The sequence below is a fragment of the Quercus suber genome, unplaced genomic scaffold (assembly GCF_002906115.3).
Source record: "Quercus suber isolate HL8 unplaced genomic scaffold, Cork oak 2.0 scaffold_102, whole genome shotgun sequence".
NCBI classification, from domain to species: domain Eukaryota; kingdom Viridiplantae; phylum Streptophyta; class Magnoliopsida; order Fagales; family Fagaceae; genus Quercus; species Quercus suber.
The window spans coordinates 1,433,779-1,491,432 of NW_027069567.1; the positions used below are offsets into that span (position 1 = coordinate 1,433,779).

The 57,654-nt window shown below is 34.5% G+C and overlaps 5 protein-coding genes and 1 non-coding gene across 7 annotated transcripts; 2 read left to right on the forward strand and 4 right to left on the reverse strand.

Annotated features, from left to right (window-relative positions):
* Window positions 1-4,012: 4,012 nt before the first annotated feature.
* On the reverse strand, window positions 4,013-4,084 carry TRNAQ-CUG (transfer RNA glutamine (anticodon CUG)). Its single transcript has one exon. It is a non-coding gene; the product is annotated as a tRNA-Gln (tRNA).
* A 3,043-nt stretch (window positions 4,085-7,127) lies between these two features.
* On the forward strand, window positions 7,128-20,195 carry LOC112020902 (uncharacterized). 2 transcript variants are annotated; one of them, XM_065774992.1, is made up of 13 exons: window positions 7,128-10,466; window positions 11,116-11,243; window positions 11,453-11,546; window positions 11,640-11,778; window positions 11,869-11,932; window positions 13,039-13,804; window positions 14,844-15,170; window positions 16,159-17,682; window positions 17,764-17,836; window positions 17,920-18,005; window positions 18,671-18,790; window positions 19,237-19,307; window positions 19,743-20,195. In XM_065774992.1, the coding sequence occupies exons 1-13, from the start codon at window positions 7,647-7,649 to the stop codon at window positions 19,768-19,770; spliced, it is 6,240 nt and encodes a 2,079-aa protein (XP_065631064.1). In that variant the 5' UTR covers window positions 7,128-7,646; the 3' UTR covers window positions 19,771-20,195. The 2 variants fall into 2 exon arrangements, with proteins under 2 accessions (XP_065631064.1, XP_023909239.2); XM_024053471.2 differs by having other exon boundaries at window positions 7,129-10,466; window positions 11,453-11,552.
* Window positions 20,196-23,167: 2,972 nt separating this feature from the next.
* Window positions 23,168-31,640, forward strand: LOC112020904 (CLP protease regulatory subunit CLPX1, mitochondrial). Its single transcript, XM_065774993.1, has 15 exons — window positions 23,168-23,980; window positions 24,432-24,493; window positions 25,576-25,676; window positions 25,857-25,940; window positions 27,578-27,624; window positions 28,507-28,581; window positions 28,687-28,764; window positions 29,161-29,217; window positions 29,347-29,417; window positions 29,539-29,638; window positions 29,929-30,033; window positions 30,427-30,489; window positions 30,696-30,818; window positions 31,134-31,289; window positions 31,382-31,640. Exons 1-15 carry the CDS (start codon window positions 23,408-23,410, stop codon window positions 31,451-31,453), a joined length of 1,767 nt encoding a protein of 588 aa, XP_065631065.1. The 5' UTR covers window positions 23,168-23,407; the 3' UTR covers window positions 31,454-31,640.
* Window positions 31,641-41,594: 9,954 nt separating this feature from the next.
* Window positions 41,595-42,962, reverse strand: LOC136068166 (golgin candidate 6-like). The gene is made up of 3 exons (XM_065774929.1): window positions 42,510-42,962; window positions 41,802-41,929; window positions 41,595-41,716 (listed from the first exon to the last, which is right to left on the reverse strand). The coding sequence occupies exons 1-3, from the start codon at window positions 42,626-42,628 to the stop codon at window positions 41,595-41,597; spliced, it is 369 nt and encodes a 122-aa protein (XP_065631001.1). The 5' UTR covers window positions 42,629-42,962.
* On the reverse strand, window positions 42,869-45,554 carry LOC136068167 (leucine-rich repeat extensin-like protein 3). Its single transcript, XM_065774930.1, has 6 exons — window positions 45,159-45,554; window positions 44,207-45,072; window positions 43,983-44,106; window positions 43,254-43,324; window positions 42,975-43,027; window positions 42,869-42,876 (listed from the first exon to the last, which is right to left on the reverse strand). Exons 2-6 carry the CDS (start codon window positions 44,797-44,799, stop codon window positions 42,869-42,871), a joined length of 849 nt encoding a protein of 282 aa, XP_065631002.1. The 5' UTR covers window positions 44,800-45,072; window positions 45,159-45,554.
* Window positions 44,863-47,016, reverse strand: LOC112013038 (serine/threonine-protein phosphatase 7 long form homolog). The gene is made up of 4 exons (XM_024045432.2): window positions 46,133-47,016; window positions 45,679-45,769; window positions 45,159-45,557; window positions 44,863-45,072 (listed from the first exon to the last, which is right to left on the reverse strand). Exons 1-4 carry the CDS (start codon window positions 46,933-46,935, stop codon window positions 44,863-44,865), a joined length of 1,503 nt encoding a protein of 500 aa, XP_023901200.1. The 5' UTR covers window positions 46,936-47,016.
* Between the last annotated feature and the right edge of the window lie 10,638 nt (window positions 47,017-57,654).

The following is a 57,654-nucleotide window of genomic DNA, read 5'->3' on the forward strand; positions in this document are numbered from 1 at the left end:
CACGAATCCGACACGCGAACATGAATTACCACCCCTAGATACAAACTATTTTTCAAAAATTTTTACAAACTGCTAATATGATAAGTGATTATTGGTAAATGAAAAAAGTGATATTAATGGTGGTCTAAATGAAAACCAATAAGATGTTAGTCACATCAACATATTGTAAAAATATTGTAAAATAGTTTGTGCCTGTAGCCAAGAGCGAAGGCATATAGAACCTTAGGGAAGCCATGGCCCCCACCCCTCCAAAATTTTAAAATCTCTTGTAATATTATATAAAAATAAGTTGAGCTCGTGTACATATAATGATTACACCCCTCCCCCCCCCCCCCCCCCCGACGAAATGGGTAACTAAACATAAAATTCTAACTATATAATTAGTTGTCAACGTTTTCAAATTATATTTTTTACTGCATCTCGAGTTTTAAAGACTCAATTTTGGCACATAAATCGAGTCTCAAAAACTCGATTTTTAGAACCTAATTATATTCGATGTAGCATATTTTTCCACATGGCGATCACATGGAAATCGAGTTTCTAAGACTCGATTTCCAAATAAATATAAGCAAATAAGAGAAGTACCAGAAAGAGAACAACCCTGAAAAAAAAAAAAAAAAAAAAAAAAAAAAAAAAAAAAAAAAAAAAACCAGAAGGAAGATCAGATCGGACCACCGCACGCGCCGACCCAGAGGCGCCAGGCCGGGCGTCGCGAGGCCATGCGCGGCCGCGCCACGAGCCAGCGCGCCAGCCCGAGCCGCGCCTGGCTGGTGAGGCTTTCTCTCCCTTGAGCTCTTTCTCTTTCTCTCCCTCTGATCTGAGTTTGGATTGAGATTAATGTGTTTGGGATTTTGAAAATTTGTTTTTGGGTTTTTCGGTGCATGGACTTAGAATTTTTTTTAAAAAAAATTTGTGTTTGAAATCGAGTATAAAAACTCGATTTTCATGTGGTCGCCACGTGGAAAAATATGTCACATCGGATATAAAAGCCATGAAAATCGAGTCTTTGAGACTGATTTATGTGCCAAAATCGAGTCTTTAAACTCGAGATGCTAATAAAAAATATAGTTTGAAAACGTTGACAACTAATTATATAGTTAGAATTTTATGTTTAGTTACCCATTCCCCCCCCCCCCAAACCCCCAAAAAAAAAAGATTTTACATGCCTAGTTCCTATTAGTTTTTATGCCTTTTCCCTTTGAAATCTCACACTGGCTTTACAATTCCAATATATTAGTTTCTCAAGGGTGCTTCACCAAAAAAAAAAAAAAAAACCAAAAACTTAGTAAAGGCTAATAAATCCAAAACTGTCAAGTTCTCTTCCTTTTTTATTTTTCTTAAGAAAACAAAAGTGCATTGTGTCTATGTGTTAAATTTTGAAAGCCCATTGTATAATTATCCAAAAACTGTTGAGTTCCTTTTTGTATTTTCGCGATCTTAATCTTTAAACTTCCTTTCTTTATTTCCCTCTTCTATTATCATCATTTTTTTTATAACAAAATTGATATTTTTCTCAACATCCCCATTTTCCCCTCAAAGTTATATATTTTTCTAAACTTTATCACTATCAATTTTCTTTTTTGGAAGATAATTTGATTTGTTTCAAGAAAGAGAGACTAGGTTGCAATGGATTTATTGTACATTTTTCTTCAAAGATTTGAAAAAAATGAAATTGCTAAGAAATTCAATGTGGAAATGATAATAGATAAATAATAGATAAATTTTATTATATGAAGAATCACCGTCGAGCATAAGTTTGATAAGAGATGCTAAATTCTTTCTTTTATATTTTGTTACATATTTATAGCAAATTAGACAATTTTATATACTCTTCTAAAAGAAAGACAATTTTATGTACTTATTTGAGTTTATAATGTGTTAAATTTATATATATTACTTATGATGTGTAATTAACCTATAAATATATAATTTGGCCCCCCAAGTTAAAAATCCTAGCTACACCCTTGCCTGTAGCTTTACTCAACATAATATTGTAACAAAATAAAATTAAGATAACAAATAGAGAAGTATTACGTCCATGATATTTTTACAACAAATTAAAGGTGAAACATTTTTATTAGTTTTAATTTAAATTCACAACTTAAATTACTTTTTTATCCTTCCATAATAGCCAACAACAACTTATCACTTAGAATTTATTGTGAAATTGATGTGGACAATGCATTTCTCTAACAGTTATGACTTATGATTGTTTTCCTTTAAAGCATTGGCAAATTGTATTGTGAAAAAAGAAATGGTTAATATCATCTTTGAAAATTGATTTTTCTTCAAATTTTAATTCCAAATGACGATTGAAAAACATTTTCCATAACTGACCGAGAGACCTTAATTAAATAAACTTGAAACTTAGATGACTGAAATGAATGAAATCAAAATTAGAAGACTTGAATGAATTATGGTGAAACTTAGAGGTGGAGTTTTACATATTAGCTTGGCGAAACTACACTGCTAATCCCTAAAGCTTACCTACTAAGTGCTATTGGTCCCTAAAGTTTGAAATGAGCACTATTAGTCCCTAAAGTTTAAAAAATGAGCTTTATTGATCCCTCTATTAACTTCCCCTAGTTTTTTTCCTATGTGTTTAACGGAAAAATAAGGTGGCACTTTTTGAATGATGTGGCTTAATATTTTATATTAAAAAATTACATAGGATAAATTTTGATTAGAATCCATTTTAAGCGATGGGTTAACCCAGTACACCCAGATCAAAAACATACAAAACATCAAACCCGAAGATATTTTGGGTGCTTGAAGGCTTAATTTGGGTGAGTATGGGGACTTTGGCCCCGTGGCTATAGAGATCTCTTCGTTTCGTCTGTGTTTCACGCTCAATTGCTTGTGCAATTGTTTCATGTTTGCAATTCTTTTATAAATTTCAGCGATGCTACCTGGTTTGTGAATTGTGAGTTTCAAATTTTTGAGAAATTGATTGGACATGTAAAATATAAACAAACAAAACAATGGATGATAGATTTGTGAAATAGAGTTGGGAGATTTTATTTTTCCTTTTGATCTATCAAGATTTATGACTTACTATGCTATTGCTAATTGTTAACTATTTCTTAAAAAGCAATTACGTGGTTATGGGAATGGGGATGGAGTAATTAGAAAGGGAAAGAGAAGGGTTTGGAATTTTGGAGCTACTGTGCTATAGAATTTGCTACCATGGATTGACGAGGGAAGAATATTGTTATGATTCTCGTTGTCGGTAATTTATATGCATTTCTCCTTGTGATTTTAGCATTTCTTGACATATGGGGGATTTGTATAGTGTTTTGTCGGAGCTCTCTCTTTCAAATTGAGCTATGTTGTTGTGCTAGATGGAGGTGGAACCTAGAGAAGTGAAGATATGAAGATTAAGGCTCAGATCATGTTCTATCTCTCCAGTACCAGGTTTGGTGTGTTTTGATTTGGATGTGTTGGCTAACTCATCACTTAAAACGGGTTCAGGTAAAAGTTTACTAATGTATAAGTTTTTGATACAAAATAATCTGTCAGTCATTTAAATAATGCCACCTCTTTTTTCTGTTAGATACATGGGCATAGAAATAACGGAAGTTAATGAAGAGGCCAATAGAACTTATTTTTAAAACTTTAGGAACTAATATTGCTCATTTCAAACTTCGAGAATCAATACTGCTCAGTAGATAAACTTTAGAGACTAATAATGTAGTTTTGCCTTTTAGCTTCTAATGGCCTTAATATCCTTGTATCTCTTATCCAAACAAAAAATTCTTTGGATCTACTTCATCTTTCATGATTTATATAGTAACAAAATAAAATGAAGGAAACATTTATTATCTCTAATGGCATTTTATTACCAAAAAAAAAAAAAAAATCCTTGGATGTACATTCAACCTTCATGACTTTCATCCCAAAAAATAAAATAAAAATTCATGACTTATATAGGAATAGAATAAAATGACTTTTACGATTGTTTTCCTTTAAAGGATTGGCAAATTGTACTGTGAAAAAAAAAATGGTTAATATTAGGTTCCACCGAGATTTGAACTCGGGTTACTGGATTCAGAGTCCAATGTCCTGACCACTAGACCATGGAACCCTCTTGATGGTAGTCATTAATTTAAATTCTATATAAGGCATCTCATACGGAGATAAATTTAGAATATTCTCCTCTGACAAATGAAATCATTGTCACGTTCGATTTTTTTTGGTGGGTCACAAAAATCATAGTGACCTCGATTATTGTTATTAAATTTTTACCAAAAAAAAAAAAGCAACAATCATACTTTCCACATTTGAATTTGTGCCCCTTTTGGAGTATTATATTAATAATTACTACGTATAGGTGATGACGTGACAGATGAGACGTTATCATACAATATACTAAAAATAACACCTACAATAAAAATAAAAATAAAAATGTTTTTACTTTATACTTTTATACATTGACGTGATTGAGCACACGTGGAGACAACTCCACGTGTTGTTGTGGCATCAATTTAAGGAAATTCTACAACAATCTTTTTGATTTTGCTTTTGTTTTTTGTTAGAAACAAACTTGGGAAAAGTTCGGATAGGGATGACATTATATAACTCAAAAGTTCCACTAGGTACCTTACTCAAAAGTTATTACGACTTTTAAATGCGCGTGTGACATACTTTCCACATTTGAATTTGTGCCCCTTTTGGAGTATTATATTAATAATTACTACGTATAGGTGATGACGTGACAGATGAGACGTTATCATACAATATACTAAAAATAACACCTACAATAAAAATAAAAATAAAAATGTTTTTACTTTATACTTTTATACATTGACGTGATTGAGCACACGTGGAGACAACTCCACGTGTTGTTGTGGCATCAATTTAAGGAAATTCTACAACAATCTTTTTGATTTTGCTTTTGTTTTTTGTTAGAAACAAACTTGGGAAAAGTTCGGATAGGGATGACATTATATAACTCAAAAGTTCCACTAGGTACCTTACTCAAAAGTTATTACGACTTTTAAATGCGCGTGTGACAAATTATCCTATGTATAATGAGTTGGTATCTTACGTGTTAGGGGCATGAAATTATGCTCTCACTTACAGGTGAGCACCTTGAAAGATTTTTTCATATATATAATATACTCTCTTAAATAATATGATTTGAGAAGTGGTAAAAGGTCATGTTATTGAGCGTGTATTTGGTAATTGCTTATTTGTATATAATATTTATTAAGAGATATAATTTTTGGTAATTTTTATATTAAATGTGTAACAAAAAATTTAAAACTAGTTTATTTAAAAATAAATAAATAAAATGAGATTATTTGTAAAATAGTCCTATTAACAAATGGACATTTATTAATAAATTATTTTAAGAAAATTTTTATACTATTTTTATAAGAAATATAAAAAATTATTTAAAAATTAATTTTTTCTCATAAAAATAATTTATTAATAAATATCCTAAAAATATATCAGTTAACATTTTACTTTATAATAAAGTTAAGGTAAAAAGCAAAAAGTGAAAACCTTTTTGCCTTTTAACCAAAAGCACTTTTGAGCATCAAAAGGCAATCTTTAAGGTGAAATTTTTAATGCATCAAATAATTTTTTCCTAGGTAGTTGAATCATTTTCATTTTTAAAAAAAAAAATCCAATCTTTTACTAACTTTTCATACTGCACTCTTTAACATAAACTTTCTTGCTTGATTTCCTTTAAAAAAGAAATTAAATTTTTTTTTCATAAAAATCAGTTACATTTTTATTTTTCAATAAAAAGTTTTCTAAAATGATTTATTAATTGATGTCTTAAGGGTAGCAAAATCCAAAAAGAAAAAGCTAATTGACTATAATAGAAAGGTTTTTAGTAATAGGTGCATTCGCGTATTTGGAGAAATTTAGTGCAATGCGTTGGAAATTTCCTATGTGTCAATTCATTTTTTCTAGGTAGTCAAATAACTTTTCAAAAAAAAAAAAAAATCCAGTCCGTTACTAACTTTTCTGCTTTTCATGCTTCACCCTTTAATAGAAAACTTGCATGTGTAACCCATGCAAATGCATTAATGCATTTAAAATTAAACAAAATTTTTATTATAAAAATATAAATAATTAGTGAAATTATTATAAAAAAAAAGAAGCAACAAATGCATATATATGGATGCATTTAAAATTAGGCACAATTTTTATCATAAAAGTATAAATAACTAGTCAAATTATTTATAAAAAAAAGTAAATGTAATTAGTCACATATTAAATTTTTTTACCTAAATTCAATACTATTTATGATCATTTTTTTTCCAATTTTTAATAAGATAGAATATGTGGTGGTAATTGTTGTGTGGTAATTTTTATTGAGTATATGTGATTGTTTTTTTTATAAAAAATTTATTTTACAGTTCATTAATATTAGGTTTTTAGTATTTTGTACTTATTAACTTACTTGACACAAAGATTAAAAAACTTAAGTGGACAAATAACACAAACTTAAGTGAATAATTATGATGTGATCTCCACATAAATTTAGATACATGGTGCAAAATTAAATTTTAATTTCTAACTTTAATTGAATTTTCTCTGACTTTTGCCTATTAATTATATAGATTGTTTGCTTGACTTCCTTAAAAAAAAGTTAATTGATTGTAATAAAAATGATTTAGGTAATAGTTATATTTGTAAATCCAAAGAAATTTAATGCACTTTGTTAAAAAGTAACAAAAATAAATAAATAAATAATTTTTATTGGGTGATGTGCAACTCTCCCAAATATATTAATTATATGAATTTTTTTTTTAAATGTATTAAAAATTGAAAAAAATAAATAAATAAATTTAATAATTTTTCATATATTTCGTACAAGTAGCGTCAAAACACTTTAAAAGTAATTTATTACCAAATCTTAAGGGCAGCCGTACTAATCCATTAATCATCGCAATAAAAAATTTAAACTTTTTTTAAATTTTTGGTCAGAAGAATTAAAAAAAGTCTTAATAAAAACTCTCAACATTAAAGTGATGTTATATACATACTCGTGCCATAAATATGATTCCTTTTCTAGTCCAACGTATGTAACGCTTCATACGAGGATTTGGACCACATAAAACGGCAACGGCCCACAGTGTGAACTAGCAATCAGTCCTAAAAATACTAGGTACCGGATTATTGTTGTTATTTGATTGAATTGGCATCTTTCACACCTTTGATCTAAGGCAGGTTCTAGTCATGTAGACTCGGTTCTAACAGGTCTGGACCTGTAAGCCAGTGATGTCTCTTCTTAGTGACTAAGAAGGACTGTGTGTGTGTGTCACAATCACCAGCCCCAACAAAGTGGTCCCTCTCTCTATTATGTTGAAAAAAAAGTGCACGTACAGGGACTTGTCCTGTCCCTTCGCTTTTGAATTAAAACCCCAACAGACTAGACCAGACATACATTTATGTTGCTTGCTTATTATTACCTTTCCAAATTACTGAACTTTGTGTGTTTTGTGTACTGATTTAACATCAAAAATCAAATGAACCATGACAGGGTTTTTTCTTTCTGTCACAGTTAATGTTTGTATTAAGAGTGACTGAGAGGGTGTTTTAGTTGTCAATCAAAGTTGTTGTTGAATTTTGTGTTTTTTTTTTTTTAATTGTTTGTTTTTGGGATATATGAAATGAGATATTGAGAAATGGAGGAGGGCCCATCTGGCGGTGAGGACCATAGGTGTAGGAGAAGAGGGACACCAAATTGGAGGTGTAGTGAGAGAGCCTTGGATGGTAAGGCTTTCTGTGAGAAGCATCATCTCTATGTGGTGCTGAGGAACAAGAAGAAGAAGATGGAGAAGGTTGCTCGTGAAATTGGTGGTGGAGGGGAAATGGGTTCTGAGAGAAAGAAGAGGAAAAGACAAAAACTTGAAGATATTTTGGGGAACCAAGAAGTGGGTCTTGGAGATGATAGTGTGCAAGAGTGGTTTGGTGGTGGTAGTGGTACTGCTGTGAGTGTTGGGGAAGAAATTGCAAGGCTGTTTGGTGAGGTCAGTGATGGAAATGGTGGTCTGGGTGGTCTTGAGGGTGAAAGTTTACAGCTTTGGCCTGGTGGAGATGGTCAAGCATTTGGTCAAGGCGTATGTGGAAATGGCGGTCAAGTTCTTCGTGGCGGTGGTGTTAGTGAAGGAATTCAAGGTGGGTATGGTGGTCTGGGTCTTGATGGTGAAGCAATTCAGTTATGGGGTAATGATGATGCTTGTAAAAATGGTGGTGGGGTCCCTGGTGGGCAGGGAATTCAGGTGGAGGGGTTTGGTGGGACTGCATGTGACATTGGAGGCCTGATTCTTGGTGGTGGTGGAGGAATTCAAGAGAGTTATGGTGGGAATATGAGTGGAATTGGTGGTCTTGAGGATTTTAATGGTAAAAAGGTTCAGCTTTGGAGCAGTGCAAATGTTTGTGAAAATAGTAGTGGGCTTTTTGGTGGTCAGGGAATTCGTGGGGGTGGGTCTATGGAGAATGCTGGTGAAAATGATGGTCTGGGTTTTGGTACTGGAAGATTTCAAGACCTGTTTAGCAAGGTTACTGGTGAAACTCTTGTTGATGGAAGAATTCAAGCCCTTTTTGGTGAAACTAGCTGTGGAAATGATGGTCTGAGTTTTAGCGGTGAAGGCATCCAGTTTTGGTGTGAGGAAGCTGCATGTGCAAATCTTGATGGTAAAGGAGTCCAAGGTCTCTTTGGTGATAATGTATGTGTAAATGGAGTTGAAGTTGGAGTTGGAAATGGTGACAGACAAGAGGTGGTAGAGTCCAAAGGAAAGCGTGGCCGTCCGAAGGGATCAAAGAATAAGAAGAAAAGTTTGGGTACAGGAGAATGTATTGAAGGGTTGAGTGGAGTTACTGGTGAAAATGGAGTTAGAGATGAGGTTAAGTCGGAGGCTAAGCAGGGTAGGCCAAAGGGTCCAAAGAATAAGAGGAAAAGTCTTGAGATGGACAAAAATGAGAGAATGCCTGGTCAAGAAACTGCTTGTATGACAGCTTTGGATAATGAGAGGCTGTTTCAAGAGGTTGAGAAGGATAAAGGATTGGCTGAAGAAGGAGCAATTTCTGTTAATGAAGTTAGGAATGAGATTGTTGAACCAAAGCCAAAGCGCGGCCGACCAAAGGGTTCAACGAACAAGTTAAAGAATCTTTCAGGTCAACAAAATCAGGGAGTGCCTGGTGAAATTATGAATAATAATTTCAGTGATATAGCTGTTTGGCCTACTGGTTTGGACAATGAGATGCTGACTCCTGTAGGTGAAAAAGAGTGGAAATTGCCCATTGAAGCCACTCGTGATGGTGAAGATAGGGATGAGAATACCCAGCCAAAGTATAAGCTTGGTCGACCAAAGGGTTCAAAGAACAAGAAGAAAAAATCAGAAGCTCAAGATAATCAAGGAACCCCCGGCAATATTGTGGTTGTTAATGATGGTGGCGATAAAAGTCTTTGCCCAATTGGTGGGGGGAATGAAGGTGGATCTGAGACTGTTCAGCAAAAGAAGAAGCTTGGTCGTCCAAAGGGTTCAAAGAATAAGAAGAAAAATACAGCAGGTCAAGAAAATGAAGAAATAGCTAGCAAAATGGTGGCTGCTAATAATGGCTTTGATGAAACTGTTTGGCCATTAGAATTGGAGTATGAGAGGCAAACTTTTATAGGTAAGGAAGGTAGGGGATTGCATTTGAAAGCCACAAATGATAATGAAGGAGGAGATGAGATTGTGAGGCCAAATGATAAGCCTGGTCTACCAAAGGGTTTAAAGAATATGCAGAACATTCTTGCTGATAAAGAAAATCAGGGAATGCTCTGCAAAGGCAGTAATGATGGTAGTTGGGTTGAAACTCTTGGGCCAATTACAGTGAGTTATGAGAATGAGAGGCCTATTCTTGTAAGTGAAGAAGATAGGGGGATGCCAGTTGAAGCCACTGGTGGTAATGGAGGTGGAGGGACTGTCCAGCCGAAGAAAAGGCTAGGCCGACCAAAGGGTTCAAAGAATAAGAAGAAAATTGTTGCAGATCAAGAAAATGAGGGAGTGACTGGTGAAACCATGCACAGTAAAGATGGTGGCAGAGCTGAGACTATTTTGTCAATGGATTCTCAGTATGAGAGGCCTACTTTTGTAGGTGAAGAAGATCAAGGGATGCTGTTTGAATCCACTGTTGGTAATGGAACTGCAAATGAGATGATCCAGCCTAACGATAAGCTTAAAGGTTTAGAGAACATGAAGAAGCGAGGCCGACCGAAGGGTTCAAAGAAGAAGAGAACTATTGTCATTGGTGAAGCTTTGAAAATAGCAAAGACGCGTCAAGCATTGAGGGATTCTGGTGACGTAGAGATAAAGTCTAATGAGTTAATATCAGAACCCAGCAGTGTTCTGAAAAGGCCTAGAGGGAGGCCCAGAAAATTCAAGAACAAAAAAAGAAACTCTGATGGCATTAGGGAGGGAAGATCAACTGAGGATGGATTGGAAAATTCAGGATTCTCAGTGAGTTACTCTGCATCCATCTCTTCTCTTTATTCTAAATTAGCGCTGTTACCATAATATTGAACTGTTGTTCTAGAATGTTACTGCCAAACTACTGTGACTTTCATGCTACGTTTTTATGATAAATTGGCATTCATAGATTTTTTTTTTTTTTGGTGATGGTAATGGTTAACATGTGAGCTGTTTTGGTTGCTTTCATGGTCTCCAGTAGCTCTGCAAGCTATAAGCTGATTGGCTCTGGAAGCAACCAATTTATATGGTAGTAGAAGTTCACTGGTGTTCAGCACTGGTAGAAGTGCACTGATGTTACTTATTCAACACTCTAATTATGCTGGTTCCACTATTATAAGCACACGTGAACTGCCAATTGTGAAAAGTATCAATGAGTTTAGAAGGTAGAGATCCAAGAGTTGTACATCATTAAACAGTCTATCCAATGCTCTGGCATATAAGTCTTCCCCCTTCCCCACCCACACTCACTTCTTTGCTTGCGGCACCATATTGTATCTGCAAAATGTTACAAGCCAAATGTATTGTGTACTGTGTACTGTTCTAATTGTTGCATCAATTGATTGTTGTTAAGAAACTAGTGTTAAATGTTTAACCAAATTCTCAATTGCATGCTGTTCTAACTAGGTTTTTGTTTTAGGATGATTCTAGTAAGAAAAATCGAAGGAGTTTACCGTGCCACCAGTGCTGGAGAAATAATACAAGTGATATTGTTGTTTGTTCCAATTGCAAGAAGAGACGCTATTGCCACAAGTGCCTTGCAAAGTGGTAATAAGAACTTTCAAAGCTCTTTTAACACCCCTAGCTTTTAGATTCCAGTAGCCATATTGAAACTGATTCAGCTTCTTGTGTTTAGCAAAGGAGTAAATGGTTCATTTAGTTATGCAACAAAAAGAATAATTTTTATAAGCTTACTATTTTTTAATGAACCTTGTTTGTATTTTGTTTCTGATGGTACTGTAAAATGAATGAAACAGGTATCCAGATAAATCAAGAGAAGATGTGGAGATTGCATGCCCTTTTTGTTGTGGTAATTGCAATTGTAGAGTATGCCTCAAGGAGGAATTAAATGTGATGGTTTGTGCCTTTCTGGTCTTTTCTGTTTCCTTTGCTGTGGTTCTGCAGGTCACATTTTATATGCAAATAAGTATTTGGTTTTGGCAGGTTGGACGTGAACAAGAAGATATGGATACCAATGCCAAATTGCAAAAATTTCTTTATTTGCTATACAAAACTCTGCCTCTTCTCAGGCATATTCAACAGGAGCAGAGCTCTGAATTAGATGTTGAAGCCAGCATACATGGTATTGCACTTTGATACAATAATTGGTCTGTATTTCTTCAATAGATTGATGACTCAGGAAGCCCAAAATTTTGTTTCTCCTTGTTCATAGGTGTGAAAATTATGGAAGAGGATATTTCAAGATCTGTACTTGATGATGATGATCGAGTGTATTGGTACCATCTCATGCTCCTTGATGACTGAAACTAAATAGTTTGTTATTTATGAGTTCAACTTCTGGTATCTCCAGTTGCATATTTATTTTGACTTTGGTATGTTTATGTATTGAAAGAGGTGGAATACCTGGGAAAATAATAGTTTATATTTAGTAATTTGAAGTTCCACACTTCCGCTTACTCTACAGGGGCAGATATTGCTTGAGCTTGACTGGTGACAAGTTCTATTGGAATACTTTGGCTTTCAAGCTCAGTACTAAGGAACTAACTGAAAGAGTGTTTGCCAGTTTGCCTATATATATATATATATATATTCTTTTTTGGATAAGTATATATATAGATTTTCAATATTTGGAATTAACATATTGGATATAGATAGATTATATCTTATAGAAAAGTAAATCAAACCCTTATAAAAGTTCTACCATGAGCAGATTGTATCTACTGGGCAAATATAAGTTTGATCAAGATGTGTTTCTCCAATCAATGCTTCTGTGCCCTATATGAATTAAATGATACATAAAATGGTGGTATCAAGATAGAGGCCATCTTCAAGAGCCATTTTATTTAGGATTTTTCTTATTTCAAATTAATTAGAGGATTAATTTTAAATATTTTTAAACTTATTTTCGTCCTTCCCTGTGCTTTGTTTAACTTGTCTATGCATGAGTTTTGCCAAGTTGTTTGCATGCACTGTCTGTGCATTAGTTGCACGCCCTTGTTTGGCACCTTCTTCCTTATCCTTTTCAATGTATCCAAATTCGTGTTGTTTATTGGAATTCTAATATGTCAGATGTCAAGCATGAATTTGCTAAGAAACATATTAAACAAGTAGTTTTTCACTGTCAAGAAATCACATCACTTGTTATAATTCCTCTCTTTGTGGTCAAGATTTGGAGGTTACAAGTTATTTTATCCATCATCATTGATTATTCTCTCTATACTGACATTGGCAACTGTGCCTTCTGTATTCGGAGTCTCAAGGCCAATGTCTATCAATTTTAGTTTTGGATCAGCATTCAAAATGCATTGAAACTTCTGCATCTATGATTTCTGTGTTCATAGTGATACAAATTTGTAATTGTGCACGTACGCTTGTTTAACAGTGACAACTGCAATACATCTATTGTCAATATCCACCGAAGCTGCTCCAATCCTGATTGTTCTTATGATCTCTGTCTCACTTGTTGCCAAGAACTAAGAAAAGGATTTCAGCATGGAGGTGATGAAACAGTATCTTCCCACCAACAAGGACTATGTGATCAAAATACAGAATTGAATGGTCAGACTGCAAATGGGAAGATATTTGGTTGGGACAGCCATATGGACCTTCCCATAAATGAGAGCATGGCTGACATGTCTTGTAATGTTCCTGATTGGAATGCAGAGGTTGACGGCAGGATTCCTTGCCCCCCAAAAGTGCGAGGAGGTTGTGGTAGGGAGATACTTGTACTGAAACGCATATTTGAAGCGGATTGGGTTGACAATTTGATTAAGAGTGCAGAGGACCTAATTGTCAAGTATCAGCCACCAGATAATGATTTTTCTCAAGGATGTTCTTTGTGCGATCCTATGAATATTGCTAAAAATGGAGCAAGAGATTCTGAAGTAAGGTGGGCGGCTTATAGGGAGAGTAGTCATGATAACTTTCTCTATTGCCCAAATGCGGTTCATTTGGAGGATAATGACTTTGAACATTTTCAAATGCATTGGATGCAAGGTGAACCTGTCATAGTTAGAAATGTACTTGAAAAGGGTTCTGGTCTTAGTTGGGAACCAATGGTCATGTGGAGGGCATTTATTGGGGCAAAAAAGATATTAAAAGAGGAGGTAGCAAAGTTTAAAGCTATTGATTGCTTAGATTGGTGTGAGGTATGTGTTCACTCTTTTATGTTGAAATTTCATTTCACTACTTTTCTAATTACTTGATTTTCTCCCCTTCCCCACCTCTTCTCTTGAATGATATTTAGATTTCTTCAATTTTTCTTTGTAATGTGATCATCTCAAATTGTGTTTATTTTCTCTAGTGAATGCACCTTTACATGGATGGTAGCTTCTAATCTAGATATTGGGCTCCGTTTGTTTCGGCGTAAATTGTAAAATGTCAAAGACTAGATCTGATATTTTTGTTTCAGAACCCATGTAAAATTGTCAAATAACATCAAATATAATATGGTTGTGGTATGTACCTATTCTGACCAATTTAATTACTCACTTGACCATACGAAATACTTAGCATACTAAAAGGGTTAATTGTTTAAGTTGCAACTGCGGGGCCTGTTATAAACTTGAAAAATTAAATTTTTGTTGTTGTGATGCATTTGAAATTTGACTGAAATCAATTGCTGATAAGCTCAAGGTCAACTAACTCCTCCTCCCCTTATAAGTGCTAGCTGAAGGGCAAGGTCGTGGGTCCAAGACCCATCAAGTGCATGTGTAACTTACCAAAAAATAAAATAAAATATAGGAGTTCAGCCAGAACTATTCCTGTTTCCATGTTCATGTGAATTGAAAAGGTTAACAGTTTTCTATTTTGCAAGGTTTTCTCAATTTACCAGAATGTGCTATATCTTACAATATCTTGGTCTGTCAACCTAACTTTAGATTAAGGATTTCCTATACTGGCTTGAGGTGCCTTAATTAGAGCTCACTAGTATGTAAGGTAGTCAGCTAAGTGAAGATTCTCTTCCTATCTTATGGGAAAAGAGAAATCCAATAAATTTCTACCTGATGAGATGATGATTAGGAGTGTTCAGCTTGTAACATGTAAGGAAATTTTTCTTGCATGTTGCATTTGCATATTTCAGCTAATGTGACCAGCTATTCTGGCATGCAGTTGGCTTATATTTCTGTCAAAAATGTTTTCTCACATATTAAGTAGTGAAATTTATCTTCTGTATTGGTTCTGCAGGTTGAGATTAATATCTTCCAGTTTTTCAAGGGCTACCTACATGGCCGTAGTTACAGGAATGGGTGGCCAGAGATGTTGAAGCTGAAGGATTGGCCTGCATCAAATTCTTTTGAGGAGTGTCTGCCCAGACATGGCGCTGAATTTGTTGCGATGCTTCCCTTCTGTGACTATACAAATCCTAGATCTGGTCTCCTGAATCTAGCTACAAAACTTCCTGCTGTTTTGAAGCCAGACCTGGGACCCAAAACATATATTGCTTATGGATCTTTAGAAGAGCTTGGTAGAGGTGATTCAGTGACAAAACTACATTGCGACATTTCCGATGCGGTATGCAATAACTTTGGAGATTTTGTGCTCAATTTTTATGTTCACAGATTGTTTCTTTTTAACTTTTTCTGAAGTCCACATCACCTTATTATTATGCTCTTTGCCTCCTTCACCTTCAATGTTGTTAACCAATTGAATTATCATGTCCTTAAATGCAATGCATTTCCTTGATGAAGTTGGTTTCCTGAAGCGCACACATGAATGATACAGAATATAGCAGAAAACTTGGACTCTGAACAACTTATGCTACTGATAACAAGGATTTTTCTTTTTTGTTTTTTTGTTGAGGATCCATAGCTAACCCCAGAAAATTTGGGACTAAGGCTTGGTTGTTGTAATCATTTGTGGGTTCCACTCTTTCATCCAGTCAGGAATAAGCATGTTGTGGCAAATTTCATTTGAGAAGCCAGTTGTGCTTTCATTGTATAGTGATAGTTTTTTAGATTGTTCAATGTGTTTGCACTTAATCTAATGTTGATTTCATTGTCATTGATTAGGTCTTTAGTGAAGTAGTAGTAGGTTGGTTTCTGCTGCGTATAACTCTCAAGGGCCTTGACACCTTGTCTGCTTTTTTGTTTTGTGATCAACCCAAACCCTCCTCTTTTCCAGCCATCCTCCTTTTATCTGCTTCAGGTGATGGAATGAACTATTATGGTCTACATGTTATCACCTGGTGTTTTACTACCTTCATTTGACCCTGGTTAGATATGCATAATTAAATTTATATTTTTCTCATAGAGATTTCCAGATATTGCATATTTTTAAACAATGTCACTGGCATTGTATGCTTATTCTTTACTCTTGTTTATTGTACTCTCTCTTATATATAATACTTTTATCACTTTTAGTTTCTTAGTCTCTCAGAGATTTTGCAATCATATTTTTTGTAGGATGTCTATAGGTTTTTAAAATATGCTTCTTGTATCATGTCTATTAAAAGCCTTTCTGATTTCATGAATGTCATCGTAATATTATCATTTCTGTTTAGGTTAATGTATTGACCCACACAACGGAAGTAAAGATTCCTCCAAGACAGCGCAAATTCATAACTAAATTAAAGAAGAAATATGAAGCTGAAGATTTGCATAAGCCTTGTGATAGTACACACAAGTTCCCTAGTACATCTGGAAGAAAGCGACGAAAAAGATCTCGCAAAGGTAAAAGAAAAGTTCATGGGTATTCTGAAAAGGCTGACATTATTGAAAGTGACTCTTGCTTACTGGAAAGGCTAAATATAGAGGAAGGAACACTGGATGAACAACAAAATAAATCCTTGGATTTTGGAAGTCCTTCCCCAGAAAGTTTACTGATTGTTAAGTCTCAGAGCGATTCAGTTGGAGATTTTCATAAAAGGGTTCAGAAGTTTGATCTTCATATGTGTGGTTCTAGCTCTTCTTTGCTGGGAGGGAATTGTGATAGGGCATGTGATATGGTTAAGGACAAGGTTGAATTGATAAAGCGCTTGTCACCATGCAATGGTCTTGCTAAAGATACCTTGTTACCTGAAAGAATGGAGCTCGAACAAAGCACTCAAAACAACAATGAAAAAGAAAAAGCTTTTGGTTTGAAGGTAAAATTTGATGAGTTTTGCTCTCTCAAAAATCAGCCTGACACATGCACCAGCATAGTTGACTTGAATTCATCCATTGTGCCTACTTGCATAACCGGGGACTTTAAAACAAATGTGACTGAACAACCTAAATTTAAAGGATCCTGCATTTGCCAATGCAAGAATGTCAAGGAGAACTTTTCACCTGATGCGATAATTGCTGGTACCAACCATACTGCCACTGAAATTAGTTGTGCCAGATGCAAAATTCCTGCAATTGAAGATGTTAGTGCTGATCTGCTTGATGCCCAGAGTGAAATGGTTGAAACTGATAAACACATGCCTTCAAATTTGACAGTGACAAGGACGATGACAAATTGGAATGGTTCTGTGGAGGTGACATTTGCAGGCAGCCATACGGATGGTACAAAGTCAGACCCAGTTCAGATAGATGTAGATCCCAACTCCTGTGCAAAAAGTTGGGAAGTTTCTGATGTCCCTTTATCTAAAGAGCAGCTCTCAGGCCCTCACTGTCCTGTAAGTGGAACTGCTGCTGGGTGTAGCTTCACCTTGTCAGATGGGGTTGCTACAGGCCTCAATTGTTCTGCTACTGAAGAATTTTGGTCTACTTATGAAGGTGATGCTAAAGATGTAAGAGTTGAAAGAGATTCAGGTAATCTTAAACATTTTCAGCCTTCAAGTACAACAGCAGAACAAAAGTCTGTCAATGGGGAATACTCTTCTGGTGCAACAGTTTCAGGCAATATAAATAACAACTTAGAGCCAACCAAACCAGAAGTAAGTTCCACCAGAGATCCCCTTCAAAACAAAGATATTTCAGAGGTTGCATATGGATGTGCTGTATGGGACATTTTCCGTAGGCAGGATGTACCCAAGTTAATTGAATACTTACGGAAGCATCACAAAGAATTCTGCCACATCAGTAATCTTCCTGTAAATTCTGTGAGTGTTACTTCCTAACCATGTTGGCCTTACTATTTAGAGTGGTAGTAAGGTGATGTGCTTGATTTGCACTTGCTTCAGGTTATTCATCCTATTCACGACCAAACCCTTTATCTAAACGAGAAGCATAAAAAGCAGCTGAAGGAAGAGTTTGGTAAGAAATTATGTTTTGTCAACTAGTTAAAATTATAATACGGACAAGGCACACATTGTTATGTAACCATGAATTGTATTCAGGTGTTGAACCATGGACATTTGAGCAACACCTCGGTGAGGCCGTGTTCATTCCTGCAGGATGCCCACATCAAGTGAGGAATAGACAGGTGCAATTCTCTTCAAATCAAATATTTGATTTCATCATGAGCTAGCCTTTTAGCATCACTAGAATATCTGTTTTTCCTTTCCTTACATGATTTTGAAGCATAGTTCAGAATATTATGATCTTGGTTACCCAGTTTGGCTGAACTAATTTTGAATGTCTTTTTGGTCCTGTTAAGGGAGTAAATCCACTGAAGGTGATGCTCTTGCATAAACAGTACTCTAAATCCAGGATCTTTTATAGTAGTAACAATGTACACATAAATATTTTGGAAGAAAAAAAAGGGGGTTAAGATTAAGAAGGTTTGAAACAAGTTTTAGTGGGGCTGCAAGAGACCTATCCATTTTTTACTAGAAAGTGAGGAAATCCCTCACTTATCCGGAAACAAGTAGAAGAGGCATCCATAATAAAATCTATGCCTCATTGAGATTAGAGTTCATAGTTTTCTATGCTATAGTTCCCTCTTGTTTTGTGTAGAAATTACCTTGTTTTGTTTGTTCAAAAGAAATCTTCATGGATAGATTTCTTGCAGATTAATTCAAAATTGTAATCGATGACATGAAATACATAAAATCTCACAAACCATTTCAGATAGTATATTAAGCTTTTTTATTTTATCTTCATTTATGTGCTATATCAAGTTTAACACTATCTCATGATCTGTTCTAGTCATGCATAAAAGTGGCCCTTGACTTTGTTTCCCCTGAGAACGTTCAAGAATGCATCCGCCTGACAGAAGAGTTTCGTCTGCTACCAAAAACGCATAGATCTAAAGAAGATAAATTGGAGGTACATCTTACTTCAGTCATTCCTGTGGCAACTCATTACTTGGCTTTTGCATTCCTAGTAATTTGATTCTCTTAGCAGTACCCTTAAAGCATAAGGTAGATGTCATGGCCATGCAATTGTAATTTGTTTTTAATAAATCTTACGGAACTTTATCCAATAAAAAATGTCTTCTAATTTTTCATCTAGCATGCAATGTCATGTATGAAAATATTTTCTGACATGTTTACCCCCATATATGACTTTTCTGGTTAGCCCGTATTCATATTTTTCAAGCTTATATAACATTTTCCTTTACTTACCAAACATCTTTGTTTCAGGATCTCTAAGAGAAAGTTTTGCTGTTTTTTATCCCTTCAATTTTTTTTTTTTTAAAAGTACTTTGTAGGACCAACTGCTGCTTATATCCTTATACTTTTCTAACGCTCCAGAGATTTCTTTGCTTATAGGTTAAGAAGATGGCACTATATGCAGTTTCTAATGCTGTAAGTGAAGCCAAAAATCTAATGTCCAAAATTGAGTAAGTACTCTTGAATTCAACACTTTCTTCTTACAACTTTTACTTTTAGAGGACCATGTATTGTTGGGTGTAAATAAAATTGGTAGAGGACCAAGAAATTATAAAAGAAAAGATCATGAAATTATAATAATTTGTTCAGATCTAAAGTTAGGGTGAAACCATATTTCTTATTCTTAGCTTTCGGCCAATATATGGCAACAATCGTATTGGAAGAAGAGATGCTAAAGACAAAGGCTCCACCTGAAGATTAAGGGTGACTTGATTAGAGAATCAAAAAATAGATTCAGAAAGTGTTTCGTTAAGTGAAACATGTATTAGGTTTGTTGTGATGCCTACGATTTTATCATATATGTACATTGATGCCATATTGTCAAGATTGTTGTAATCTACAAATACCCTTTTCTTGGCTTTTGATGGTTCTTAATGACCTTGCAGTTCATCAAATGGAGACAAGAAAGCCTAGGAGCATCCATTTTAATTGATGGCTCTCATGAAGGAAAAAGCCTTAACTGTAAAGAAAGTAGTTGCTGTATAGTATGTTGAATCCTGAATGTCTTCGGGGCATTTTTGTTTTAGAATAGTTAGGGGTCGTCAATGATGTCTGACTTACTCAACTATTGATTCCAGTATCTTTATTCCTGAAGATTACTCTAGGCCTACATGTTAGTTTGCCAGGAGTGTACAGAATAAATTTTTGAATGTTACTTGCCTTGCATGTTGCGACCCTAACTAGTCTTCGGGATATTTTCGTTTTAGAATAGTTAGGGGTTGTCAATGATGTCTTACTTACTCAACTATTGATTCTAGTATCTTTATTCCTGAAGATTACTCTAGGCCTACATGTTAGTTTGCCAGAGTGTACAGAATAAATTTTTGAATGTTACTTGCCTTGCATGTTGCAACCCTAACTAGTCTATTGAGAATTCATAACCGACCCCAAAATTTAGGGATTATGGCTTGGTTGTTTTTGTTGATACTAAGCCTGCATGTTAGATATAACCTTGCTGCCCTTCAGGAAAGAACTACTTTTGGCCAATGATGTTTAATGGGAATAGTATGAAAGCCATTTGGATGTTTATGCTTGAAGCAAGACTATAGCTTCGGCTGGTATTCATGGCTCTCAAAGATTATAGTTTTAGAGGGTTTCTTAAAAGTACATCTGTACTTTTATACATTTTTAAATGATTAAAAATAAAAACAACAATTTAAAATTAAAGAATATTGTGGAGTTGAAATTGTCAGAGTGAAAAACAAAAGTAATAAATAGGTAGTTATCTTTTAAAATTAAATGATCTTCATACTATAATAAGAGATTTAACTGTGCGAGTACCATGGATTCCGTTTATTCAACTTTCTTGTTGTTGAATAAGAGACAAGGGGACTTTGTTTTGAAACATGTCATCAACAAAATCTAATTAGTGTGTCTTAGTTTGATAATAAAGAACAATTATCGTGTAGCAGATGTTATACATTTAATCCTATTGTATCTATCCAAAAAAGGGAAAAAAAAATTGAAGTACTTTTGGTCTTAAAGTTTAGTACTATTTTTATTTTGACCCTTTACATTTAAAAAGTTTTATTTTGGCCTTTTGTGTTTGCTTCCATTTCCATAATGGCCCTATCTTTGGTTTTGTTAGTTATCTGATAGTAAAATGCTAGATAATTGGTGTCTATTAAGCTATGTCATCCATAGATATCACTAGATTACTAATGACAGTGGATGACATGGCAAATATAAAAACAAAATAAAACATGAAGGATTAAAATAAAAATTTGACGAGTAAAGGGTCAAAAGTGTATTGTAGTTAAAAAAAAAATCATTATATAAGTAAGCAAAATAGACATTTAATATATATATATATATATATTAAGCACGTTTTTAAGCACGTTGGAACATACACATCAAAAAAAAAAAATACATTTTTAAGGACATTTCATATTAGGTTTCAAATTACGTATAATCCTAACAGTATTTTCAGGTTCACATATGTAAAAGAGATCATCCATTAAGACAATATGGCATGGACAAGCCTACTTGGCATGAATGACTTTTTCACTCGAACGTGACCTAGCCATCTTTATGTAACTCGAGCCCTTCGAATGAAATGATGATTCTATGGTCTAATGAACTTGCTCATGAAGCTCAAGCACAAACACAGAACTCCATAATGTGGAGCTCCATGGAAGAGTGTTGACCACTACTAAAGAAAACGTGAAAATTGAAACCTATAGTCTTTATTCACAAGAGTCGATGACCATAAACTTGAATATCTTGCCTACAAAGAGGGTAAAAGGTTGTTTGGTTTCACCAGTTTCCATTACCCATTACTCATTTTTGATGGGTTCCAGGCCTAAGACGTGTGTTTGGCTATGTTTTCATTTTCAATTCTCATCACTCAAAACTCAACAAAATAAGTGATGAGTGAGTGAAAATGAAAACAAGATTTATGTGTTTCCGAGTGATGAAAATAGAGTAGTGGTGGCAATGTTGCAATTCCACTCATTTGAGCCATAACTAAGCCACTAAGGTGATGACTATAATTAAGGAGTAAAATACGTCACCAAGAAGTTTATAAATTCAATAACTTTTCAAATAGGTAAGGTATGAGCAATCTACACACTTAAAAAAGAATTTTCTCTAGTAAGATCATGCATTCGAGACCTTAAGCCAATGCTACCAAGACTAGTTCATAGGCATGCATTGGAGGATGGTACGTGTGAGGAGTGTGGCATAAATTTTGAGTCTTTGTTTCATTTGTCTTGGAATGCCCAAAAGCCTAAAAGCCCGTGAGACTTGGATGGCTTCAAAACTCTTTCATTCTGTGTCTTCAGTATAGTTTCATAGCTTCATGGATTTATTGTGGTTTGTGTTGAGGAGGAGAGGTGGCAAGATGAAGATTCAGCTTTGGCTATTACTTTGGTTAGGTTAATGTGGATGGGGAGATTTTCTCAAGTCAGAAACAAGCTAGGATAGGTGTGATTATAAGAGATAGCCAAGGGAATTTCATTGCTAGTCTAGCTAGAAGCTAAATGCACCTTTGGAAGCCATTGAAGCCGAAGCCAAAACTTTTGAAGAGGGTATTGTTTTTGTTGGTGAAGTAGACATTCAGAACTTTGTGGTAGAGGGTGATTGTTTAGCAATTGTTTAGGCTCTTCGTGATGTTTTTCCAGCACCTATGTCAGTTGCTCCTCTGGTATATAGAATGATAGCTGCAACCTATGGGTCACAATGTGTAAAATTTCCCATGTTCGACGCAAGGCAATAGGCTGCCCATCTTTTAGCTAAAAATCTTAGGCATTGATGATTATGTTGCTTGAATTGAAGAGAGTCCTTATTTTATTAAACAAAGTCTTCTCAATGATATATTATTGTTCTCTATTTGTGTTTAATGAAATTTATGTCTTTATCAAGAAAAAAAATTTATTCAAAGCCTAAGAACATGTGAAATGTGAACCTAGATTGTCTTCTAAGGCAAGCTGCCGAACAAGACAAAGATAAAAATCTATAATCCCAAACACTGCAAAAGAAAAATATAAAATCTTGCTTATTTGATATGATCTGCACTGTGCAAAAGTTGGGACTGCGATTTGCCACGTCAAAGCTACATGGGCCTCCTATTCCCATATGCTAAACTCCAACGACGTCGCTTTATAGATCAGCCCACTGATTCACCAAAATTGATAGATTATAGAGAATTCTCAAAATGATTCCTCACCCAAAAAAAAAAAAAAAAAAAAAATCTAAATGAAAACTGAACCATATTTGGGTATTTTATATACAATTTTATTTGGGTATTTTTATATTAAAGGAAAAAAAAAACTGTATTTGGATATTTTCCTGATTTTTTTTTTTTGTGTCTTTTTCTCTCTAATACCTATGTACCTAGTATAAAATTTGCCAACCATACATGATAATCCCAAAATCTAAGACAAGCCCATTTCAATTCGGCTCCGATTCTATCAAACCCATCTCACAAGATTTCATTTTGACCAATTCCATGACCCCCAAAATTCTATTTCTGACAGCTTAAAACTCTCTCATATTTTCCTTCACTTTCCCGGGAAAATAATAAAATTTTATTTTTCCCAACATCCTAATTATGGCCGCAGCTCTCAGATCCAAACCCTACAAGGAAACGACGTCGTTGACGGTCTCTCAGTTCCGGTACTTCCTACTGAACTACATGCACGACGGTCGTATCGGCACGGCAGCTAGTTCTCACTGTGCGCATCGTACGAAGTGGGACGACCCTTACATGAACACCCCTTATCACTTCACTTCCTTCAAGCCCGTGTCTTTGCGCGGCGAGTTCATCGAAAAGGGTACCCAATTCTCCGATTTCAGTCGGAGATTCACTCAGCTCGACAAGAATTGGAGCAATAGGTGTGGTGCTAATGCTACTGTGTTGAGCTCTGATGGTGGGGACCCGAGGGAGGTGTGGTCTGGAGATGGGATTGTGATACGGTCGGGCAATTCGAGCATGCATGTGGTTCGTGGCGGCGGCGGCGGTGGTGGCGGCGGTGCGAGTGGCGGCTCAGGCGGTGGTGGGTTCGGGTCGAATTCGAAGGATGAGGCTTGGGGAGGGTCTAATTTGGGTAATAGTTTTCCCACGCCAAAGGAGATTTGTAAGGGGCTTGACAAGTTTGTAATTGGGCAGGAGAGGGCTAAGAAGGTGAATTGAATTTTGTTTACATTTAGTTTTTATTTTTTTTTATTTTGTATGGATTTTATGGTTTTTTCAATGGAGGAAGTGCATTTTGAGTACTCTTTAGCTCTTTTGGTTTATGCTAAAAATAGTGTCTTTATGATGATTGTTCTCTATCTCTTTTGGTTTTCTAGATTTTTGTGGAGCTTTCTGTGATTGCTTCTTTGGGGAGTGGCTTTGATTTCTTGTATGTATTTTAAGAAAAAGATAGTGTTGATATAGTTGCCAGAAATTTTCAAGTGGATAGATCCAAAGGATTATTTCTGTATTTTTAGAAGTGTGTGTGATAAGTCACTTATATTTATATTGCGATGATCGATGTCATGTGGTCTTGATTGCATATTCAGTGGTAGTATTGTGTTAATGTGGAGCAATTTTCTGTTTTCACAGTTTTACTAACTCAATTGCTTGAATACAGGTGCTTGCTGTGGCTGTTTACAATCACTATAAGAGGATATATTATGAGTCCCTACAAAAGTGGTTGGTTCCGTACCTTTAATATACATAAGTTGTAATATATGTCCTTCATTTCTTTTCTACATGTATCTACTAGGAAGGATATAGCATAATGTGGTTGCCATAAGAAGCTATTCCTACATTGCTTTGTTGTATATGAGGCCACTTTCATGAAAATAAAAATTGTGCAATGAAGTATGTGGGTTTGGCTAAGGTTACTCTTAATTTCCTCTAAACTTAGCTGCTGTTGTGCTTTCAGGCATGCTTTCACATGTGTATGGTGCTAGAGAAAGTACATGATTAATGATTGTGTCATCTTTAATCTTAGTTAGGAAGAGAATTAATATTAACTCCAATGCTCAATTTTATTGAGCATATACAGAGAATTGTAATGTCAATATCAATGATCTTCTAATTTTGTATAGTTTCGTATAGCTACTTTTGTCTTAGGTATGCTTCAATTCTTTTAAAGATCTGGTTAGTCCATCAGGGGTGAATGCCCCTAGACCACAGACCACCTAGCAACTGGTGCTGGTGGGTGGGGTCAGTTGCCCGTAGGTTTCACTAGCTAAAGGCAAGTCTAAAGGGCTCTTTTTTAGAAAGGTTCCCTGCACTATCCAAAAAATATATATATATATATATATATTTCAAGAAAGCTAAATCACCTAGCTGATGTTCATACCCCATTAACAAATAAATGTATCATCTCCTAACCAATGAAAAGCTGTCCTTAAAGATAAATTGATGCTATCATAGTCATTTTGTGATTAAACTTATCCTCATCAATATAAATGTATACAATATTTTACATTGGTCATATTTAAATTCTTCGCATGCCTATGTCATTGATGCATAAAATGAATGAATGAACTGATCACTCCATTTGCACCAATTAAATTGCTATAGATTTGGCATCACCGTCACCGCCTTGTTGGGCTTGTAGAAATTGATTGCTTGGCCTCCCTTTATGGGAATGATTCATAAATACCTTGGATTACAAGGCCAATAGTTGGTGTGTGAACTCTTTTTCCTCATCACTACAATTAACCATGGTTATTTGGCTTAGGTAATGATATCTAACATGTTACTACCATTTGGGAAGTTAGGTCGGCAGGAGATTCAAGTAACAAGAAAGTAGAGGAAATGGATGATGATAGAGTGGAACTTGAGAAGAGTAACATTCTTTTAATGGGGCCAACAGGCTCAGGTAATTTAGTGTAATCCTTTTATCAAAGTGCTTTCAAGTTTGTATTTTTTATGTTTTCACTATGCTAAAGATTGTTGATCTTGGTTTCATATTTTATGATTTTATCCATATAAAAATGCAAAAACTTTAGTTGATTTTGTTACTAGTCTAACTTGGTCTCAAATGCTATTTCAAGGACAGGGAAGACATTACTTGCCAAAACTTTGGCCCGGTTTGTGAATGTTCCCTTTGTTATTGCAGATGCAACTACACTAACTCAGGCAAGTTGATATGTCTTTGTTGTGCGTGTGTGTCTATATATATATATATATATATTGTTGTGAATTTTGCAAATGCTAAAATGCTTTTGGGAAGAATGTTATTTATGGTGAATGAAATTTGGAAAAAGCATGGTGGAAGTGGTAGGAAGAAGGGGAGAGTTATGATTGCAAATTTGGGACTTGAGGAAGTTGCAGAAGGGTTTTCTAAAGACATACACACACGAAAGGGGAAAAAAATTTGAGAGGGCTAGAGAAAGGAAAAGGTGACAGAATGTTTGGATTTTTAAGGGTGAGAAAGAAGAGGTTGATGTGGAACAGAAATATAGAGGAGTTTCAGCGAAGGAAAGGGTTTGGTAACTAAGAAAGGTGGAGAAAGTTGTTGTTGTTGTTGTTGTGTATTTTTAAATTAAAAAAGAAGAGAAAAGAAGAGATTGAGGGGGTATTTTAGTAATTTTGAATTTTAGCATGCTTGTCGTTGCTTTCTCTTTGATTTAAGTCTGGTTGTTTCACTTTTGCTCTACCACAGAAGCCTGATTTCCAAACCCTAACGTCCTCCTTCCTCATCCTTCTTCCCTGCTTTTTCATTAGTTCAACTCATTCCCCTGTCATAAACACATTTCTCATGTGCTTTCTCCTTTCTATGACTTTTTACAATACCATCATAAAAGTAACTTTTGCTGAGTAAAACAAATACTTTCTCAAAGAAAAAAAAGGGGGGTGGGGGGGTTGTTATAAAGAGTTTGGCTTGGGTTCCTTGAGTTGTAGAGTGAGCGTGGGTTCACTAGGTGAACCCACTCCTAAGTCCTAACCATCTGAGTTCAATTGCGATGGTAGTACTTCCGCTTTGTTTCCAATGTTCAATTCTTATTTTTGAGGTTGTTATGTTTCTAAGTTTTGCTTTCTTGTGGACTTTTTAGATTGATATAGAGCTTGTTTCACTGTGATTGGTGCATCACTCTACACTGTTTCAATCGCTACTATTGGTGGAGCACTAATAAGAAATTAGGTTAAAGGAGAAAAGGGCTGGAATTCGGTCTTTTTACACCACTTACAACCCTAAAGACCTGGGATACCTTCCAAATGTAAAGTGGTCCAAATCATCACATGCGTAGATTTATATCATCATTAATGTTTAATTTAGACTATGGGGGTAGTTTGCAATAATTCTCTTAAATTATAGGATCAATCCTTCAATTTAAAACATTGATGGGAGGCATTGCAAATTAATTGATAGTTTGGGATGATAAAGTGTAGATATTACAATTTAAAACCTTGAGCTACTCAAATCTTAGACATCTCCTTCCCATTCCCCTTTCCAATATTGGTTTTGGTTCAGCATCATCTAGAACTGGAAAACCATTGAGGTTTCAATCTCTTTTGCAATGCAACATTAAAGATTATGACATATTCCTTTAATGTGTTACACCAGAACTCTCTCTCTCTCTCTCACACACACATACACTCTTTTGAAGGATTCAAGTGAAACAATTTTTTAGTTTGAGCAAATCTATGTACAGACATGTTCTATTGTGATTAGTAATTACTGATTTGCCTTTTTTGGTTTGAAGTTTAGTTGCTATCTGTTAAGAGTTACAATGTGGTTGAGCAAAAGTATTAATGGGTCTTGTTATGTGCAGGCAGGATATGTAGGGGAAGATGTGGAGTCCATTTTATACAAACTCCTTACGGTAATTCTGACAAGCCTATTCACTTATTTGCATTATATATATATATATATATATTTTTTTTTTTTTTGAAATCTAATATATTCTGAAAATAAAAATAAAAATAAAAAGACGACATAAGGGAGAGTTGCTTTAGATGGTTTGGTCATGAGTAGAGAGCAATTAATGCACTAATGAGGAAGAGTGGGTTAATTCAAGTGGAGGAGGTGGAAAAAGATAGAGGATGACCTAATTTAACATTAGTAGAAGCAGTAAAAAATGATATGTCAAGTAAGGAGATGATAGAGAACGTGAGGAAAGAATACATGTGGTTTGTTGAGGATCCATAAACGACCTCTAAACTAAGGTCTAGTTGTTCTCTCTATTGGCATATGTGCATACTATAAAAATTATGAGCTCGCCTGCCAAAGAAAAAAAGAATAAATTCATGAGATTGTAACTTTCAAAGAAGCAAAAATTATCTTATATAATTAGAATAATATGTAAGTATATCACAAAGAAAATTCAAATGTCCAATTTACATTCAATTTCTTTTCTAGTAATAATTAAGTCTCTAATGTATTCACTATTGTACAACAATTTTTCACTAAGCTTTATACAGCTTACATGAAAGGAATATACTAAATCAATAAACTTTGTTGTGGTGTTAATTTAATCAATTCTCATAAAGCATGAATCAATAATGTTAAGAAAGTCTAAACGAGAAACTGAATCAATAACCTTCGTTGGGGTGTTAATTTAATTAATTCTCATAGAGCATGAAGTTTTTCAATGAATATAGACACAGACTCTATTTTATGATATAAAATGGTGTAAATATGCACCTCTATGCATATGAGGTGAATTAATGATTATGAATTATTTGCATGGGCATTTGTGTCTCAGGTTGCTGACTATAATGTGGCAGCTGCCCAGCAAGGCATTGTTTACATTGATGAAGTTGACAAGATTACCAAAAAGGTTTCCCTTTTTTTCTGGTCAATCTCTCTATCTCTTTCTGTTTTGAAGACCACTTCCATGCTCCTTTTTTATACTATTGACATCTTCCAATTATCCACTTTGCAGGCCGAGAGCCTTAATATTAGTAGAGATGTGTCTGGGGAGGGTGTTCAACAGGCATTGCTGAAGATGCTGGAAGGAACAGTAAGTGCACTTGTTATGTAAATTGAAGACATTAGTTAATTGATGGTCTCTTTTAAGTTACTAGAATGTATTTTATGCAATAGGTGTATGCAATGCTCCTTACATGTATGTGGGATCCACACACATAGATCCACATACATGGGAAAGTGATGTTGCATATACCTGTTACACGAGATACCACCTTGGGTAACAAGTAAGAACCACCAGGTATGTTGTCCTTTGAACATGATGGAGATGGTCTGGTACTATTGAGGCAGCCTCCGAGCCCTTCTGTAGAATATTATAACCTTGGCATAGATGAATGAATTAACTGATATGAGTTATCTAAACTTTTATTGGGTAGAGTGAATTTTTTACTTCTTTATGGTCTGATCTATGAACTTCCATTTGTTCTAGGTTGTCAATGTTCCTGAGAAGGGAGCTCGAAAGCATCCTAGAGGCGAAAACATACAGGTACAGAAGGGACTTGAAAGCATCCTTTTTTATACTATTTACATCTTCCACGTATGCACTGTTGTATTCTTTTCACAGATCAGATTAAGATAGTTTGTAACTATACTTGCTGTTATTTACTTTTCACAGATTGACACGAAGGATATTCTCTTCATCTGTGGAGGTGCGTTCATTGACTTGGAGAAAACAATCTCAGAAAGGTTAGCCCAATATAGAGATGAATCTTGTGGTATTTGTTATTTGGAGCTTCCTATTTTGTTAGAAATAATAATAATAAAGGTGATGAATAAATAACTTGGAAATGTCTGGCATTTGTTACAGGCGCCAAGATTCTTCTATTGGATTTGGTGCTCCAGTACGTGCCAACATGAGGGCTGGTGGTGTTACAGATGCTTCTGTTGCATCATCTTTATTGGAGACTGTAAGTGCACACCAGTCTTCAATTAACATGTAACAGCTAATAGCCTTTTTCTTTCCTTTTTTTTTTCATTAAAAGATTTCTTAACAAAAAGCCGTAGTTTAGCTAATGAGCTATAGCTCAAATGGCACCTCATTCCCTTGTAAGAGTAAAGGCAGAGGGTGAGGTCATGTATTCAAGACCCACAAGGTGCATGTGTAATAACCAATAAAAGAAGAAACCATAGTTTACTTAACTAATATTTTGCAGCGGTTTTAGATGTACATGTTCTAAAGCAATTGTTGTTTTGGCAGGTTGAAAGTAGTGACCTCATTTCATATGGTTTAATACCTGAATTTGTTGGACGATTTCCAATCCTTGTCAGTTTGTCAGCTCTAACTGAAAATCAACTTGTGCAGGTGATATGTTGTGATTTGTTTGTCTTGTTCTAAAAACTATTTTCTGTCTGACTGGCATTTATGTAACTGTACTTATTTTTATGCTGTTATGCTTTCTACTTTATGAAAAAGAGGATCAAATATGTATGGATCAAGAAGAGATATTGAAGAGAGATAACTGGGCAGACTCCAGTAAAAAACTCATGAATAAGATTCAACACATCTGGCCAGAATTTTTAGATACTTTTCCATTGGTTTTTGTTGGCTGTATCTGGTGGGAAATTATTTGTCTCATGTGATTGGTCCTTTTAAATGTATTTATGAAATTGCCATCATTATAATCTTTTTCTAGCCTTTTTATTCAACACAAGTCAATTTCCTCTGTGACTCTTAAAGGCAATGATCTTTTTGTAGGTTCTTACAGAGCCAAAAAATGCCCTTGGGAAACAATACAAAAAGATGTTCCAGATGAATGGTGTAAGTTTTTTTTCTGAGGCTCATCATTCTTCATATAATATTGTCTTGAACTCCAGCCATCCATTCAACTTGTTGAATTCTTGCTTGTTCATGTTAGACTTGCAGAATCCATTGCTCATTCTGTTTTCAAAAATGTTGCAGGCTTTTCATGATCTGCAAATGTGATCATCTTAAAGCCACATTGACATGAATTTTACTCATCTCAGGTCAAGCTGCATTTAACGGAAAATGCCTTGAGATTAATTGCTAAAAAGGCAATGTCTAAAAACACTGGGGCTCGGGGCTTGCGGGCAATATTGGAGAATATATTGATGGAGTCTATGTTTGAGGTATGCAATTTTTGCCTTCTCTGAAGATATTTCATGTATTGGATATATGCATCCTCCCACTCACAGCGTTTGCATACCACAAAGCTTTGAGGCCCCCACACTGTGAGAGGGAGGATGTATATCTGCGATGCATGTGCAATTTTTGATTTTGGTGTGAAGTTAATAGAGTGCAACAAGTGGCCAAAAAGGTCCCAGTCCATGTGTTTTTGTTCTTTGTATGGCAGTGAATTTTTTTTCTCCTAATTTTTTGCTCCATAAACATTAGGAATTATCATTTTAAGACAATGCAACTTATAACTTTTGAATCTTTTCCAGATTCCCGATATTAGAACAGGTGATGATATAATAGATGCAGTTGTAGTTGATGAAGAGGCTGTTGGATCCGAGGGACGTGGATCTGGAGCTAAGATCCTGTATGGAAAGGGTGCATTGGATCGTTATCTTTCACAACAAAAAGTAAAGGATTTAGAGGTGAGTAATTACATGGCAGGATATAACCTTAGCTATTATTTGACATTATCCACAAATTTTTTAATGTCTAACGATTTGATTTGGTGTTACAGACCACTGCAGAGGGGTCTGATGTAGAACCTGAAGTGGATATAGAATCTCCTTCTATTGTTGCCAGCATGTAACCTATGGTGAAATTCAATTGTATTCTCATCCTTTGTACATAATAATAAGTTGTACATTTATTTTTAATAATGATATAATATGCAATTGTACTTTATACTATAATCATCCAATGGTGTGCAGTGCTTGATTCAGTCTTGCAGCAACCACCATCAAAATGAACAGAGCCTGGTATATTTGATTGATGAAGATGTTGGCTTGTGCATATATATAAATGTATGTGCGTGTGTACATATTATATGTGCCCTTGAGAATAATCCAATAGCCATTTAATTTGTTAAGATAAGACTCCTATGATGTAACTAAATGTTTGCATAGTTTAACCAACAAAAAAAAAAAAAAACTAAATGTTGGCTTAGCTCATTGTAAAGGTATTTCACACCTAAGTCGTCGATTAAAAGTTAAAATGTTCTTTAGACTGATTATTCTTTCACTGTCGTGTGGTTTGCAGACCAACTACATCTAAAAATTGTGTTCTTTGTCCTTTGTATAAGGATGGCTTGGCTTAATTTTTCCTCCTATTTTGTTTAGGTAGCAGGTTTCTAAAATAAGTTTTTAATATATTGAAACCAATGAGAGTTAGGAATATTTAAATCCCATCGATTGGGTGAGGTGGTCGTTTTGTATCAGTGTAACTTCAAGATTTGTAATGGATTTTAACTCTCTACCTCTTAAACTTAATGTTCAATCAAAAATCAATGCACAATTGAGGACTAGTTTTTATATCTACCTACTGAATCACGAGAACAATGTCCATATTTTTGAGCTATTCAACCTTTAGATTGCATTATCACAACCTTTTAAGTGGGCCTTAAAATCATTGCCTAATGGGATGGAATGCATGCGCCACGTGTACTGCAGAAAAAAGTTGTAGATAGATTATAGAAACCCCAAGAACTTCCTATCATTTGTGCCATTTGCAAATAGTACTTGCATTTACATGTTACTTAGCCAACAAAAGCAAAATTATAAAAACAATGGTTCATGAACAATTCTGATCTTTATAAAAGAAACAAATAAATCCTTAAGTGAATAATGTTTTAGTATATGAATTTGGTGTCACACTAGAGAATAGAATTGTGATAAACTTGACGTGATATTGTGAAGTCTCTACTCTCTACTTCCAAAATCATATTGCAAAAAAAAAAAAAAATGAAAGAAAAAAAGAAAAAGGCATAGGGAGAATCCTTATTCAATCCATGTAATCATGTAGAGCAAACAAAAACGATCTGGCATCATTCATGCCTCTTACACTAGCTATATATGAGATATATATATATATATATATTGAATCCAGATAAATTTAGTTATTTCTTATAGACCCTACAATAAGGAGTTAGAACTGCCTAGCAGTAATTTAGGGGAACAAAAAAAAAAAAAAAAAAACCACCGCAAGATATAGATTGCCAGGTTTTTCAAACAAAAATTCCAAGTCAATGTTAAATTTAAAAGATGGAATTAAAAAAAATATAATCCATTATGACTTCTCTGAAATTTCATTAACCAGATCGGTTAGGAAAACTAATTCTATAGTAATATATGCCATAAATTTGTTACAATTGTGATGAGGTCCAATAATCACAAACTCAATAGATGATGAACTAGTATTACAGCTTAGTGATTGAAAATAAAATGTATATTACATAATAGAAAAAGATTTGACCAAAATCATCTCGTTTGAACAATAAAATATATAATAATAAATAAATAAATAAAGCCTTCTGTAGTAGAAGTAGATCTATTTTTTATTAAAACAAAAAAAGCTACACTAACAAAATAATTTTAAATTAAGATAAATTTTTAATAAATTTCTTAAAACTTTATACTATTGACATATATAGGACAATGGAATATGTTAATGATTATGATATGATCGAGGTATTGAAACACTTAATTGGAATAAACCACAATATTTAACCCAAAAAAAAAGATGCTTATGTGTTTGTCTTAACAGTTGAGAATCTAGTTTGCTTAAACAAGACATCCTTTTCTCAAAATGCATCTAATTCCCTTTTTTACCAAAAAAAAGAGACTAGAGAGACCCCCCACCCCCACCCCTTTTTTTTCAAAAGATAAAATGTAGATTTAAAAAGTGTTTTAGGGAAGATATAATATACTCTTGTGTGCCCTAAGGTCACAGCTCGAGGAACAAATAAATATGCAACTATTGTGGTTCCATACAATTTTCCTTAATACTTGTGTACAATTTTATTTTTCATTTTAAAAATTTTTTAAATACAATAGTATGAAAATCTTAACTTGTATCTTTAAGATACTTGTTAACAATAACTTAATTTATTTTGTTGTTGTCCTACTTAGGAATGACAAGAGGGCAAGATGAGATTGAATTAGGGGTTTTATACCCCTCTCTTTAGGGTAGAAAAACCCGCACAAGACCAAAGTGGAGTGGGACGAGGGCGAGGAGGTTGGCGATGTTTTGCTATTTAGCCGATTCTTAATGAAATGGATTTGACATTACAGAGATAGAAATGAAAGAGAACAATTATGAAACAAGATACAATTAGGAAAGTGCTAAGAATNCTGGCATCATTCATGCCTCTTACACTATCTATATATGAGATTATATATATATATATATATTGAATCCAGATAAATTTAGTTATTTCTTATAGACCCTACAATAAGGAGTTAGAACTGCCTAGCAGTAATTTAGGGGAACAAAAAAAAAAAAAAAAAAACCACCGCAAGATATAGATTGCCAGGTTTTTCAAACAAAAATTCCAAGTCAATGTTAAATTTAAAAGATGGAATTAAAAAAAATATAATCCATTATGACTTCTCTGAAATTTCATTAACCAGATCGGTTAGGAAAACTAATTCTATAGTAATATATGCCATAAATTTGTTACAATTGTGATGAGGTCCAATAATCACAAACTCAATAGATGATGAACTAGTATTACAGCTTAGTGATTGAAAATAAAATGTATATTACATAATAGAAAAAGATTTGACCAAAATCATCTCGTTTGAACAATAAAATATATAATAATAAATAAATAAATAAAGCCTTCTGTAGTAGAAGTAGATCTATTTTTTATTAAAACAAAAAAAGCTACACTAACAAAATAATTTTAAATTAAGATAAATTTTTAATAAATTTCTTAAAACTTTATACTATTGACATATATAGGACAATGGAATATGTTAATGATTATGATATGATCGAGGTATTGAAACACTTAATTGGAATAAACCACAATATTAACAAAAAAAAAGATGCTTATGTGTTTGTCTTAACAGTTGAGAATCTAGTTTGCTTAAACAAGACATCCTTTTCTCAAAATGCATCTAATTCCCTTTTTTACCAAAAAAAAAGACTAGAGAGACCCCCCACCCCCACCCCTTTTTTTTCAAAAGATAAAATGTAGATTTAAAAAGTGTTTTAGGAAGATATAATATACTCTTGTGTGCCCTAAGGTCACAGCTCGAGGAACAAATAAATATGCAACTATTGTGGTTCCATACAATTTTCCTTAATACTTGTGTACAATTTTATTTTTCATTTTAAAAATTTTTTAAATACAATAGTATGAAAATCTTAACTTGTATCTTTAAGATACTTGTTAACAATAACTTAATTTATTTTGTTGTTGTCCTACTTAGGAATGACAAGAGGGCAAGATGAGATTGAATTAGGGGTTTTATACCCCTCTCTTTAGGGTAGAAAAACCCGCACAAGACCAAAGTGGAGTGGGACGAGGGCGAGGGAGGTTGGCGATGTTTTGCTATTTAGCCGATTCTTAATGAAATGGATTTGACATTACAGAGATAGAAATGAAAGAAACAAAGATACAATTATGAAACAAAGATACAATTAGGAAAGTGCTAAGAAAGTGGAGAAAAAAAAAATATATATATATATATATATAAATATATTTTAAGATGGTATATATAATTTAAATATATATTAAATAAAAACACACATATTAAAAGTTTAGATTTCATTAAATTTTATTTCAAGTATAAGTTAAGCTCGTGCTCAATATTAAATAAGATTACATGTTTAAGTTTGGTTCGTTTTCTTGTCGAATAAGTTATAGCTTGTTCACGAACTATTTGATCAATTTGTTTTTTTTTTTTTTTCCATATATAGTAAAACCATGATTAAAAGTTTTTACTCATTCACAAATTTGTTAATCTTTACTATGAATGAACTGTTTAAATTATCAATAAACTACAACCCAAACTTATATGAATCTATTTACTAACTTTTAAATATAAAAATATAATATTTATATAGTTAAACTGTGCCTCAAATCATGGGCTTGATTGCAAACACATTATTATGTTTAAACTTTACTCGTTTAATAGTCGAGCTTAAATTCGGGTTTGAACTTAACTTATTTACTAAACAAACAAATAGAAATAAACATTTTTCTAAATAAGTTCAAATTAATCATAAACAGTTTAGTTTATATACTACCCTAATTTGGGGTGGGATGAGATGAGACGGGGTGAAAATACAGCCTGTAATAGATGAGCAAAACCTGTTCCCACTAGTCATTTTATTCTAGATGAAAAAAAAAAAAAAATCATCTCACACAAAGCATAGTGGATAGTCGACAAAGATATTTAGCCATATATATTTAGATTAAACTAGCATAAATTTTTTTTATCTTGTATTAAAAAAGAAGAAGTTATGCAGTAAAATTTATAATATTCTTAACATTTTTCTATTTGAATTACTTGTGCTTAGTAACATGTCTATTTGTAAGACCTATTTATTTAAATTTGTTTTATCTCTATCTCTAGCATTACTTAATTTTTTGGCCTTTTTAATTGTGAAAAAAAAAATGTAATCTAAATTTTTTTTAATATATACCAAAGATATTTATATATAAAAAAAAAAATTACTCCCCAAATTTGGGGCCTTTCTCTAGTAGGGGAGAAAGCTCTAGGCATTGGCCTTTGGCCTAGACTAGAGACTGAAATTTTGATTTGTTTAATATTTTTTTGGTTGCTCTTTCACTCTTTTATATTATTATTTTTCTATTACTTTATCCTTATTGTAAAGGTGCTTTAAATGTGGGCTTCAGTTAGCTTAGCTGATAAAGTTAGAAGCGGATGCCATAGTTTGCATTTGCAACTCTAAAAAAAGAAAAAAAGAAAAGAAAGAAAGAGTGATTTAATTTGTTATATATATATATATATATATATTTTGTTATTGTTGTAATCATGGACATGGTGACCAACCAAGGAAAAAAACCCAAAGAGTTTTCCAGGGATTTTTAAGAAAATAACCACTAATCCTAAACAATATCATTAGTTAGACAAACTTTCAAACTAATTTTATTTTTAACAATTCGAGTCCTCTGGAGTCGATTTTCCTGTGCATTCTCTATTTCGCCAGGAGCTGAGGCGGAGGAGTAGGTTACAGTACGCACAGAAATCGACTCCAGAGGAGACGATTTCTGTGTACAGAAATCGTCTCCTCTGGAGTCGATTTGTGTACATACAAATCATCTCCAGAGAAGATGATTTCTGTACACAGAAATCGTCTCCTCTGGAGTCGATTTCTATGCATACAAGTCGTCTCCTCTGGAGTCGATTTCTGTGCCCCTTTCAGATATCTCATCCCAATCTCTTCCATGGCAAAGGGGTGGCAGAGAGTCACGTGCACAGCTGGAAATCGTCTCCTCTGGACTCGATTTCTAAGAATTGTCCCATCCCTTCCACGTGTTGCCATCATGGGTCCCAACTGGGGACCTTTTTCCTTCTTACCTGGTCACACCTTTAGCTCCTTTTTGAACATATCAGCTCTTCATAAAACTCCTCTTCATAAACAAACAACACTCCTCTTCATCAGCTCTTCTTCCTGCTCTCTCTCACTTGCACTCACACAACACTCATCATCTCAGGTAATGTGATTATTTTGCTAGTTTTTTTTTTTTTGTGGTTTTTAGAATGCCTCAGGAATACACTGGGGATGTGTGATAGCAGATAAGGACATATGCATAATTTCTGACCGACATAAGGGTATTCAAAATGCAATTGCAAACTGGCCTAGAGACGATGATGGACGAGTACGAGTAGTTCACAGATATTGCCTTTGACATGTTGCTAGCAACTTCAACACGCATTTTCAGGATGCCACTTTAAAGTCATTGGCCTTGCAAGCAGGGTATGCTACTCAGGAAGCTAATTTGAGTTGTACATGCAACCTATTAAGGAAGCCGAGATCGAGGCCCTTAGGAAGAAACGGAGAATCGAGCGGCAAGAAAGTGATCTCGACTCATCCATCATGCCATACACATATCTAATGAAAGAGGATTTACAAATGTGGACCCAGCTATATGAGGTGGATACTGTTATGGGGCTATGAAACGAATGTCTCGGAGTGCTTCAATGGAGTACTCAAAGGACATAAGGGTATTCAAAATGCAATTGCAAACTGGCCTAAGACAATGATGACGAGTACGAGTAGTTCACAGATATTGCCTTTGACATGTTGCTGAGCAACTTCAACACGCATTTTCAGGATGCCACTTTAAAGTCATTGGCCTTGCAAGCGGGGTATGCTACTCAGGAAGCTAAATTTGAGTTGTACATGCAACCTATTAAGGAAGCCGAGATCCAGGCCCTTAGGAAGAAACGGAGAACCGAGCGGTAAGAAAGTGAGCTCGACTCATCCATCATGCCATACACATATCTAATGAAAGAGATTTACAAAAGTGGACCCAGCTATATGATGGTGGGATACTGTTATGGGGCTATGACAACGAATGTCTCGGAGTGCTTCAATAGAGTACTCAAAGGTGCCCGTGGCCTACCCATTGCTGCAATGGTTGAATTCACACACAGCAAACTTGTTGCGTATTTCCATGATCGACACAAAGGAATTACTCATGATCTCTTAAATGCCAAGGTATGGAGTAAATATGCTTTAGAAATCTATAGAAAAAAACCTGCAAAAATCTATTTCACACCAAATAGCAGCGTATAATAATCAGAATGGTATATATCAAGTAATTACTGCATACAACATCAATAGCTCTGGAGGGGGACACCATAGTCATGAAGTAAACCTAATAGCCAGAACATGTCGTTGTGGAAAGTGGCAAAATCGAAAGATCCCTTGTTCTCATGCAATTAAAGCTCTTCAGCACTTGGGCAAGATGGGACTACATATATTGACCCATGTTATATTTGGAGAACGCCATTCACACCTACTCACATCCATTTGTGGTGCCAATGTCAGATACATTGTGGAGGGATGTGGACGGTCCAAAGTGGGTGCCTGACCCAAACCTATTGCGGGCAAAGGTCGACCTGTGCATCTAGGATACGGAATGAGATGGATGGGGTTCAGCGAGAACCGGAAACCCAGAGGCCAGATTTCGACTTGAGGGANAGCACTTGCACTCACACAACACTACATTCAGCACTTCTTAAAACAAACAACAGTCTAATCTCACAGCTCTTCTCCCTCACTTGCTCACACAACACTCATCATCTCAGGTAATGTGATTTGCTAGTTTTTTTTTTTTGATGAAAAATTTTAAAACATATTAGGAAAATTTTGTTTTGTTATTTGTTAGTGTAAATATTGTGATTAAATTGTTAATATATTGTAATTTTTTTTGGTTACTTGCTAGTTTTTTTTGACACATTATATACACACATTTATAAGATCATGAATACTAAAAGATCATGAATTCATTATATACTTTAAGATCATGAATACATTATATACACACATTTACACTAACAAAAACACATTATATACTTTAAGATCATGAATACATTATATACACACATTATATTATGATGATTATGGGAATATTTAGAACTAAATATTGTGATATTACAACATATTGGAATTTGTTTTTATTAGTGTAAATATTGTGATTAAATTATTTGCTAAGTTTTTTTTTTAAATTAACATTGTGATTATTGGGAATATTTAGTACAAATATTGTGATTAATTATGTTATTACAACATATGGGAATATTGTTTTGGTTGTTAGTATAAATATTGTGATAATATGCTAAGTTTTTTTAAAAAATTACTATTGTGATGTATTGGGAATATTTAGTACTAAATATTGTGATCAATTATTAGGTATATTTAGTACTTTTAGGTCTTTATCATGGATATGAAATGGATTATGAGTTGATACCTAAGATAGTATTTGTAACAAAGATTTCAATAGATAACTGGTTGGTATATAATATTTTTGTTCATCATAACTTATTTGAATGGGTTTTGAAAGTCATGCCCCTAGAATGATTTGAAATTTTTAAAGAATATGAATTTGGTAATGACTATTTTTGTAAGATTACTAAAGGTGAGTATATGCAAATTTGGTTGAGGTTAGCATTGTTGGCATTTCATACGCAAAATTGTGATTAATGTTGATTGAGTTTTATGAATTTGTAACTAACACAATTGCACTTGATGATCTATAGGTTGACAATGATCCTTATAAATATATACTACGGTGGACCCCTTACCAATGCCAACCCTTATGACGGATCCTCATTTCAAGGTCCGGGTATGCAGTGCTACTATATGATGATACGCCGTAAACTAAAGACCCTGAATGAGCTGAAAGTAAAAATTATGGAAGAGTTGCAAGTGAACCCTGCTTTGCATGACATACATATTACTTTCCGTTCTCCATATGAAGTCCTCAATCAATGCATTAATTACAGAAATATGGAGATAACAGAGGACAAACATGTGAAATTCATGTTTAGTAAGATGCAGAAATGGAACAAACAGCAGATTTTGAGTTGTATGTCACTTTGAAGCCACGTGCGGAAGTCGGCGTAGAGGAAGAAATTGTACAAACAACTACATCTCTACAAGTTGCAGTCCTAGATGATCAATGCACCACATTGGGAGGCTATACACCCCTTTTCAAGGGACACTAGCAACAATTGAGAGCGAACTTGGAAATAGATATGAAGATCAATTTTATACACATCGAGGTGAATCCTCTACAGTTCCAGTAGTTGAAGATGAAGATGAAGACTGTTTGGGGAAGATCCTGACGATAGAGATGAGTACGAAGAGAGGATTGATAATGGTGACTTTGACAGGGTGTTGATGATCATGAAATTTCTCCAATTCCTGATGTTGATGATATGGCTGAATGTGATGAAGATATAATGCGGACGCTAATGTCAGAGTTTAGCATGTTACAAATACGACCCTTGTTTATGACCTCCTGCCTCATCATTTTATGAAAATACTTGGGAAAATATGGTTGATCCTGAAGTTGTTCAGCATGCATTTGTTCTTCTTGAAATGCGGACATGAATTTTGCGAAAGGGTTGTATTTGCGAATAAAGAGGCGGTGAAACGTGCATTAACAATTTACGCCGCAAAGCATAACAGAAACATTATCACTAGTAGGTTGACCAAAAGTAGACTGTCTGTGAAATGCGTCGATGAGTCATGCATATGGTACGTTGGGCAGTCGAGAAGCCTGAACATGTCTATGGATGGTCACATCTTATAGGGGTCCTCACAGTTGTACACCCCTTGCCATGGCCCTTGATGGTAGAATGATGAACTGTAATTTTCTTACAACAGAATTTGTTCCATTGTTGCAAGAAAAACACACGGCAACAATTACTCACCTCAGAGATTCATTAAAGGGAAGTATTATGGGCATAAGCTTTCTTACTATAAGATATGGGATGGCGAAACCAACGAGCTATTGCAAAGATATTGGGGATTGGAAAGTCTAAACAAAGGTTGAGAAAGTTATTGTTGCTCTTGATCAAGAACCTGGCACCCGTTAGATTCAACAAAAGCAGAGCTGTGGACTGTGTCATCAACATGGGCATAACCGTAGAAGATGTCCGCTTTCCCGTGGGGCTTCGACAAGCGGTAATGATCCAAACTAGGTAAGTGATGCTTTCATATAAAATGCCATTATGGACATCAATTAAATGTTGTTGCCTTGATTTCAACATATTTAAATTAGAAAATGGCTAGATATTAATTACTACTTTAATTTCGCAACATATTAATTTCTTCGATGAATACCGTATTGGCTTTGGCTACAGCTACATCGTTAAACTTAATCGTTTATATACTATAACGTAATTGGGATGGGATACCTCAATTGTTCTGCTAATTACTAATCTCTCTTAATATATACTTTTTTAAGTGATGGAATTGAAATTAAAGGAAAAACATGGGATAAAGATATATGGAGAAGAAAGATTTTCCACCATTTCAACGGCATCACGCTCTTCCTTTAAGGCTGCCAACATTACAGGGAAGCCTGCAAAAGTAAATAAAAAATATTATAAAACGCAATCATGGCACAAAAACTAATTCACTATATCATACAAGAGAGAAGCATTCACCCATTGCCCCAAATGCTAGTTGGGCACCACGACTTTCTGCCACAATAGCCTGAAGCTCAATCATGGCACTCCTCCGGTCCTCAGCCAGTTTACCATTGCTTATATGGTCTAGCAAGCGCTCAACATAGCTATCAATACAAAGCACACAGAAGATTGATTACAAAAGGCAAATACTTCTCCAGACAAATAAAACAGTGATACATGATAATAAGAAATGAAGCAAAGAACGCTTTAGAATATTCAGGACATAAGAAATGTAGTTGCAAGAGAGGCAAAAGGTGGCAACTAAATTGCTTTGAGAAAACAATACAGTAGAAAACAGGCTACCAACTGCATAAACCAGCTAAATGCATATTCCTCAAAAATTCCTAACAGAACCAATGTATTTTTACATTAACCACCTATTCCAATGAGATGATACATTATTTTCAAATGCCTAACTTCTTCTGAGTTCAGACACATTACAGTAATGATCCCTCTCCAAACTCTAATGAAGGACCAAAAACAAAACAGGATAACAATTTTATTAAAAAAAAAATGCATAATACGAGAATGCAAAGTGTGTCTGAGTCATAAGTCATAAACCCTTATTTCTCAAAAACAAGTTCTTCTAGAATTAGTTAAGACAGAAAAAGACTAAAGTCGTATCTGGGTCATTTTCAATTTCTTCAAATTTATAAATATCATGAACATAAAAGAGAACTTTACCTATCTTCATTTGAACCAAAATTCTCATTGCCAAAAACGAGCCCAACAACCCCTTGCACAATCATTTCAAGCTCAATTACATCCAAACATAATATAAAAGGCACAACCACAAAATCCATTCAATCATAAATTGGCTCAAAATCAAATGGCAACAACCCTCACACTAAAAAAAAAAAAAAAAAAAACCCATTCTGCCCATGACTTGTACATAATCAAATCATACCATTGGTAGAGAAAAAAAAAAAAACTATTGTGCCCACCATTCATTATAAACCCATATACCGAAATTTTAGAGTTTGCAACTTTAATATATGCTATAGATGACCATATGAAAAGGGTTTTAAGGTCTAACCATACAATTAAAAGCCTAAAACATTAAAACGATTATAATCAATTAGTCACAAATGATAAAAATTTACAACTATTAGAACATGCATTAGAGAGAGAGAGAGAGATAGAAGTGACCTTGTAGCCAGATACCAAATCCATGTTGTTGGGTCACCAAATTGCAAGAAATCCTAAAACAACAATAACCAAAAAAAAAAAAAAAAAAAAACCCAAAAGAATCAAGGTATTATTGGAGCTGGTTTGACTTTGGAAGAATCATGATCATGCACATAAACAAAATATGGATGCTTTGAGTGTCAGACTCTGTGACTTGCTGCACATTGAGTCCACCAAAGAGACAATTACAAAAATGGACACTTGAGAATTTGACAGGAAATTAACAGTAAGAATTATTGCCTTCCAAGTTCTTTCCTTTCAGTTCCATAAATCCGAACAGTTGTCGTTAAAGAAAGTGTCTCTTGTGCAACCTACATTTGAAAAGGAAATGGAAATAAGCATACAAAAAGATTCTTCAAGTGTCAAATTTTTAATAGCAAGATCAGTTTTTCGCCTATACTTCGTTAGCAGCAGCAGTGTACTCTTGGATTAACTTTGCAGCTCTCTTTTGGTACCTGTTAACTAGAACACCAGAGCAGGTTTGACAATGCCATTAAACAATCAAGAGGCTAGTAAAAGACCCCCTAATAAGCAGAAAGCAAAAATTCTCAGTGCAGGAGGAAGCAATAAACATTGAAGTTTAAGCATATATACAATGTCCCAATCAAAGCCAAAATTTAGAATTAATAACCCTACAGCTATTGATTCAGAGAAGATCCTCTATATAACAAAAGATGAAGATGTATACAAGAATTTAGATGCAACTTTTCACATTACACAATAATTTATTCCTCTTCATCTAAATTGTTGAGGACATGAACAGACCAAAAAGAGATCTTGTAGCAAATAATAAGAGAGGACAGCAACTTGATAGTTAACAATAAATTATTCTGGATAAGGACAACTTGAATACACATAAAGATAATCGATACATCACTTTGTTTTTTATATAATATAGATTTTAGTGGAAACACAAACTCAATTTTTAAAAGACTAATGTGATACGCCTGTCAAGTTTAGAAAGAGTACAGCTTTTGCGTTTGATGCAGATGGGGTGCTCATCCTAATGCATTTTACGTTTATGTTGTCTCTTATAATGTTTGGTAGGTGGGGGAGGGGGTACTGCATCTCCTTGGTGAGGCTCCTTGCGTTGCTGCGAAGATGGGAGTTACAACCAAACAATGGATTAGATGAATTATAATAGCATTAACAACAATTACTCAATATTCATTACATTAAATGAGTTGTCATACCGTGGGGCCAGTCTTGTGTGTCCTGCTTTGTGACCACCTATCCCACAAGGAGGTGCTTTTGTTGTGCGTTTAGGTCGACCTTGTGGGGGTGACTGTAACCCAACAACTACCTGCTCAGTCTCAACATGCACATCTAGCATATTTGCCTGACTCCCAACAACTGAAGATCCTACAACTGCGGGGGAGGATAGTGTAGCAGATGAAGTGTGAGTGAGGCCCGTAGTCATTGGATCTATATGCAGTCTAGGAGTGGGCATGAATGACATGGAGTGACTATGGGGTGGTACATGGTCTATATGACCAATGCTGTACGAAGGGGATTGAGTGTGCATGATAGGTGGCGGCTGGCTGAAATCATAGTCAAGATCAAAGGATGGCGGAGTAAATGAAAGATGAGTGGGGTCAAAAAATGTACGTGGGGTGTGTGAAGGGATCTCGGGGTGAGAAGATGCATGAGCAGTGGGTAGAGGGATCTCTAGGTCAGGAACTGCATAAGCAGTACGTGGGGGGATATCTGGGGAAGGAGATGCATGTGGACCTGGAGGGAACTCTGGGGCAAGAGATGCATGTGGGGGTGGAGGGAACTCTGGCATAGGGGATGCATGTGGAGGTGGAGGGGGATCCGACCTACTGACAACCTGATGGGGTGCACCATGCTAACCATGGCTATGGCTGGCACGATTTGAGCTCGTGCTTGGTCGTCCAGTATCTTCTGTTGCATCTGGATTTGCCCTATCAGTCTCTTCCAAGGGAAGTTTGGCAGTTATACGATGAAGGCGTTCCACATATTTAAGTACAGCTAAAATATGTTTGTACATGGGACTGCCTACTGGATATTGCGTCAACATTTGCTTGTGACTTGCAACCTGCAAGTACAAAAATACAATTAGTACATCTAACAAAAAAATTATGATACGCAACAAAAATTGAAAAGAAAGGTCGAAGCGATTACCATAATAAGAAGTGAAGCGGAAGTGTGGTCGACGAACCTCCAAGTCACCCTATCATACCAACCGAAGTATGGATGAGTAGGTGACATATCACCCTGTAGTCGTGCTCCATGACATAGAGATTGTGCTCGACTATTCCATACTCGGATATGGCCATCATGTTTGTCCCTCCAATTCACCTCTATCTTCCCCCTCAGGTCTATGTCATGAAGGGCGTCATCAGTATCAACATATGGGGGGATTTCTTGTACCATCCCAAACTGACGAACAACACGCTCCGGTGTATGTTTCTCTACTAGCCAAAAGCATACAAGCGGCACCTTCGCTATCCATACATCCCTTCCTGCGACACAGAACGGAGGCAAGTGGGCTAAGTCATCCTGATATGGCTCCCACACCACCTGAAATAACCAAATAAAAGGGCAGCACATTATGCAATGTTCCATTATTTTCGACTATGAGTTATTTTACAAGCAGTAAATACAATAGTCATAAACAATAGAAGGAACACAATTTGGGTGCCTGGTTGGGACGCATACAGTCTAATAGCTGACGGTACCGAACCAGACAGATTTCTTGGGGGCTATTTTTCGTGGTCATGACCCACACAGTCCTACAATTAAGAAAGAGAGAGTCAATACTTGGAATTGAGAATTTAAAGTAATCAACAACAATAAATGATGGGCAATCATAAATTTAACATTACATACCACTAACTTTATACCAAATAATGATTATCTAAACATATGATTAGTGGTGGAGCTAAAAATTAATAACACTTGTATTATACATCAATAATAACATGACCTCAGTAGTTGTAAAACGATATATAAAAATAAATAAAAATCCTATTTATTTTCAAGATGTGTATAATATCAAGGTTAAAATTTTATTTTCTATGTCTAACAATATGTCATGTCGTTTAAAATTATGGAATTATTTTCAATTTTCAGAATCGGTTAAGGAAGAGACTTACTTAATGGACAGTGGAGAAGGTGCAAATGGTGGGCCATATGCATCATCTGGTGGGAGGTCCTCCTTCCTTGGGCACAAAAAAGGGAGTCTAAACCATGCCCAATACTGAACCAGTAGCAACGCCCCACCAATCTGATTGGCACCACTGTCGGTGGCCCTGCATAACTCTCTGTACAACCATGCAAGGCAAGCGCTCCCCCAACTGTACTGAGGTGGATTGCGAAGGTCCCTCAACATCTGCACCCACATCATATGCATCCTATCACCAGACTTGTCGGCAAAAATTGTGTCTGCCAATAGTGTTAGAATATAACACCGTGCATATTGATGCACAACCACCTCTGTTGCATCATTAGGCAACCCATGGTCAATTTTTTCTAGTAGCTTGTTAATTAAGATCCTTTGTCCTTTAAGCACATTTCTAGTAGGAGGAATTCCAAGCATATCCTGACATTCAGCTTTCCATGTCAGGTTAGTTACTCCAACAATTGCATCACCATCTATTAGAATCCCAAAAATAACTTCCACATCTTGCAATGTGATTGTTGTCTCACCACATGGTAGGTGGAAGGTGTGGGTTTCAGGCCGCCATTGCTCAACTAAAGCCGTTATCAAATTATTATCAATCTCCCTACATGTAGTCCTATATAGCCCAATTAATCCAACTCTCCTGACAATGTCAATGACGCGATCATCCACCACTATGGGGCGTCGTTTTCTGAGCTCATCATTACGACCACGACATTTCAATACCCCTGGATCCTGCACATGATAGAACCATAGTGATGAGATGCAATATGTCATAACCTTTGTATATGTGATTGTAGCTATTGATCCCAAAAAACAAAAATAAAGCTGTTATGAAGAGAAATTAAAATATCATCCCAAAAAAAAAGCAACAACGGGAGCAAAATAAAAGGATGCAATGCACTTGATACATTTTATAGAATGCTAGTGCACAGTGCAGAGCTATCAAACATTTACTACATTGATAATTAATAACCAAATATTATTCATGTAATATTTAATTATAAAAAGACCCATTTGAAATTATTATCTTGTCCCATACATACAAAAATTATATTAAATTATATTAAAAGAGTTAATCTATTATAAGCACAATACAATCAAATTTACAACTTCCTAAACACCGATTGCAAACATATAAAACCAAAATTTTTAAGGACAATTATGATAAATAAGCAGCAAGGGTTATTGGGGCCTTATCACAAGAAATCCTGCTACCACAAACAGTGGAGGAAGTGGAAGCTTTGACTTGTCAATGTAAAATTGTGTTTGCCAGCAGTGCTAGAATATAACACCGTGCATATTGATGCACAACCACCTCTGCTGCATCATTAGGCAACCCGTGGTCAATTTTTTCTAGTAACTTCTTAATTAAGATCCTTTGTCCTTTAAGCACATTTCCATTAGGAGGAATTCCAAGCATACTCTGACATTCATCTTCCCATGTCAAGTTAGTTATTCCAACAATTGCCTCACCATCGATTGGAATCTCGAAAATAACTTCCACATCTTGCAATGTGATTGTTGTCTCGCCACATGGCAGGTGGAAGGTGTGGGTTTCAGGCCGCCATTGCTCAACCAAGGCCGTTATCAAGTTATTATCAATTTCTCTACATGGGGTCCTATATAGCCCAATTAATCCAACTCTCTTGACAATGTCGATGACGCGATCATCCACCACTATGGGGCGTCGTTTTCAAAGCTCGTCATTACGACCACGGCATTTCAGTGCCCCCGAATCCTGCACATGATAGAACCATGGTGATGAAATGTAATATGCCATAACCTTTGTATATGTGATTATAGTTATTGATCCCAAAAAACAAAAATAAAGCTGTTATGAAGGGAAATTAAAATATCATCCCCAAAAAAAAAAAGAAAAAAAAGCAACAACAGGAGCAAAATAAAAGGATGCAATGCACTTGATACATTTGATAGAATGCTAGTGCACAGTGCAGAGCTATCAAACATTTACTAAATTGATAATTAATAACCAAATATTATTCATGTAATATTTAATTATAAAAAGACCCATTTGAAATTATTATCTTACAATTTATATCATACAAAAAATTGTATGATAATTTTTTTTCTCCTCTCAAAAAAAAATATAAAATAAAATAAAATAATTGACCACATATAGCCAGCATTAATGGAGTTTTGAATGCTTAATTATCACTGGTTAGTGTAAGAACATAGAACTTTGAAGGTTTTCAATGCTGGTTTTATTGTTGCCAGCTAGATTGAGAGCTTTTGTTTCAATTTTCTAAGTGGTGGTTAATATAATAATCTCAGAAGTAAATTTGGAAAAATATTTTATGCTCGACTCTCTTGTCCCATACATACAAAAATTATATTAAAAGAGTTAATCTATTATAAGCACAATACAATCAAATTTACAACTTCCTAAACACCGATTGCAAACATATAAACCCAAAATTTTCAAGGACAATTATGATAAAATATAATTAAACTAAATAAAAAAAATCATCTGATACATTGTGTTTTTTTTCCCCCCATTTCAGTTAATATTTTCTGCACTAGCAGATGAGTAGCAAAAAAAAAAAAAAAATCAGCCCCTCTCTGTCTTGCACTTTGTTGGCATCCTCATCTCGAAAGGTCCATTGCGCGTAGAGTCATCAATTCAAATCAAAAATTAGCCTCACAGGTCACAACACCTTCTCTTGGACCCAACCTAGAAATCCAGTACCACCTTTAAACCCAAAAACAATAAGACTAGCCCCACATTTGAAGCTCATACCAAAGCCCTTTTTTAAATAAAAAAATCTCAGCCCACATCTAATTCTAGCCCAATTTGAAACTTCAAGTCCATTTACTTATAAACCTAGCAAGCCCATGTCTAATCTAACCCAACTGAAAACCTCTCAAATTTAGAGCCCAGTTCCAAAATTGAGAGAGGCTTATTTTGGGATCCATGAGAGGAAATGAACTTTATATAACCAAGTTCAATAGGGAAAATTAGGCTTTCCAATAGCAAAGAAGATTTTATACAATAAAAAGGAATTTGTTATGAAATTAGTATTTAAACAATTTTAGATGATTCTTGAAAGGCTGTCAAAAAAATTTTCAAGAATGAATAAATAGGAGTTTCATTTTTTCATAAATTTGTTTAATCTTGAATCTTAGTATTTTTTTTTCTTAATATAAAAAAAAGAAAAAAAAAGAAAAGAAAAAAAGTTCATACTTCATTCATTGGCCCCCAAAGTTGAAATTTGGGTTCTAGTCTCTAATGAGTTGTTTGATTGTGGGGTATAAGATAATAGTTCTTTAGTCTCCTAACAAAAATCAAACCTAAGATGTTAATAGGTTGGATAAATTTTCTTAGCTTTGTTGGATATAAATTCATGGTTCTAGAAAGATATATGCATTTTGGGGTTAAGGGGCGTGATGTTAAGTTTTATTGGTATTTGAAATCAGGACAGAGTGGTGGAAATGTTGTAATTTCTTGGAGCCTATTGAGATATAATGAAAAGTGATGTATTTTTTTTTCTTGGAAAATTGATGTAATTTCTTGGGACATTAAGTAACTGGAGAGGATAAACAAGGTTGCAATCAATTTTTACAAGGCAAGTTTTGATGGTGCTATATTCAAAGATAAATAAGCAGCAAGGATCAGAGTGATTATTAGAGACTCGGAAGGAAGGGTTATTGGGGCCTTATCACAAGAAATCCTTCTACCACAAACAGTGGAGGAAGTGGAAGCTTTGGCTTGTCAATGTGCGATTATGTTTGCTGTTGGGATTGGTTTATACGAAGTCATCTTTGAGTAGATGATGCCATGGTCATCATCGACCAAGTCCAGCAAAGAGAGCCATGTAAAGCTCATTTTCGAAATGGACAAAGTTTACATCTAGATTTTCATAAATAGGGGGACAATATTTGAGCTATGTAGGGGATTAGAAATTTCGGGAAGTCTAACATTTAGAATGTGATTGATAGATTAATTTGTTATGTGTTGATTCTTTCAGTTTTTACGGCAACTATAAAACAAGTTTTTTTTAGCTATGAAACTAGTAAAAATAAGACTTTATAATAGAATAAATGATGAACTTTTTGGCAAATAATATGATAGTTTATATAGAAAATGATTTTTTTTTATTACATGAAAAATCGTCTTTATGCATGATTTTGCTGTGAAACGTTCTTTTTGGATATTTTTTTGTCTGTCTATAGTGAATTAAATAGCTTTTGTATATTCATTAATGTTTAAGAATATGATGATATATTGAAGTTGATAATTTTGTATTTAATAGACTTATAAATTATGTTTATTATATCAATGTTACAAATCGGCCTTCTTCAATAAAAATTCATGGCTACGCTCTTGTTGTTACTCGTGGGGGACCTATGTAATTTTGAAAGTGGAGTTGCACTCCCCCTAAGACTATACCTGAGTTTAGGTCAATCTCTTCAACTACAGTTAATAAGTATCGATTGCGCAGCTACATAATAGCATTTATAAAACTCAACTAGCTACCAATAAAGCAATAACAACTATATCTCCCAAATCTCAAATCTTTACAAATTTTACTACAAAAAGCTTACACATTGTTGTGGAAACAAAATTAAGAAACTAAAAAACTTATCAAAAAAGAAACTAAAAAAAAAATGTAACTTGGTGGCACGTCCACAACTACAATATAATAAATGAATATTTGAATTAGTTATTGTGATAGGTGACACAACAATTTTTAAGACTTAAAAATAAAATTTGTAAAATATCTAACATCACTTTTTCGTTTCTTTTTTTATACTTCTTAAAAGTTGAGATAAAAATATACGACTCACATGTTTTATTTTAAAATAAAAAATCAAGTTAAGCTTTGGGGGCTATAATATGTTAGGGACCCTACATGGGAATGTTTCTAAAGCTAAACCAAAATAACTTGGAGCTCATAGATAGGTTCCTTTCAGGCCACAAAATTAATATCTTGTCTTTATTCAGAGAATAAACAATATTCTTAGTTTCTCACTGTATAAAGAGTACTTACAAAGACTAGGGATGAGGGATGTTAATTATTATATATGAGCCATCAACTTATGCATCCAACTCCAAGTAACAAAGAATTATATCCTGTATCGAGTATATATATCATCTCTCTCATAGCAATAGTCAACCAATCTAACTTAACCCAACTAATGGGCATGACTATGCATTCAAACCTAGTAATACCATTGACAAACTTAGAATTTTAGAAATGGAAAAAAAAAAAATAAATCGGCCTTCTTCAATAAAAATTCATGGCTACGCTCTTGTTGTTACTCGTGGGGGACCTATGTAATTTTGAAAGTGGAGTTGCACTTCCCCTAAGACTACACCTGAGTTTAGGTCAATCTCTTCAACTACAGTTAATAAGTATTGCTTGCGTAGCTACATAATAGCATTTATAAAACTCAACTAGCTACCAATAAAGCAATAACAACTATATCTCCCAAATCTCAAATCTTTACAAATTTTACTACAAAAAGCGTACACATTGTTGTGGAAACAAAATTAAGAAACTACAAAAAAAAATGTAACTTGGTGGCATGTCCACAACTACAATATAATAAATGAATATTTGAATTAGTTATTGTGATAGGTGACACAACAATTTTTAAGACTTAAAAATAAAATTTGTAAAATATCTAACATCACCTTTTCTTTTCTTTTTTTATACTTCTTAAAAGTTGAGATAAAAATATACGACTCACATGCTTTATTTTAAAATAAAAAATCAAGTTAAGCTTTGGGGGCTATAATATGTTAGGGACCCTACATGGGAATGTTTCTAAAGCTAAACCAAAATAACTTGGAGCTCATAGATAGGTTTCTTTCATGCCACAAAATGAATATCTTGTCTTTATTCATAGAATAAACAATATTCTTAGTTTCTCACTGTATAAAGAGTACTTACAAAGACTAGGGATGAGGGATGTTAATTATTATATATTAGCCATCAACTTATGCATCCAACTCCAAGTAACAAAGAATTATACCCTATATCGAGTATATATATCATCTCTCTCATAGCAACATTCAACCAATCTAACTTAACCCAACTAATAGGCATGACTATGCATTCAAACCTAGTAATACCATTGACAAACTTAGAATTTTAGAAATGGAAAAAAAAAAATCAACATAATATAAAAGGATAAGAAGAGAATATTCAGCATGAGGTCGCTTTTAATTTTACCTTGCCTTCCCAAACAACGCACGATCGATGAGTTGTTAGAAACCTTAACATCGAATTCTCATTGGGACTAGGTCCAAACTCATCACGACTCTGAGCAGGAAGAGCAGCCATACTGCACGAAGTTTAGGAAGTCAAGAGTAAATATAAGCACATGTTGAACATAAATTGGCAAGGATCATGATCAATTAAAATGTGACTCAGCAAGTCATGATCAATACCAGCTAAAGAGCTGAATTCTTCTTGTTTTACAATAAGAAGATAGGCATTTAAGGCAATGGAAGAATTAAAATGTACGAGCAAAATCTTTAGCTTACACATATTACATTTGACAGAATGAGAAACTTTTTGAGTAAATAATACAAGTAAAGAACATTTAGTATATAAGTGTAAAGAACATAATCAAAATCCTACATTTTCCTTGAATTGAACAAATCATTTCCTCACATAAATTTGAACAAATCATTTCCTCACATATGCTGAGGAGGTTACAAGATTGAGAAAGTGTAGGCCTAGATAGAGGAGAGAACTAACTTCGAATTGGAGTTGGAACGTGATCGAATATGAAGGAATTATTCAAAGTTATTTTCTCACACAAAGAGAATGGTTTTGTGTTTGAGAAGAGAAATATAATAAGGTGGTACTTGGTGTGTTTATTATTATTTTTTTTCCAGATAACTAGGACTACAAGGTAATCATGTTTATCATTTTCTCAACCAAAAAAAAAAAGAGTACGAGGTGATCATGCTTATCCCAAAATCTTTAAAAAAAGAAAAAACAGAAATATATAAACAAACATTTATACTCTTCGAAAAAAAAATAATGACTAATTGTACCAATGTACAAATTGTAATTGGCTAATTGTCTATTGGATAGTGATTCATCTGAAAGAATAGAGAAAGCGTTCTTAGTCTATAATTTTTCAAAACCCATGGATTAGGAATACATTGTGAGACGGAACAAATAATTGTCATGATGAAAGCTGTAAATTTTCATTTTCATTTTAATTTTTTTATACACTCGAAAAGGTTTTGAATTTAATACTCACCGTTTATACCATTTTATTTCATAGTGCCCTAACTATTATTTTTAGGATCTTTGTTATGTTAGTTATATGCTCTAAATCTGACAGTAGAATTTGCATAACAAGGACTTGGTTGACCAAGTATCCAACAAGATTCTACCAAGAGTTTCTATCTAAGCTCGCATAACCAAACTTGACCCTCGCACAACTGAAGTCTTCGGTCTTGTACAGTGAACAAAAACTTCAACCTTCAACCGTTATTTTCACAAATTACATTACAATTATAAAACAAACAAATACAAATAAATTTGTCATGAAATTAGCCAAAACTCATAAATCCTAATAGTTTTATCCAAATAATTTTTCAGTGGTTTAACATATTGCCTTGGATAACTAGCTTAAGACATGCATCTTATATTTTGTACAACAATTACATTAGTTTACAATTGTTTTTTATTATGTTATTAATATTTTTAAGTTTGGTTTTATTCTTGTCCTGCCTAAACTGAAATTTTAACTTTGCCACTTATTCCACATACCAAATTTTCAAAATAAATCATATCAGAATTTTAACTAACTTATATCTTTTCGCAAACCTCCTCGTCTTATATGGAGGGTGGTAATTTGTTGATTTGGTCAGGAGCCTCTAGACTTAACTCTTCACTAGCACAAATTTGAAAAATAGGATGGGCTAATTTGTCATTAGCAGCAATCAAATACATGGCAAATTTTGATTGGTGGAAACATAAAGTGAAATACAAAAATGGGTTGTGTTAATAGGTGCTTTCATGAGAAATATAAAAAGATGTCAAAATAATTAATTGATTTGTCATTTTCCCATAAAATATTTCTAAAATAAAAATTAAAACCAATGCGCATAAGGCATCTATTAACATTTCCCAACAAAAATTTAGAAGAAAGGATTTATTCCTAAAGAAAATAATATGGACAATACAAAGTTCTATTAGCTGCAAATAATAAGAATAAAAAAAAAAGGGCATGTGAACAAGTTTCAAATTTGTTGCTACGAGTAAGGAGCCACACAAGTGAAGACACCTGATTAAGCGAAATTTCATTGAACAGAGAAACTACAACCAATTTAGCAGTATAAACACACTAGCAGTATAGACTCAGACTCTTCATGTATATTTGGGATCGTTTTGCCTAATCCGAATCTAACACGAGCCAAGTAGCCATGATTATTCTCAAAAAGGAAAAATAGGAGCCATGATTGATTGGACTAATGCCTCATTACTTTTCACGTTGTCTTTTTATATACTTGAGCATTTCTGTCTATAACCAGCGGAAGCACTTAGTTGCAGCCTAAGCCAATTTACTCGAAACTCTTAACTACCCGGCAAACATTTTACTGTCTAATTGATCTTATCATTCCAACTTTACATCTCTTCTGACTACCAAAAAAAAAAAAAAACTGATCTCAGTTTTCCAATAACTCCATATTCATACTAACTAGCTACTACGTTTACAATCAATAGTTGGGGCATCTAATGAATACCCCAAGTGAGATCCCCTTTAAAAGGTAGGCAAACAATTCCAACCTGTTGGGCTGATAAAACTTCATAAATTTACTCATTGCACCTAACTATTGGTGGATTCGTACCGTAAAGGAAAAAAAATGCACAAACAAACTGATCCGGTGTTATTGAAGGAAACAACAAGGAACAATCAATGCATGCATTACCAATAACCCCAGAAAAAAGAGAGTCCTTACTTTTTGTGAGGTAATCGAAGCGACGGAGCGAGGCGGAGACGGAGCGACGGGAGTGAGAGGCAGTGATGGCGACGGAGACGAAGCGAGAGGCAACAATGGCGACGGAGCGAGAGGGACTGAGCAACACCGATGGCGACGGAGCAAGATGACTGAGTGAGAGACTGAGAGTGAGAGTGTGAGAGAGACAAAGACGGGATTGAGAGTGAGAGCGACTGAGAGTGTTTTGAACTTAGTTTTTTCTTTTTGAACGGGATTGAGAGTGACAAAGACGGCAACGGCGACGGAGAGATGACTGAGAGTGGGAGTGTGATCGACTGAGAGTGTGAGAGAGACTGAGTGAGAGTAGAGTGACAGAGGTGTTTTGAACTTGTTTTTAGTTTTTGAACTTTAGTTTTTCTTGTAGGGCGCGATGAGGACGCGTGGAAATTTTCTGGGTTAGAAAACGACTCCAGCTTGTAAAACAACTCCACTGGAGTCATTTTATGATCTACGTTAGCCACTCATCGATTGTTTAAAACAGGAAAATTGAGTCCAATTTAGTCGATTTTATAACCCAAAAATCGACTCCTCTGAAGTCTAATTGTTAGGAAGGAAATATGTTTAAAACGTTGCTTAACTAATAATATTGTTTGGATTTTATAGTTATTTTATAAAAAAATCCAGAAAATGACTATTGTTGTTATGCTCCCAAGCTTGAGAGTCATTAAGGGTCCATAAGTTTTTGAGAGCTTTACAAGATCTTGGTGGGATAAGTTGCTAAGTTCCAAGACGTTTCCGATGATTGGAAAAGGCTTGGGGCTGGGGGGAGAGTCTGGCTTGCTAGTTTGGAGGAGAGCACACAAATTGATACCCACACAAGTGGAAGTATCAGCAAAAATACTAGGAAGTAGTCCATTCACTCAAAATTGGTTTGTATTTCTTGTGTTGGATAGAAGAAAAAGGTGAGGGTTCATCCAGAATAAGAAAGTTAGGGGTAAGGTGTGACTGAAATTAATTGAGGATTTGAACTAGATGCTGATGCAATAGTCAACTCAGGTTATCGAATATAAAATCAACCATTGGTTTAAGAGCCTATTTTGTTTTTCAATAGAAATTTGGACTAGCTTTTTTTTTTTTTGGAAAATGAAATTTGGACTATCAGGTGAAGTTTTCCCAAAAGATATATTCGTATGTCTCATGGTCCCCGTGCTCCAATTATATTATTATATTGTAAAATTTGTCTTGGACAGGGCAAACCCTATTTCTATAGTCTCTCAGGGAGTCAGGGCCAGCTTAATACATCGCGGGCTTAAGGCGAAAATGTTAGGTGAAGCCTTATCTCATATTATAAAATTTAATTAATAAATTTTTATATAACTTTTTATGTCAATTTTTATTTAAATATATTTTTCCTACTTTTTAAGATACAAAGTTATTGAAAAAAAATTTTGTATTCAACCTTAATATTTTCTTCAATATAACTAATCCACTTATTTTTTTTGTGGCATAATTGATTAGTTATACATTAACTGTACGTTTGGTTTGCGCGTTGCGTCTGGTATCTGCGTTTTCAGCTTCTTTTTTTCACAGGTTTCTAGCTTTTTCAAGACAATTTTTTACTGTAGCAGTACTGTAGTAGCTACTGTTCATGCACAGTAGCCGCAAAGTTTGACTTTTCAACACAAATTTTACTATTTACGGATTCACAAATTTCACTTTTCAGCAACTTTTTCATTAAAAATGGGTCTCACGATACTATTCACATATTTAAAAATTATTTTGCTACAATGTTTTCCAATTTTCAGTTTCAGTTTTCAGTTTTCACCTGTATTCAAACGGACCCTAAGTGTGGCATAAGTGATTAATTATACATTTTTTTTTATTCGCATAATTAATTTTTTTAGTTAACAATTAGAATATTATAATAAGAAACCAAAAAAATATATATAAATATATAGATAGAAACAAAGAAGAAATTGAATGTAAAATTTTATTTAAAAAATAAAAACTTTTTTGGCTAAAATAATAATAAAATAAAAAAGCCTAAGAGATAAGTACGGAGTGTTGAGTGGTTGGAGATTACTATGCTACCACATGTCCCTAGGACCCTAGCCAAACCCAATTTGTAAATCAGTAAAATTTGACACGCCTATGCTTCGTCAGAAGGTTAAAGGTTCACAGTGAAGCAAGTATCAAACAACCAAGTAAACACTCTAAAAGAGTAAACCAAAGTAGCAAGAACCAAACAATAACATAAGTAAGCAAGAATAAGACACTTTAGAGTAGTACAAAACTTGAAGGAGGGCAACGCTCATCAGAGGGGAGGGTCCAATGCCCTGCTAAGAAACGTATGAAAATGTCACTTTCCAACAATTAATTAAAAATATTTGAGATTTGAGGTTTGAGATTGATTTTTATTTATTTTTTTTTTGTCTTTTAATTTATGTTTTGTTTTTTTGAGAGAGAGGGAGAGAATGATTTTTCAGATTCTAGGTGTGGGAGATTAATGACTCACATAGAGAATCGAACACTTTAGTTGCACATTCAATGTTTTTTTTTTTTAT

Coding starts and splice junctions, on each gene's coding strand:
- LOC112013038 (XM_024045432.2), bottom strand. CDS start 46,935: ATGACATATTGCATCTCATCACTATGGTTCTATCATGTGCAGGATCCA. Junction 45,770..46,132: donor CCTTCTCCACTGTCCATTAA/GTAAGTCTCTTC, acceptor TCTTAATTGTAG/GACTGTGTGGGTCATGACCA. Junction 45,558..45,678: donor ACTGTATGCGTCCCAACCAG/GCACCCAAATTG, acceptor TGGTTATTTCAG/GTGGTGTGGGAGCCATATCA.
- LOC136068167 (XM_065774930.1), bottom strand. CDS start 44,799: ATGCCAGAGTTCCCTCCACCCCCACATGCATCTCTTGCCCCAGAGTTC. Junction 43,325..43,982: donor CTGCATCAAACGCAAAAGCT/GTACTCTTTCTA, acceptor TTTCAAATGTAG/GTTGCACAAGAGACACTTTC. Junction 43,028..43,253: donor GAAAGGAAAGAACTTGGAAG/GCAATAATTCTT, acceptor TTGTTGTTTTAG/GATTTCTTGCAATTTGGTGA.
- LOC112020904 (XM_065774993.1), top strand. CDS start 23,408: ATGGCCGCAGCTCTCAGATCCAAACCCTACAAGGAAACGACGTCGTTG. Junction 24,494..25,575: donor TATGAGTCCCTACAAAAGTG/GTTGGTTCCGTA, acceptor TTGGGAAGTTAG/GTCGGCAGGAGATTCAAGTA. Junction 27,625..28,506: donor TTTTATACAAACTCCTTACG/GTAATTCTGACA, acceptor TTTGTGTCTCAG/GTTGCTGACTATAATGTGGC.
- LOC112020902 (XM_024053471.2), top strand. CDS start 7,647: ATGGAGGAGGGCCCATCTGGCGGTGAGGACCATAGGTGTAGGAGAAGA. Junction 11,553..11,639: donor AGGAGGAATTAAATGTGATG/GTTTGTGCCTTT, acceptor TGGTTTTGGCAG/GTTGGACGTGAACAAGAAGA. Junction 17,683..17,763: donor GTAATCTTCCTGTAAATTCT/GTGAGTGTTACT, acceptor CACTTGCTTCAG/GTTATTCATCCTATTCACGA.
- LOC136068166 (XM_065774929.1), bottom strand. CDS start 42,628: ATGGATTTTGTGGTTGTGCCTTTTATATTATGTTTGGATGTAATTGAG. Junction 41,930..42,509: donor TTTGGTTCAAATGAAGATAG/GTAAAGTTCTCT, acceptor TTGTATTGATAG/CTATGTTGAGCGCTTGCTAG. Junction 41,717..41,801: donor ACTAGCATTTGGGGCAATGG/GTGAATGCTTCT, acceptor TTACTTTTGCAG/GCTTCCCTGTAATGTTGGCA.